Source organism: Achroia grisella, unplaced genomic scaffold (assembly GCF_030625045.1).
Source record: "Achroia grisella isolate CSIRO2021 unplaced genomic scaffold, CSIRO_AGI_Agris_v1 utg511, whole genome shotgun sequence".
NCBI classification, from domain to species: domain Eukaryota; kingdom Metazoa; phylum Arthropoda; class Insecta; order Lepidoptera; family Pyralidae; genus Achroia; species Achroia grisella.
This window is the reverse complement of record NW_026712905.1, coordinates 5,055,588-5,127,676: the sequence shown is the minus strand read 5'-3', so window position 1 is coordinate 5,127,676 and position 72,089 is coordinate 5,055,588. Positions and strand designations below refer to the sequence as shown.

Below are 72,089 nucleotides of genomic sequence, written 5' to 3'. Positions count from 1 at the left end.
TAGATTAATACTGCTTTAATTTTATTGGCTTTTAAAGGATGGACTATGACAACTACATATAATTTAACGGAAAATAACTTTAGAATCTGAATCGTCCCTCTCCTTGATTACCTATAAATGAAATTCAAACGTACCTACGATAAAATAATTAAGCACTTCTAAAATATTCTATTCAAAAAATTAAGCAATATGGAAGAGAAAGAAATTAATTGAAAGGGAAGAAACCTTTAAGAATTTGTAAGTTAACCTAATTATATAATACCGAATGTAGCTTATTAATAGTGTACCGATTTTTCTAGAATGTAGATTTTCTGCTTAGAATTTTATGATATTTCAAAAATCATTTATTACATAGCATCTGTATTCATGCACAGACACCTAGACCTAGACCTAGACATTTAATATCTTGAATGTCTTAGGTATTTGACGTACCTGAAGACTCTTTCCTTTCCACACTAACTTTCAAATTATTATCACTATAGGAACATAACTAATAATGTGTCATATTTACAAATCATATAAAAAAGAAAGGCGAGCTATCTATATACTACCTCAGTCATTCGATATCTCGACACAATCGAAAGTTGGCAGCCGCATCCAACCGTGAAGATCGTCTGATTTGTGTAAATACGCACCGTGATAGAAACACTCGCATTATGAACTGGAGATTCACGCCAATAAAATTAACTTCTCGAAAATAATGCTTTGTGTCTAGACAGTTAAAAAATAAAAAGCTAATTAACATAAAAACTTATTTATTTTATTTAAACCAAGTACTAACATAGTTGACAAAGATAGTACAGAGAAAATTTGTTGCAGTTGCAAATATTATATCTACTTATTATAGTTTCGAAAAGAAAAAGTTTTGATACTTCTATTAAAAGACCATGAAAATAAAAAATAAAAATTTTATTGTTAACTATGGGCACCACGAAAAACAATTTATTTTATATTTCGTTTTTTAGAACTGCAATGGCAAACAATCTGTAGACCCAGGTGAGTCACCATCAGATAATGGTATATGGAATCAGTCACCTGTATACATGAACAGTACGGACATTACGTTAACAAGTGATGCCCGTGATACCACCCATTTTTTGCCTTATACACAGGAAATACAAAATGTCATTGATATCAAAATATACGTGTTTTAATAAATAATATTAGACAAATTGTATTAGTTCAGTATCGATTACGAAGACATAAACAAGATCGGCTAATAAGTCATTCGAGCGAGTGACACGGCGATACAATAGCAGCCAGCATTGTCTACTCGATTCTCATCGAAAGCGTCCAAGTCGCAACTCGGAACCGACACATTCCTACGAGATATAAGAGTACCTACTTACTAGAAACTAAAACATGCAATTGCAAATGGGTGCTTTCACATACGAATGAGATTTGTTTGTTTTAGTAAAGAGACGTTCTAGTTTACATTACGTTTTTTCAGATAATCCAATAGCTAATAAGACTGCACTAGCAAGCTACTTCCAAATTTGGCTAGGCAAGGAGCACACGAGCTTTGAAGGTGACTGCTGACGTACGTCAGCAAAGGGTTAATAAAATATTAAACCTACACACGAGTCATAAGTCTCGGGAACTGCTCGCAGTTTCCCTCTAAGCCACACGATGGATCCAACTCCTGCGCAGTGAATCTGTGGAATACTAAGAAATTCGTATCAGCCCATTCTATCATAAGTATAATAAAAATATATAAATATAAATCCTTTCATTCTCCGGTACTGGTAATCTTATTAAAATTGTGTGAATGCCGTTATACTTAATTGTAAAATGCTTTTTTTGTAGCAAGAGTAGGCAAACAATGAATAAACTTTGTACTATTTAGTAACATTTAAAGATCTTATAGAGACGTGCCATATTTAAAAAATCTAAATCGGTTCACATAGAATAAAAATTAAAGTTAACTTGAGACCCTCCTCCTTTTTAAAGCCCTTTAAAAGTAAGGTTATATTAAACCATAGGGCAATTTGGGCTATCATCGCCATTTGCTATATTTGAAGCTGCACATAAATAAAACTAAACTTTGACCCCTAGTTATTTCCAAGCCCACGTGAAATTTATCACCAGCTTTTAATGACCAGTGACAAGTAACTGAACGCCTGGCTTGTTTTCCATCTCCGATACGTCAATACGAATGAAATCGCAAAATTTATGGGACATTATATTACAATTAAGTAACTGCGATACATGATAAACTGACAAACATTTTAGGTCCATGTCAGGAATCCCGCTAAGTGATAAAGTGAAGAACGTTGTTGTAATTTACTTTGAAATTATACAATTTGTCTATGAACACAAAGTCACTTGTACTATAATTCAAGTATTGCAAATTTAAATTAATATGACGTAGGTATAATAAAGAAAAGTCTTTCAATATATGTTTAATTATTAAAACGGATAAAACATATGCAGCTTAAACTAAAACTTTATGGAGTATATTTAAAAATAAGATAGTAGATAAAAATAGTATTCATTACAATTTTTTCACGCATTTCCGTCTTTTTTCAGTCTTGGTGTACCCATAATGTTACAACTTTTACAGCTTCATTATTTTTATTATTATTACAGCGACATTATTCATAAGCAAAATATAACAACAAACATAATATGTTTCCCACTATCTTTTATTGAAGTAGATATAAGACTTGTAATCATAATTTTCCCCCACATTATTTTTACCACTCGTACTTACAAAATCACCTTATATGTACATCATGTACATGAGCGACATTTTAAATGAAACCGTACATTTCAAATGTGTAAAGGATCAAAACCGTGGGGGGTGCACAAGAGCAGTTATCTCACGGGAAAATTCAACAAATGCTCTCGTAAATTCATCACCGTCAAGCGATCTACAATTAAAGCTATACATTCACGACAGTTTCGAGGTTTCTCATTCAAAGGTCTCATTTAATGTGTCGTTGGTTATAATTAATTATGAGGTAAGTTTTAGCACTATTTAGGTATATTAGTTCAAGTTCAATTTTGGCTGAATTCTCCAACACTTATTTGAAACTAGTAACATAAATGTTATCATTATTGCTGAAATATTTCTTATCTTTTTTCGCTATAAGTATATTAAGGCGTTGAATATTCAGAAATAATTTTAAATGGACTTTTATAACCAACAAACTTCTATAAAAATAGATTGATAAATATACAAGAAGCAATAGAGGATTGAGAAATGATTAGAACACATGGCACTCTGTGTTTCATAGCTGCAATAATGGGAGATAGGCGTGATCATATGCAAATATGCAGCATTCAATTATATCACATAAAATGTGAATGGCAGCTGATTTTATACATTAACTATCAACTCATTTTGAATTCGCACGGATGGAACAATATACATAATAAATGGTCTATACATTAATCCATCTGGTATGTACATCCAAAATAATATATATTTTAAATATTGAAAGAAGTGCAGTAATAGGTAGACACTGGACATATAACATAACTACAAACATATGACATTTACTCTCACTTTATATTATTAGTGCAGATACTCGTACAATAGCCGTATTTATACCAAACACGTCCATAATAATGAAGGTATAGGTTAAAACTAGTATTTGTGAAAATTTCCAAAGCCTACCTCAATATATTACTATCATCCTTGATTACGCCCTCTGGCATATTTATATATTTATCTAAACTTCTAATGCTGCTAACAAGAACAACCTGAGGGCCACAAATGTTATATATTTGATTTATTGAAATTCTGATATTATACGTATAGGATTTATGACGTATGAATTCTTAAAGAACATTTTTTTTACCAGAGTTGACAATGTATCTGAGCAGATACCGTTATCTCCTCACTATATCTTTCAGCTTTCTTAAATACTGTTAAATTTTAAGGTTAAGAGATATTACAGGGCAGTGAAATTATAGGGTACGTAGTACCTTAGTCCTTCAAAATGACAACCCACGGGAGTCCCAACTCACATGACAACTTGATGTCCGTAGTTCTGTTCCTGTATATATGGGACGTTTGCTAAACACTTACCATCAGATGGAACGTCAAATTATGCACTTAAATAAAAAGCCTTGGTAGGAAAGTAAAAGGAATTACCTTCGCGGAAATATAAAAACGCATGCATAATAGAAAGAAATCTATATAATATACATATATAGGTCGTCACTTTAGAAAACCTAAGAGACACATGTCATGTTTACTACATAAGGAAAAGCCATGTATTAATACCAAATATTATGCACAAAGTACACATCAAAAATATTATATCCAGTCTAACTATCATAAAATTACTTTAAGAGATAAATTATCAATAAAGTATGTAAATTTGCTTCTCTTATCTCATTCTATCTGGTATTTAGATACAATACAGTCGTGACGTCACGCACGCAGCGTGAACAAGTGCACTGGCCACTAAACAATTTGTAAAACGTCCCTTCAGGCTCATAAATATTCACCAACCTAACAATGAGGATTTACTAAAACCGTTATACATTGCGTGTACGATTTGAAACAGATAAGTAACTCGTAGTCTTTGAAGGTCATTGTAGATCGAGAAATGGTGATTCTCGTAATAATTTCTTGTAAATGTCTGATTGTATATAGTTGGCTTACGGCTCGAGGCGAAGGTTTGTCTAGAACAGCACGTGCGGGAGCTGGTCACGACGAGCAACGGAATAAGTGCTAGTTATTGAGGCACATTACGAATAATAGGTAGGTACTCACCGAATATTTGTAGCCAAATAAATCATAACAAATATGACATCAAAATGGAAGGCTCTGCCATTATTCTTGACTCTCCGCAAATATTAGGTATCAGATTTTCTATTCTGTTATTATCTGATATGCTTTTTTTTTTAATGGATTGCCAAAAGAAAAAAAAACTTGTACTTTATCAAGTATTTTTGAGGCAAGCATAATTGCTTGCATAAGGATTCTGATTCATCTTCTCTGTTATAGAACTTCCTAGTAATATGTAGCAAAAAAAACTATGTTCGAAGTTTATATCTGCCCTCTTTATACTTAAGTAGAGCAATAAGCATCTGCATATATACGTTATGGAGTTGGAAGATTTCGATCGATTTCTGGCAGTTTCAAAATTGACAGAAACTATAAAAACTAGAACTGTGACCCAGGGTAACCTACTGAAATTCGATGACTTAATATTGAACAATAATCCGAACAACATTAGTAATCTGAGGCAAATTTTGTGTTGACATATACTTTAGGAAATATGACGCGACGAAGGGAAATTTTCACGGCTTTATTGCATGTTTTATTGAGTTCCCGATATTTCTGCGGTGTTCCACCCGGCCAAGGACACGAATAAAACAGTAGACTGAAGAGAGCTGGTATGTATGGTACTTAATTGAGGGCAGATATATGCGTCTACTGTTGCGGGTGAATAATAAGATGTTGCTGGTCGAGACGATGTATATTACAGATGATGATAAACTGACAATGTGTACATAGAAATAATGATCTTATATACTAAATAACAGTAGGAATGTAAGGTGGGGTGACATAGTTTAGGTACAGCAGTGCCTAGTAGACAATATTGAAATTGTCTTACTAGACATTATTAAATGCAATTATTATTTTGATGTATCTAGGTGACTGTGTCCCATAGATATTCTTGAGAAAAAAAAATATATTACACACAAAAAAATTATAAAAGTTAACTGTAAAATTTAAGATATTATGCACTTTAGTAACAATAAAAATTCATTATACCCAAATAACGACGTAAATCTTCGACTGTCGGGGGTTTAGGGCACTCGTCGATTGCTTGCCATTTTTCTTGCGTTGGTTTCATCCCTTGGCTCGTTATATGATAACCAAGAAAATCTAACTCATTTGTGAAGAACACGCATTTGCTCATATTAATTGTTTGCGGCGAATAATTTGATTTCGCTAGCGCTCTCTTTGGTCTGTGCTTGTTTTTTATTCATCGAGATTTTTGCTCCGGTGTCCACCAAAATTCTATAGCCACTGTTAGAGTCGGTTATAGCTAGGCGGTTAGACGGATGAACAGCACAGCGTTCCGTCTTATTCTGCGTCGAATCTAGTTTTCCGACGGTTGTCTATAGGAGCGCGGCATGTCACGTTTGTATGCCTTTTCTTTATATTTGCGATGATATAATATAAATAATAGTCATTTTTCTGACTATGCAATGACCGTAGGTGCGAATTTGACCTAGATCGGTAGTTGCTGCGTCTGTTTGTGTGTGGCGAGCGCTTTTCGCGTATATCAGCAATTTCTGATCGCAGTGTCGCAATTAGTGACGACAGGTGTGCAATGACGTCGGCGGTGACTGTTGGCTGTACTTTTGTAGACAGCATTTTTGCTTTATTTTTCCAGTTTCAATTTTTCGTCCAGAGATTATATCCAGCAGGCAGTTGTGTTTACTGGGGGTCAGTAGCACGGCAGGATCCTTGTTGCGCAGTATTGCCAACGACTTTTATGCCTCTTGAATTTCCGAGCCGGTGAGACCCGCTTCTGGGAAGCCTGGAAATGTGTAATCGTTGGTGGTGCGCAGGATGCCGTCAGACAGAGATTTCTTGTTTGATCTCGTCGTTTTCCCAGGTATCGTCTCGACCACGTCGGCCAGATCACGTCGGGTAGATCACGTCGGCCAGATCACGTCGGGGTCACCACTGTTGCGGGTGAATAATAAGATGTTGCTGGTCGAGACGATGTATATTACAGATGATGATAAACTGACAATGTGTACATAGAAATAATGATCTTATATACTAAATAACAGTAGGAAAATGTAAGGTGGGGTGACATAGTTTAGGTACAGCAGTGCCTAGTAGACAATATTGAAATTGTCTTACTAGACATTATTAAATGCAATTATTATTTTGATGTATCTAGGTGACTGTGTCCCATATCTACTTTCACACATTTTCATTTGTTGCAATACTACTTTGTCTTGATTATCTTAATAATAATAAAGCCGATTCAGACATTCATTTCAGTAAAACCTATTATTTTTTTAATGATTTACACATTTAAATGTTCGCAAAGCCTTTTAGCAAAAGTAAGTAGACACAAAAACACATTAACGTCTATTAAATATGTCTAAGTAATCGATAATTAATTTATATCACATTTCACCGCGTCAAGAAAAGCGTACATTCCACATATCTACAATCAAAGGTATCCGTTACTGTAATGAATTGCTGCCGCAGGCCCTAAATGCCGTCATATCATTAGTATCCAATTGACTTTTACTCTCTCCGCAAATTAACGACTTTTTAATTGCACAGGAAGGTATTATTCAATTAAACTACTTAAGAGGAACTAATCATAAGTTGCGTAGACGTTTCTAGGGATTGTTATATGTATATTACAAAATCAAGCTAATGGATTTGGCACAATTGTACATTATACGTAACTTTAATGCAACCAAAGGATGAAAATTTTTATTATGTAAAAGAGTGTAAAAATAAATATAAATGCAGTAGCGTAATTTGTATTGTGATTTAAGCTTACTTCTGAAATATAAAGTTAAATACATTTTTAACCGCCTTACTTCCGATGGTCGCGGATTCGATTCCTCGCACGGAATCTGTTTAAATGAGAAAATACCGCAGTATTTTCATCTAATCAACTATAGGGCAAACAGATATTCAATGCGTGGTGCAATTACGTAAATATATATGTACATACTTAAAAATCTGCATATCAAAGAGTACAAATATTATCTCGCATAATAGCAATGTAAATGTAAAGATTTCTACATTTCTACTGCCTATCATTGAATAGATATGATGAAATTTCTCACACAGACAGATCATGTCCGAGTAACGCATACCCGTGAGATCTAAATTCACGCAGACGAAGTCGTGATCAAAAAATAGTTTATTCATACACAATACATAAACAAAGTGGGTCGCCATAACTTAACACAGAGAGGATCAGCAAGTGGGTTTCTGATCCAGGTCGAAACCAAAGAATTACCAACAATAGATTTCAACAATTACTCGCTTCTGTACGAGAGTCATCAATCACGCGAGCATGTTTGTTTTATCGATCTATCGAAATTCGGCATAAATACGGTTCGGTGCCAGGCAGAGATCGGCACGTGTCCTATGTTTCGGCCAAATTTTAGCAATGTCACATACTCACGTCGTAGTATCAACTTATGTAACATCAAATATAGTAAAGTACAACATATTCTATAATAAAATAATATATATCTTTATCATATATCTTTAAAACTAAGCAAAGGATTTTGAAGCGTTTTTTTTTTAATAGACAGAGTGATTCTAGAGGAAGGTTTATATATATGATACATGCTTTGCTTTGGCATATGGTTTGACGCAACTGGTATCCTCGCCAACGCGAATACCTGATGTTGTTGACCATATACCTTCACTGTTGGACCTTCTGCTAACTTCTCATCCGGACGGATATCAGATCTGTGTGGAAGCCCCATTGGGATCCTCTGATCATTGTCTGATACGGAGCGAAGTGCCTCTCACGCGTCCTTCTTTGCCGCGATCTACTGGTCGACGTCGTGTTTGGTATTTTAAGTCGGCAGATTGGGATGAGATGCGAAGTTTTTTTGCATCTTACCCATGGGAGCGAGTTTGCTTCGCACTGGACGATCCTGATGTAATAGCTGAATCTGTCACCGATGTAGTACTTCAGGGAATGGAGATGTTTATTCCAAATTCCCAGGTACCTGTCGGTGATATATCTCAGTCCTGGTATGGAGGATCCTGTAGATCAGCGTCCCGCCATAAGCAGGAATGCTTCCGTGCCTGGATTGCAGCTGTGAAGTCGAGTGATCCAGATACCAGTGCCCATAAAAGGAAGTATAACTCCGCTTCCAGGTCCTTCAAAAGAGTTATTGCCACAGCAAAGTCGGAGCACATCAGTAGAATTGGTAAGAGACTAAACAGTCTGCCATTTGGATCCCGGGCTTTTTGGTCTCTTGCTTGTAAAGGTGCTCAGGGAAATTTCTGTCAGCCATCTTTTCCACCACTGCGCAGAGAGGATAACTCGTGGGCCCAACATGCTAAAGAGAAGGCCGATCTCCTTGGGTCTCTTTTTGCATCCAACTCGACACTGGACGATAGGGAGCAATCACCGCCGGTCATCTCGCGGTGTGAGACTTTTATGCCAGAGGTAAAATTTACCCAAAAGCTGGTACATAAGTCTCTTTTCTCCTTTGACATCCACAAGTTAAATAGGCCTGACGGTATTCCTGCTATTGTGCTCAGGACGTGTGCACCTGAGCTGGCTCCGGTACTAACGCGTCTTTTTCGTTACTGCTACTCTACAGGTGTAGTCCCGAAACTTTGGAAGACGGCTTTGGTTCATCCGATCCCTAAGAAGGGAGATCGCTCAGATCCAGCTAACTATAGGCCCATAGCCATCACCTCCTTATTCTCAAAGACAATGGAGTCGATTGTCAACCGTCAACTCCTACGATACCTAGAAGTGAACCAGTTGATTTCTGATCGTCAGTATGGCTTTCGCCAGGGTCGCTCAGCTGGTGATCTTCTAGTGTATTTGACACATCGATGGGCAGAGGCTATTGAGAGTAAGGGGGAGGTGTCTGTTAGTCCGGATATTGATCCCTTTGATCGGGTTTGGCACAAAGCTCTTCTTTCAAAGCTACCATCCTTCGGGTTGCCTGCGAAGTTATGCAAATGGGTCGCCAGCTTTCTCGCAGATCGGAGCATCAAGATCGTTGTCGATGGTGCTTGCTCTGACTCACACTCTGTGAATGCTGGTGTTCCACAAGGCTGTGTGCTGTCTCCGACTCTGTTCCTTCTGCATATCAATGACATGTTACAAATCAACAACATTCATTGCTATGCGGATGACAGTACCGGAGATGCCTTGTACAGCGGCCATGCTAATATGTCGCAGGCAAAAGTTATAGAGTACCGGAACAAACTTGTGTCGATCGAAATCGAAACTTCACTCCATCAAGTTTCGGTTTGGGGTCAGGAAAATTGTGTTCAATTCAACCCCAAGAAGACACAAGTTTGCGCGTTTACCGCTAAAAAGAATCCATTTATCGTATCTCCTCAGTTTCAAGACACTCTCCTTGATGTGAAGCCAAATCTCGAGGTCCTTGGCGTTGATATATCCAGTGACGTTCCGTTTTGCGGTCATTTGGAGGACAAGGCTAAAATACCCTCAAAAAAGCTTGGTGTGCTCAGTAGAGTGAAACAGTATTTCACGGCGGCCCATCGCTTGCAATTATACAAGGCGCAGATCCGGCCGCATATGGAATACATCTCTGGAATACTTCCATTTGACCGCATTCAGAACCGAGCAGCCAGAGAATCATTGGTAATCAACGTCTATGTGACCGACCTTTGCGGCGAGATATTGCATCTCTGTGCAATTTCTGCCGCATATATCACGGGGAGTGTTCTGAGGAATTGTTCGGATTAATACCAGCTGCTGAGTTTCACCACCGTACCACCCGCCAGAAACTGAAATACCATCCTGATCATCTGGATGAATGGCGGTCTTCCACCGTGCGGTTTTCTAGAAACTTATTGCCTCGCACAACCACATTATGGAATCACCTTCCAGCAATGGTATTTCCGAACCGATACGATATTGAAACCTTCAAGAAAAGAGCTTATTCCTTTTAAAAAGGCCGACAACGTACTTGCAATTCCCCTGGTGTTGCGGGTGCTCATGGGCGGCGGTAATCACTTACCATCAGGTGAGCCGCATTTACTCGTTTGTCCCCACTGTTTTAAAAAAAAAAACAAGTGAACCCTTGCAAAGCCGGGGTGAGTAGCTAGTATAGTATTAAACAAAGACCCCGCCGATGTCTGTTCGTTTATATCTTTTAAATTAAGCAACGAATTTTAATGCTGAATTTTTATCTACAGCTGAAAACTTCCACAATACATAGATATTCAAGAGAAAGGGTTATGTAGGTATATATAACACATACGTGTTAAAAATATAGAATAAGCCGGGAAATTAAAAAAGGAAAAAGATTTGAACTGCATCCGTGCGAAACCGGTACAGGCCTCTAATTTGAAATAATATAGCATCATAAATAAAAGTATTATTGTCTGTACCAAATATTATTTATCATAATATATATTTTTGAAAATTACATTCACTTGAATCGTTCAATAAAATGCAAATCAATTTGTAATAGTTGTAATTTATTTCAAGTGAAATTAGATTGATAGATATAATGAAATTAGTTGCGTTTTAACATTATTAAATGTATTTGTATTAAACAAAAGATTGCACATGACGTTTCTTGTAATACAGTCCATCTTTATGTCAAATTTCATTGAATTCCGTTCAGGCGTATAGTAGTAAAAAGGTAACAAGCAGACACTCTTGTGTGTATACATGTTTATAATATTAGTATGGATATCTCACCTGACATTCTCGATGTCCACTGTCGGATTGATAGCCGAGTGCTCCAGGTCTATGGCATTGAGATCGCCTACACTATGAGCCTCTGATAAGGTTCTACAACAAGGGAAATTATATTAGGACAGGATAGGATGGATCAGGAAATGAATAGGTTTTATAGCATAGGGGACAAACGAGCTTGCTTCACACCTGATAGTAAATGATTACCGCCGCCCATGAACACTTGCAACAGTAGTGGAATTGCAAGTGCGATGCAGGCCTTTTAAGAAGGAATCTTTTTTAAGATTGTATTAAAGGAAATTCCATTGCTGGAATATGATTCCATAATGTTTGTGGGTGGCAAAAAAATCTGGAAAAATGCATTATGGAGTGGTGGTGGCACCGACAGTCATCCAAATGATCAGGAGGTATTTTAAACAAAGGTAAATAGGAAAAGTACCTAGTATTAGTAAATCAAATAAAGCCACAAAGCTCTGAGAACTTGTCTGTACATATAATATATATACCAGCCTTAACCGCAAACATTTACAGAATTTTAACCTCTATTTCACCCCCTTCTAGATGTCCACACTCTTAATACACACTATCTTTAAATCTATTAATAATTCCGTCAAGGGGTACGGTAGACTCGAACGAAACCTTATGTGAATAACAAAACATAAAAAAATATTAATTTCGAGTCGACAACATATATCCGCAAAATTGGGATTATGGAGTATTTCGTTAAATTCTAATGACACTGACAAACAAACTGCAGTCGCCATCTTTTCATGTCACTAGCTAACAACCAACCAACACATCGCGTGCGTTTGCGCCAATAAGATAACATAATGTAAAACGAAAGATCTTGCCGGAAACATGACGTAGACGTTTCGCGAAAATATTGTTTTTTGACACTTTTTTATGATAAAATCGTGTACCGAAAGAAAGGCGGGAAACGTTAAACTTGGCGGGCGCGTTTTTTCTTTTGATTTAAATTTTATACTTATTTTTAATTATTTAGTGATTGTGATACTGTATTTAGTTCTTTTATATCTATTATTTAGTTTGTTTATTGTAGTTTGTATAAATAGTTAGCTGTTTTATTGGTAAGTTTTTCGTTTTTTCATTTCTATGGACGATCGTCGATCGATCGATTCGTCCCTCCGGCTTCTAACTATGTTACAATTTCATGCGAATCGGGTATGGAAACCGATACGTCTTGTTCAAACCGATCGATAAAACGCAGTCGGTTACAAAGATTTTGTAAAAGTTGTAATAAACGGAGAAGAAAAAAATCTTCAGATAAAATTACAGATTGCCACTGTACAGATGACATAAATGATGGCATTGAAATACAAAAACCTCTCACGGAAGTGATTTCCACTCCACAATCTGTAAATTTAGATCCCCCTCATGGATGGATATCCACATCTAAAGAAACAAATGAAATTAATAATATTTCTGAACCAGTAGCAAGGAAAATGTATGAACCCACAGACCATTCCCCATACTTAGTTCATGTAGTAAGACAAGAAAAGTCTCCAAATGACGGTACTACACTTCACCCTGTGACATTTGGTAAATTCCTCAAAAAACAGTATTTTAAAAACATTATTAATGGAAGTGTAAAACGCATTGGACGAAATAAAATTGCATTATCTTTCTCAGTTTACCATGATGCTAATACATTCATTAAACATAACAGTTTAAATGATTACAAATTACAGGCTTTTATACCAACATTTAATATTGCACGTATGGGTCTGGTACGAGGTGTTCCGAGTGATTGGAGTCCAGATGAAATATTACAAAATATTTCTGTTCCTATCGGTTGTGGCAATGTACTTAAAGTAAGACGGCTAAATTACAAAGTTGTCGTTGATGGCTCTCCCACTTGGAAACCTTCTCAGACAGTAGTAGTCACATTTGATGGTCAGGTACTACCAAAAAGAATATTCGTTACCAGTGGAATTATACACTTATCCAACTATACAATGTTTTAATTGCTGTCGTTATGGTCACACTAAAATTCAATGCAGGTCAAAGCCACGTTGTTTTAAATGTGGTCAAAATCATACAGGAGAAACATGTGATGTTGAAGATGATTTTTGCTGTTTATGTTCAGGAAATTTTTCTACTAGCAAATCTTGTCCAGAATTCAATAGACAAAAACAAATAAAGTTATATATGGCTGAAAATTGTATCTCATATGCTGAGGCCTCAAAATTGCACCCTGCTGTTACAAAGCCTTTTGCTGAAGTCCTTTCCACGCCATCAGCACATGGAACATCATTCAGCACTGATATCTGATATCTGAATCAAAAACTTATAATGATACTGCTTTTAAACAATCTTATAAAAAAACCGTATTCTTAAAACGTAAATCTCCTCATCCATCCTATGTTGGGTATGATAAAGTTGCCCATGCGAATATTATAAAAGATTTTAATTTGCCCTCCCCCTTCTAATGGCTGTGCGCTTAATAGTCAGTATAAAAATGAAAGTGAATCTAATATTACAGAAGTTATTATTTCATTAATCAACTTACTTGTAACTAATATAATACCGTCCCACGTTGCCTCATTTATAGAAATATTCAAAAATTCACTCCATAATGGATCAAGTAGTCCAATGGAATTGCAGAAGTGTACTTAGCAAAAAAAGTGATTTAATTCATTTAATCAATAAATATCAACAACGACTTATTATTGCACTAACTGAAACTTGGCTTAAACCTGATTTTAATTTTAAATTATCAGAATACTCTTGTATTCGTGATGATTCTTCCTCTCTTCTCTTCCTCTCTATCATGGTCTATCCTTTCATCTGCATATGGGAGTGACCATTTTCCTATTATCATTTCATTACCAATTCATAAAAAACATCCTCGAAAAAGAATTTCTTTTTACAAACATAAGTTAAATAATAATAATAATTGGGATAAATTTTGACAAAATAAATTATCATCTCTCCCTCCTATTACTTCTGGTAATGAATGCTGTTGTCAGCAAAATTTTGATACAAGTCGCTGATGACCTTTTTCCTCAAACATAATAATAGTAAAGACCAGAGAGTCACTATAACCATAAATCCAGAAAAGACAGAAAGATTATATTGTCAAATATGACTTCAGAAAACTTCAATCTATCTACATATTTAAACTTTTAAAGAAAAAGAAGTTATGGAAACGTTTCTTCTATTTCCCTCAAATCCTTTTTTAATATAAGAAGATACAGATCTGCTTTCCAAGATTCTTCCTTTTTTACATTATCAGAGACTACAGCCAACGAGTTTCTAGATCGTTTAGCACCTCCTATTCTAATCCCATAACCATGGTCCACCAATAAAAATATAAACTCTTCAGCTCTTGACAGTCCTTTTACATTGAACTTAAAACCCATAATTTGTGTGTTTTAAAATGACCACATTCCATATTCATTTTTAGCGAATATTAGTGATGAATGTATGTTGTATTACCTTAATCTCATAAATTCAGAAAGGGAATATTCCGTCGTCATGGAAACATCTCTCTATTTGTTAAAAAACTTTCCGATGACAGTTTATCGTCCTCTCTTTCCATTCTTTTAAAAATGGAAAATTTATAAAAACTTTTAGAGTGGTATCGAAAGTAAAAAACTATTAGCAAAGTCAGTATGGGTTTAGAAGGGGTGACCATTTGGAATCAGTCCTTTATCATTTCATTACCAAAAATCAGTCATAAAGATATTAACTCTGCGAAAAATATGACAATGTCAATATTAACATATTATGGAAAATTTGCGATTTGAAATAATAATATTATTAATATTTTGACGGAAAGATCCATTCCAATATTGTCTGATTCAAATATTTTGTCTCGATTATGGATCTCTCCCTCCTATTCCTCTTTTATATAACATCTATACATACGACTTAGAGTCATATGTAAAACAAAACAGTGAGAAAGTTTGTACTTCAATATGCGGATGATTTATTAATGTTTTTATTGATCATTCTGTTCAAAAAGCAAATTTCATAGAAAAATTAAAATTTTGGATGGATTGTAACGGTCTTGAACTGTCTGCGGCTTGTGCAATTGTTCTATTTTCTAGAATGCGAGTTCCACAGCTTTATAAATATCCAATAATCAGTGTATCCCAGAAAGATTAAATTTTTAGTAATGATATGATTTAAATTATCTGGTTTACCACATTGTGAATACGTTTCAGCTAAATGTGAACGACTTCTTAATATTCTAAGATGCCTTACGGGTGTGTGGTGGGGATCCCATCCATTTCAATTAAAACTAATATATAATGCTCTCATAAGGAGTGTTATGGATTATGGTACATTTATTTTGGAACCCGCTAATCCTAAAAAAATTGGATAATATTCAAGCTAAAGCTCTAAGGATTATATTGGGCGCCATGAAATCTAGTCCCATTAATGCGATGCAAGTAGAATGTTGTGATCCTCCATTGTATTTAAGGCGTCAGTATTTATCTGATAAATTTTTATTTCGTATTTTACAGTTTTCTAATCATCCTCTGATCCCTAAACTGCAATCGCTCTCTGATCTTGTTTCTTCATCATCCTATTGGTCTCATAAATCTCTACCTTGCTTAGTAAAAAGTTACAGAACTTTTACTGCCATCCGAGCTCCCACTCATCGATCTCCCTGTCTTCCATTATTTAGTTCAGCATATGAATCTTTAACTTTTACCCCTGATGTTCATTTTGATATTAACATAGAAAAAGAACATCCTAATGTAAATGCAATGTTTAATCAAGTAGTAAACTCTAAATGGGAAAGCCATCATCAAATTTATTGTGACGCATCGAAACACTCACATACAGGAAATGTTGGTGTAGGAATTTACCACTTACAATTTCATATAATTCAGAAAATTAAATTTCCATCAGAGACCTCTGTTTTTACTGGTGAATGCTATGGAATTTTTAAAGCAGTAGAATATATTAAAATTTTTAATCTTAAGCAAACTGTTATATTTACGGACTCTAAAAGTGCTCTTCAAGCTCTAATTAAATGTCCATTCAAACCATCTAAACAGTATCCTCTAATTTTTGATATCCGAGATATGTTGAATAGCATTCATCTCAAAGGACATATTGTATCTTTTGTTTGGATTCCGGGTCACTGTGGCATTCAGGGCAACGAAAAAGCAGATTTGCTTGCGAATGAAGCTATATTATCTGGAGATCTTTTTCCTTATAAAAACTTTTGCCATGATCTGACTGCCTTGTCTAAGTCTTGTCCTCATGATTCATGGAGTCAAGATTGGACAATAAGTATCAAAATTAAAGGGAAACAGTACTGTTTAGTCCAACCGTTTATACCTCTTAAACTGTGGTTTTTCAAATTACATCTTGATAAAAGATCAACTAGTGTTTTGATTCGTATGCGAATTGGTCATGTTTGCAGCCCTGAACATTTAACAAAACTAAGTATAAAAGTCAATAATATCTGTGAATGTGGAGAAGATGTGGGTGATCTAAATCATATTGTGTTTTCCTGCTCCTCTTACGATCGTTCTTCATTTATAGAGACACTCATCTCATTAGAAATTCCTTTTCCTTCATCCATTGTATGCCTATTAGCTCATCCTAGTCCTATAATTTATAAATCTCTTGCGTCTTTTATTTCCCATAATAACATTAAACTTTAAAACCCATGATCACTAATTCCGAGTATATTCAAAATTTAACCCGTTCCTTTCCATTATCCCGTCTCGTTTAATAATAGGCAACACTAGCCTCTTGCCAAAGAAAAGAAAAAAAAAATCGTGTACCGTGTATAGTGTGTATGTGTTTTTCTTTAAACCTGAAAATGGCCGATTGCGAGACAAATTTGGCAATTTTTTTATTAATTTGTTTTACGGCTCCGGATACAAGTCCTTTTTAGCCCAACTTAAAGTTTTACAATATAAATTACAAAAATTAAAGTCAATGTCCAATGTCAAATAATAATAAATGTTAACTGTTGTTTCACTGTTCTGACGACCTTATGAAAAAAAAACTTAATAACAATCACAATTTCTTCACATTTTATTATTACACACAAGTTGCCAGGTATTTGCATTTTTTAAATAATGTTGTGGTGTGGCACTATCCAAAATTAAATTATTTACCCATTTTTATAGGTTATACAGAAATAAGGTGTGGGTGTTTATTTAAAAAGCATTAACACAAAATTTATAAAGTACAGGTATTAATAAATATATGGTTGTTGTATCAAAATAAACAAATCAAGTAAGAAAAAAAATGTTGGTTTGTAAAAATGTTTGGCAAAAATATATTTATATACTGCGACAAAAATAAATTATAAAATTCTGTTATGGAAACGTCAAGCTTATTAAGCTTTAAAACTAATTTGTTAAAATAAAAGTTTCCGATTAAACAAATCGGTATCGCAGGTACACCACTATCCCGCTACAGGTAGTAACATTATTTGAAAATTTGACATTTCAACCTGTCAATTTAGTCTCCGGAAGTCTAATTTCTAAGCTACTTAGTATCCCTGTCGCCCCGCGCCCCGCATTTTTACGGGGGCTCGACCCCAGAGTGGGGGCATAGCAAATGGCTAACGCGGGACGAGAGGGAAGGTTGAAAGGAAGAGGAAATGGATAGGAAGAAGGGGAAAAGGACGGTGGTGGACCACGTCGTCGTATTGAAAGAAACAGAACTAGGAACTTAACTTAACATCCCATTGTCATTTAGTTTTGAACTGAAAAAATAAGTTCTGTCCCCAAGATTACACATATTATAAGCCGAAAATAGTTTTTATTTCTTTTTTTTATAAAATATTTCATTGGTCGTGTCTTTGATCTAGCCACCCGGGGGTTGTTGTTTGATGATACCTGTATCATTTTGTTTATAACCATAACCAGAAAAGTAGAAGTTTTATTTCAAATGTCATTGTCATTTAGATTGTCACAATTGTGGAAATTGGGTGCAGCGAAGGGCTCTTCGTAAAGATTGTGAGTAGTATTTTAGTAGATCTGTATGTAGGCAGATTGTGTTTTTAAGTGAATTTTGTTCTATGTTTTCTTTTTAAAGTGAATAAAATAAGTACTTATTTACTTCCAGTTGACGATCAAGAATGGGAAAGATGTTCGGATAAAGCAATTGGTTTTAAATATCTGCCAAAGTAGAGAGTGCTTAAAACAAAGAGGTTTACAGAGAATAAACCTTAAAAGTTATATGTTTTGATAATTTATTTTGAATGTTGATTTAAAATAAAAATTATTTGGTTTTGCACTTTTTATTTATTATATTTATTAAACACAATGAACGAATCTATGTATAATCTATACGAATCTATGCCTTGCTTACCTTTTTTCCTTAAGAACCGATGACTACAGAAATGTCTACCCACATTTCACCCGAGCGAAGCTGGTTTTTCATGTCGTATCATTAATATTCGTTCAACCGTTTGGTCATGAAAATGTGATAAGCTTACTATTGTATTTTATTTTATAATATTATATACTCATTATAAATTTTGTATATATTGTATTTTATGTATGTATACATTGTAGGATTATATACGTTAATAATAATAATTTATAGGCATATTTTTTCTGTTACATTTATTGGAAATAAAATTTCTTGCTCATCAACATTTAAAAACGGCATTTTGTTTAAAATTATTTCAGAGATCAACGTCCGCAACCACGCAGATGAACTAGAAAACAGCAATTCTAAGGATTTTTTTTATTAATTACTCTGTTTATGATATTTTTAATTTTTGGCAACATTTTAGTGAAAAATCATCAAATTGCAAGCAGTAGATTATGCGTGGTGCATACACCTACAAACATACTGACATATACACAAAGCACAAATTTTACTAATCAATGCTCTTGTGTCCGTCACAATCATAACTCGTCCGATTTTAAGGTAACCGCGTGGGTGATGTCTATATAAGTAATGAAATAATGACTTGCATTTACGGCAGCGCTTACTTTACAGTATCATAATGTTGTAATAAAAGGAGGAAGTAGTTATCGTATCAAGTATATTATGGCTACAATTTTTTTTAAATACTTTAACTGTAATTTGAGAGAAATAAGAAACAATAATAGAAATAGGTGAACTCATTCTGTCATTTCAAACACATCAGCTCTCAAGAAATAGTCAACACTTCCTTGTATATTATTGGCAGGGTAGCAACACAGTCATTCTAGTCTCATAACCTCCCTACAGTGCTTTCCTTTTAAATTCGGAAAAAGAATATCCTATTTGTTAATCTTGGTAGGATATAGTCAATCAGTGTAACAAGTTTTATTAGAATCCGTCCACTAGTTCTTGAGTGAAAGAGTAACAAACACCCATTCATCGTTACAAACATTTCCGTTTATAACATTATTTTTGGGACAGAAAAACAAATAAAATAAACGAATATCTCTGTCCTTCTTAATGCTAAAGCATGATTTCATGTTATGTTAGTTATCACGGGCGTTACATGACATCCTAATGTCCATAGTTCTGTTCACGTATTTTAGATTACCACTTAACATCAGGTCAGCAGTTACCTCTTTAGGCACTCCAATTACATAAAAAAATAAATCATTACAATGAAACGACGCAAATAACGTAAATAAAAGAAAGCAAATAACGTAAATAAAAAAATATGCATTAACTAAAGAAGACATTTTCTTTCGCCCCTTGGCAATCTTTCAAATTGCACATTACGACAGAAGCTGGAATCGTGAAAATCAATCACCTGCAACCATTAGTCGATGATTAGGTTGTAATATAGGGGCAGGCATCGGCCACAGGCCCGCGGCAACCACGTCCGGAGCGGTAGCGTGAAACCGCATCTCTATTGCAAGGGTTGCCAAACTATACAATGCCACTATGCTAGTATCTCCACACACTATATTCGATTTCTACTATTGAGTTACTACACTTAGCTACGATAATTCTCAATATAATTTTTTGTTGTTCCTGACCTATCAAAAATGTGTATTCCAGTATTTAAATTTATAGTTCTGTTGTTGTACAATTTCTGTTTTAACGTCCCTTCGTGCGATACTTTCCATAAATCTCGTTGGTTTAGAGGGTAAATCTCGAGTGTTGGGTGCGTTCTTACCGAATATCAACCGTTTTATTTAAATAAAAATTCCTGTCTTTACAATAAGTAGTTATAATTATCCCAAAAAAAAAATTAAAAGGTGTTAATTAGGGGTTGTGTAAGATTGTGCAAACGAAGTCGCCGGTAACAGAAAGTTTCTAATAAAATATATAATTGTACCTATTGAGAATAAAATTTCTTACAGCCCTGATTACAAGTTACAGCTCATTAGCAGTGAAACTTAGCGATTTTCCGGCGTATGCCCACCACCATACCCTCGAACCTTCGAAATATAATATCCGCTTCAAGCACTAGAACGCTTTATGAAGCACCGAAGTTCAAAATAAAGTGGTCAACAGTAACAGGTGGTCATCAAATATAATAGATTCAATTACACGCGTTACCCCCAGCGCCGTCGAATTGCATTTATATTGCCACTAATGTTATGACTATACCTCATTACATTGCAAATTGTTATGACTTTTTATATAATATAATAATAATAAATTCCATATTAAATATAATTGAATTAACTTATTCTCTATGTATTTACAATATTTACATTTAAGCCTCAAAAGGAAAGTCATATTTGTGAATATTGGTTGGAAATTTTACCAGACTAGGCTTTATATAAAGCCGTCTGCGTGAGTTACCTCCTCACCTATTTCAGTTGCAAAGTTGCTTTGTGACTTTGACATGTTTTTGTTGAAGGACAGAGTAAAAAATGGCAATAATGTAAAGACAAATGTCTGTTTTACTCGCCCCACTACCATTTCTATACTTGTATATTGCACATATCAAACGGAACTAACTTTAAATATAATTTAACCACCTGTGAAATGACATCCGCATAAATTAAATCAATAAAATAAAGTTATAACTTTTTTAAAATCAACTCTGTTAAAATTTTTATAGTAGAATTTTATAGTGTAAAAAAAATATGTACTTTTACAACATATGCTATGTTGTAAAAGTACATATTTTTTTTACTTTTATTGAATTACTATTCAGAAACAAAATAGAAAAGTACTAACTTACTTTTAACTTATTTTTTTTAAGTATCATAAACTCGAAATATTTAATTATTACTATATTTTGAATATTTTTTTTTTTACATAAGCCGTAAATGGTGTTAATTTTTTTTATTACTGATAATGGAATAATGCACTCGACCCGCCTGCGCTAACGGTTTTCGCTATAGCACCAGGGTAGATGAAAATGATATCAGGACAGTTGGCTAACTGACAAATTCACCAGGAATTTTAAAATGATGGTTTCCAGGGGGAACCGCGTGGCGGTGGTGGTTAACCTGGCATGGTACATTGCTAGCAATCCTCTTCCCACCAAAAGTATTCTATTGATATAAATCAATGATATATTGCATTCACAATTGTTAATACAAACATATTGCTAAAATATTTATCTTCAATGGGTTATAATACATTAAATATCCTAAATATATATCTGTAAGTGTAAATTATATAGATGGTACGGTTCCAAACATTCACGGTCTGCGGTGTTCATTTGCTTATGGTGCGCCTGATGCGCACCATAAGCTCGTTTTCTATTGCTAAGTTATACTAATAGTTACATAAGATATTAACATCATAAGAAATTAAAATATTGCCATTATCTAATTTATAATGGCATAAAAAGTAACATTTTAATTAAACTAAATATAGTTACCCAGTTAAATTATAATTTGAAATATAGATAAGGTAAAACATATTGAACCTTTAATAGGCATATACGAAAATATTCTCTAATCCCTAAAGCATATGGTTCAAATTATATCATGATGGTAACCCATAGTAGCTGTAACCATATAATTCTTGGTCGTCTGCTAACACCTACGCGTTCCTGTCGGAGAGAATTAACGCCACAGGCAATCGACTGCATGTTCCTTAAGTTGCTATTAGATATTCTGTGGTACAGTTCACACTCATAAATCCTTATTAATAATTCATCAGGAATTAACTACTACGGTTTCCTGAGCGACTTCGTGGAGGTTAATCTGACAGGACACAATGCTAGTAATGGGATTCGTAATATCTACTACTAATAATACTTTTTAATATGGTATTTATTTAGCTTAATTAAAAATAGGAATTGATTTTAAAAGTTTCACATAAAAGACACCTCGGGTGACTTATTTTCGTCTTCTGTCTAGATAGAGAAAAATGTAGAAAACGTTTCTTTCTCCAGTAAATTTTTTGACAATTATGTTCCAAAATACTGCGATTATAAGAATTATCTTAATATTACAAAAACTAACGAAGGATCTACTTATTATAATAAACCTACTCTTTATTAATATAAAAATGTGGCCGTCTGTACTTCCTTTCTTATAACCATCATAATCTATGTATATTCATTGTAAATGAGACAAGCATAATAGTTTGTGTCGTCACAAACAACAGTATTTTACAACAAGAATATTCCCGCCATATTACTCATAGTAATAGGAGTCAATACAGTTTCTCATGTATCACTCTTACTTAGGTAGGTATATTTAATGTATACGAATATAAATACTAGCAGACCCGCGCAACTTCGTCTACATCATACTTACATGACATTTAACATTATATTTCTCTCTATTATTATAATATCTTTATAATTATAGCCTATGTTGTTGTGATGTATAAGCTAATTACGATAAAGTTTCATCAAAATGCGTTCAGTACTTATTGCGTGAAAGAGTAACAAACATCCATTTATCCGTCTATCTATCCATACTTAACTTTTGCGTTTATCACACATTGGGAAGAGATTTCTCTGGAACATATCAAGGGCTTATCCGCCATTCTGTTCAAATAAACACAGAAATTTTGAAACAATTTGTAAACCATAAACTCACGTCGGCAATAGCTGAATCTACCAATTTGTTCTACGAAATAAACAATGCCGTGTCGGATGGTATAACCACTAATTGACACTATCTGTCTTTATAACCATTGTATCGAACCCTCTAATTAACAGATATCGTAACGGGAAAGGGGCACGTAACAAAACAATCAAAAGAGCATTTCTCCGGAAGAGACGGGCCTTTTATAACAGCCAGACATAGCAGGCTCTGTTGACATTAACGCCAATCAAAAATAATGGTTTGTAATTTATCAAAGTATTTTATTTGTAATGTACCTAATATTATATTTGTAATATACGTCGTACTGAAAAAAGTTAAATTGATTGTGATTGCAAAAATTAGAAAGGAATAAAAATGTCGAATTATGTATAAGGAAATAGTAAAATGAAGAGTTTATAATCTAAACGTATTCAATAATTAGTTAAAACCGTCATCTTAGACATAACAGTTTGCATCATCAGTAACGTATATATGTAAGTGTTTTCACCTGGAATAAATGTCGGGAGAGCATATTTTATTTTACTATTTGAATTCAATAAATCTTACTAATATACTTATTACAAACTTTCGTGTTTGTAACACGAAAGTTTGTAAGTATAGATGGATGTTTGTTACTCGCAAAAACTACTTAACGGATTTTGATGATACTTTCCAGTAATATGGCTTATACATCAGAATAACACATAGGCTATAATTTAAAAAAAATATGTAAATTGGGCGAAATATAATGATAAATGTCAAATATGTGTGACGCAGACAAGCCCTTGGTATAATAAATATATATGAAATACTTTTCATATATATTTATTATACCAAGGGCGAGGTACAAGTATTGCAGACGGCCCGAGGAGTATCGAAGCATGTAATAGTGAGCAGCTTCCGCGAGGGTGTGCCGCAATTGTTTGGTGATGGGACAGCTCGTGCGTGACTGTCGCCGCCGCCGACCGCCTCCGCTTCCTCAGCCTAGACTGTCATCCCCCCTTTCCCCAGGAGCTTCTGATTTTTCTAAACTCTAAGTATGTATATATGCTTTTTGTACTAAAGAGAATAGATTAAGATTAAGAACAAAACTTAAAAAACAGATCGATGTATATAATCAAATTTAAACATTCCTCCAAGAATGAAAATATACGGAATTTCATATGAAAAAAAATACAAAGAAAAAACTGTAAATAAATATACATATGTAAGTACTTAAAATATTAAGATGATTATTTCATTTTCGTTAAGTGTTTGTCTATAGGTATCAATGCTCTTCTGTCTTGTAATGAATTTAGAAGAGATATTATTAATATAAATATTAAATTGTTGAATACACAGAAAATAACGTTGTTCAAGCCGCTCCACCCTTGCAGGTTGCATTGCATTACAAAGCCCCCTCAGAAACTATAAGGCTTCCCGGAAAACCAGACTATCCTGTTACCAACTGTGATGGCTGAGCCAAAATAATCCTATTACGTGACACCGCAACTTGCAGGCTGCACGAATCAGTAATAAATAATATTTCATTGCATCGACTTTAGTTTTAAGTACTAAGAAGTTCATGTAATATTTTATCACTGCGACTTTAGTGTGTTTAAAATACACGCTTTACAGTATATATTCACCTTCTTTCCTTTCCTATTCAAACTATTATACTAGAGTCTGTACTATTCTTCAGAATAATAATACTTATGAAGATATGATAAAGAAAAAAAAAGTGAAGCGTTTCTATAAAGATGGTAGGTGTTCATCGTATACATATATAACAGGTTTTTTTTATTGAGGCTTTTTGGTTTTTTTCAATGTTCGACCCGAAGGACAATCTTAGGAAATTGAAGGATATTCTTAGGAGTGATGGTTTGTATCTCCTCAGGATAGAGTGTATACTTTGCAAAGGGTATATTTCTTTTATACATAAGTTGGGATAGATAGGATTTGTAGTGGGGTTTCCACATAAGACTATTTGGCAAAAATTACAGATTATAATACACGTTGTATCCCTTACGCGTTACCATTTCTAAGAACATTGTTGTTATGCCTCCATAACTTGGAAATTCATAGCTTACACTTCTCACCCTTTAAACCAAAACACACCTCAAAGCAATTTCCGGGCGGTAGAGTTAGGTTAGGTGAGGTTACCCACGAAGCAACTTTGTATAACATTTCTCACTGGTTCAAGTAATGAGAATTTTTGCACTTGTGCTTTGCACGGTACAATGAATATTATAAATATTTAAAATATAGTTTTGAAAAGGGATATATCCACTTAAAATTCAAATTAATATACACCTTCTTTTACATTTAGGATAAACAAAACAATACTGTACAGTATTTTCATCAAATGCTAATCGGTGCATGTCCGTTACAGTATTCTTATATAAATACAGTTCCATTCACGAGACTGGAAACGAAAATTGCGAAACTACTAATTTTATTCACAATCCGGGGTGCAATTCTATTGTTTGCTCCGTTGTTCCTTTTATTCTCGCTATTGCATGTGAATTAGCGAGTCGAATTATCAAAGAAAACGGACCGACTATTACAAGACCACAACGGCGTGGCGTAATTTCAACGACACGGTGACACCTGGAAGCAGACATGGGTTTATGCAGCTGAAGAACAGTGTTTTTCAATCTGTGGGATAAAATCTAATTACCTTGGCGATTGTATTGATGGTAAAAATATGTCGAAGGACACGCACGAAGCGATCGAGGAACAATTATTAGACCAATTTTTTTTTACTCTCAACAATTCACACAGCTCCATCTAGCCCCAAGTTATGCAGAGCTTGTGTTATGAGTACAAGACATCTGATAGAGTACGTCAAATACATACATAGAAAGCACTCAGTCCGATACAAACTTATTCTCATGACTACAACTGGTTACATCCTGGAGGACCCCGCGACTTTCGGAAGTAAGACGATGCGGTAAACCGCTAGACCACCGAAGCCGTGATCTAAGAGTAAGCAACGCCGCGAATGTTGCTCCTCATTTTAGGGTTGTGTGTAAACTGTGCAAGCCTTTCTCCGTTAGATCAAGTAATTGAACAATTATTGTCTATCCAACAATACAATAAAAAAAACTATAATATAATATATGTCGATGTGTGTGTCCTTCAAATCACTGACTTAGGAGGCAGTTTTATTGTAGGGTCTTTATTCAGGAGGTTGCTAGCCGTCGATTGTATAGTCTTCTGCATGGTTACCTCATAGTCTCGCCTATTTCAGCTATGTAAAATGCGTTTTGGTTGTACAGATAACAGGATAGAGGTATAACAACTTAGTCCTCTGGAATGGATCATTAGTAGGCTTAGGTTAGCTTGTTTGCCGTTCCAAATGCATAAAAAGAAATAGTCGCATATTCAAAAGGATTGAAAAACATTGTAAAAGAACAAAAGCAATTGCAGTCTGCACCAAATCTACACATACAAGGCCGATTAAACTTATACGTATAAGCAAAACATTGCACAATAACTCCTAATTTGAACAAATAAACCATTAAAACATAAACAAGCCTGTCGTTTGCCTTAATTGGGAATCTCAAGGCAAATGCGCAAACGCCGCCTACGTGAAAACTGGAATAAATCTGGACCAACCTACAGCTTCAATTAGACTAAAAAGACGTACGAAATGAGCATAACATATCCTGGCTATGTTAAAGTCATACAGATGTATAGGAACTATCTTTGTTCATATTAATATTATAAACGCGAAAGTTTGTGAATATGCATGAATGGATGGATGGATGTTTGTTACTCTTTCACGCAAAAAGTACTGAATAGATTTTGATAAAAATTTATAGATCAGAATATCATTTAACATTTATTATGTAACGACGAAATATCAAGTAAGTGCAATGCAGACAAAGTTACGCGGGTCAGCTAGATCATATTGATGACTAGCTGAGCCCTCGACTACGTTCGCATATTATGATTTACGATCGAGTAATTTTTAAGTAACTTAAGTAGTTCTTACTTCAGTACACTTTATTTTCTTCAAATCAGCGGATCACTACACTATTAGGTAAATATTACGACCTCCTTACTAAAAAGTGTCAATCATCGCCTATATATATATACATGATCAGCACTCCATATTGTCATTCCGGAGGGCTACGATGTCATTTATTTCTACATATGCTGTAAATTCATGCTTTCATCTTTACTCGAATAATTTTGTCTTTTTTATTGGTATAATAATTATATTATATTAATATATTAAATAAGTATATTGCTGTCAAAAGGTAATAGACAATATTATGTAAACGCGTCCCTATTTATTCATATAATACAGATACGTTGCAAGTTAATAATAATCAGTAAAAGAACATTAAACAGTGTTATAATGTTAATATTACTACTTTAAAACATATTGCTTATGTCTGTAATGAAACCAATTAGGTGTACCAATATATCCAACATTACCAAATCTAAGAGGTAGGTAGGATCACAAAAAATATATATTTTGGTTTACAATAGAAAAGCTGGTACTTTCACACAAAAAAAATATTCAAATTGAGAATCTCTTTCTGTTTTAAGACAGTATAGGACTTACAAAACAATTACCATAGCTAACTCGAGGAGTAGGAAGTAGGAGCTCATCCTCTCGATGTAAGAATAATACATATATTAAGTATGAAAGTCTCAAATTAATAGTTTTCAGTCCTCTTAACAAAATCCGTGCTCTAACATTTTCTATAAAATATTAGAAGGGGAGAAATAAACTATATAAATAAGTACATACTTTGTAATGGAGCTCTTCGAATCCTCCGGCAACCCAACGAAAATAAGTGTGGATGACATTGATGAATAAAACACTAATTCACTACTTTACTAAAAATTTAGCCCCTTCACCCGAAAACTCACGGAACTGAACTGCCAATAATCACGTCAAAACGATATGTGTCACGTAAAGTTCATAAAAGAATTCTGTCACAATTTATGATATCTTAATTGCGTGCCAGTACCGTGAGTTTATATGGAACACTGCGTTGTACTCGAACAATTTAGTTTTATGACAAAGAAGACGTGGGTGAAATTATAGTAGGTGTTCAGCACGGCCTCCATTCATATTAGGTATTAGATAAAATTATAGTTTCCTTTTTCTCTCAGATGCACACAAGTATAGTTAACTGTAAAGAACTAATCAGTCAAGTATGCCTTTATGAAGATAGGTATCTAGTTTTTTTAATACATATTCAGTATAATTAAGCATGCAACATGTTGGCGGGTTGTTTGGGCTATTGTCAGGTGTTTGTAGCACTGCGACCTACATAGATCTATTGTGTTCGTCCTTTTTCAGAGTACGCTACCTAGACCTGTCAGGGACAAGAATTGAAAGATATTCTTAGGAGCGTTGGTTTTTATCTCCTCGGGAAAAAGTGTAAACTTTCCAAAGGAGATAATTCGTTTACGCATGAGTGGGCCACAACCATATAGGATGTGTAGTAGCGTTTCCTCTTCAGTTTGGAAGAATCTGCAGACTTTTGTCGTGCATAGGCCTAATTTTGCTATATGCTTGTTTAATTTGTTACAATTTCTAGCAATGAACTCACTAACCCTTATTAGTAGTAATCCATTCCACCTTCCCCTATAAGGATCTACCTAGTTAGACGCAATTGCTTTAGATATAACTATATAAAATTATCAAACATCAATCTCTGAGTTACCATTAACATCGTTGCTCTGCAACCAACGCTACGTCTGAAAAAATGTTCAGATGAGTAGGAGATGATTGATTTTGGAAATCTTATTCACGTTCAACTCGATATTGAATATGCAAACTTTTATTCAAATAAAATTTTATACTACAGAATTTTATTTTATACTACTGGAGACTCCCGTGGGCTACCATGTGGTCCATCTGGACCACTTTGGAAAATACTGTAATAACCTATACATTTAGTAATTATAAAGGTATAAATTTTAATTCATAAGATTAAGAGAGAACTTTAAATTTAATCAACATGACTTTTTATTTCAAGCCTTTTTTTAATACATAATAATCGATTAACAGAAAAGTATAATCGAGATTAGGAATAAATCAAGATGGCCAAATGATGCTGACTGACGCTGATTGAAGTGATTGACGGTTGTCGTTTGTTTGACAGCTCGTAGCCAGTAACCACAGTAATTTACTTGAACTTGTTTCGCTTTGAAACTATTTTATTGTCATCTTTTTCGTATTGTGATAATGAAAAGTTTATTAAAATCGTAAACATGTTGAGTCAAACTTCTACAGAAGCGTTACTTTCTGCAACTTATGTTGAAAATTACTTAGATTGTGTCGAAAATCTACCGAATGACCTGCAACGACATTTATCGCGTATGCGCGAGCTTGATGTAACATACAGAGGTATTTTTTTTATTTTTGACTACTCCGTAGTTGTAAATTAATAGTGTTTACCTGTTAATACAATAGAAACAACATGTAATTCATGAAACTGCCTTGAAAATCTTGTGTTGACAGTTGTCACTCACCTTTCTACATACGCATCTAAATAGCTATAGATATAACATCTTGTTGTGGTGGGCGAAAATATCATTGTTTCACTTATATTTTATCTTATTCCCATCATTAAAACGATGATATTTGTTCAAACATTCTAATTTTAATAACAATACGATTAAATAAAATTAATATGTGTCTTCAATGTATATGTTTGATGTCTAACTGTATTATATTACATGCATTAAATATAGGCTTGTTGTGAAATGTTTTCGCCATTAAGACCTATAGAAAATATAACAAGTGTAGGTACATTATAACATCACTATATATTTAACATTTCTATAACTTTACATGCATATATACTATATAAGTATAGCTACATAACATAAACCATAATATTTATTAATATTATTCTTTATCTCTGTGTATTATATTTGTTATATACTTTATCATAATAGGTATTATTTTTTGTCTTGATATCATATTGACAGCATAAGAATCCATCTAGTTCCAAACTAAGCTGAGCTTGTTGTGCTTTATGTGTAATAAACAACTAATAGAAATACAAACAATCAAACACATGAATACAAATGCTTTTAATATGCAAGGAATCATACCTGCAACTACCAGGTATAAGACTAATAATAAACCACTAGACTGCTATAAGCTTTTGCAATTTGTAGATTATTTTATATGAATATAACATTTCATGAATTACAGACTAATGTCCAACATTAATTCACAGAGTGTGTTCGAGATGCAGAGACACATATTGCAGTCTGCATTGCCACAAACACAGAGGAGAGACGCAGAGTGCGAGCTGCGGCACGATTACAGTCATCTCTTGTTGCTGCACAGGAAATTGGAGATGAGAAGTTACAAGTTGTGCAATTACTGCAAGATCTCATAGATAACAAACAGAGATCTCTTGATGCTGACCACAAGAAACTTGGTAAATATCATATCTAAACTTAACTGTTGTTTATTCTAAGACAAATGTAGAATTTCGAAAATTATTTACATACTTGGATTTGATAATTATTATAAAATGCTATATAATTATTAGATAAAATTAGAAAAAGTCTAACCAGTTTTTTCTACTATATCATATGTTTAAATCATGAATGAAAAAAACTCTTATATTTTGCCACAATTAAATCATTATATTTACGAAGTCAATCCCTCAACCAATTATAATTAAATACGAGGACATCATCAGGGTCCATAATATTTACTAAATTTATTTTTATTTTAATTCTATCAAATTATAATTGTTTTGAATTTTATTATAGTTTCATGCCTGGATGTGAACACAAATGGTACAACAAAAGAAGAACCTGCAACTCCATTGGAAACTCCACGAACTACAGATAAGGATAGTGGCACAGTACAGCCTCAACCCTTGGCTGTTGCACCACCACCACCACCAGAGCGCAGTAACGAAAAGGAAAAGGAGAAAGTCGAAAGAGACAAATCAGGAGGTAATTTATTGATGATCACTATTTTGGGTTTATATAACTTAATGAATTTGACACTGAGTCATTTTCCAAGTAATGCTTCACTTGTGTTTAAAAGGTCTTAAAAACAATATTGATGAGCACAGTTCATCAATGTTCTTTACTATTTACCGAATTAATTATAACATGGCTATACCCTGGAGGAATGCATAATTCATCAAGGATATAGACATGAAATATTATAATTCAATAAATCTCAATTGAGAGGGGAAGAAAGAATGAGTTTGAGTTTCCTACAAACCTATATCTGAATTTTAATACCATTTTAGGTATTAAAACTCAATTGTTCAAGCTGGTAACAAGTTCAAAAGCTGGTAGTTGCAATCTACTTTCTCTTGATATCCGAAAATTGTCTTTTCTGATATCTGGACTCTCTGAAATATAATAAATTATTTTTATAATTGAAAACATTATATTACAATTTATGTGATCTAGATGGAAAGCCTTTTCTTTTATTGAATATTTACTGTTAAATTAGGTGAAAGATGGTCAAAACGCGCGCGGCGCTCACGTACAACTGCTGGTGCTGCTACAGACGGTGCAGACTCCAGTGAACGAGATAGTGAAAGACATGCACACAACACTTCCCATAAGAAAGGTAATGCATCTTCACAGACAGAGTATAAAATCTGCCATTTTCTGTTTGCTTATATCCTTTAAATTTCAATGGATTTTAATGCAGTTGTTAGCAATAGATACAGTGATCCAAGAGGAAAGTTTATATGTATAAGATACGCCGTGAAATTCAAAGATTTGTAGTGCAACCATGTGAAGCTGTGATGGGTTGCTAGTATTTAGTACAAATTTCATCTTTTTTTTTTTATCTATCTGCGATCAGCCATCATCAATCTGCGATCATCAATCATCAAATTTCATCTAACAAAATTGAATTTTCTAGAGCATAAGAAATCTGTTGAAGATTCAATTTGAAATATTGGCTAGCTAGACATGGCTGTTACAATGTTGTGGCTATTACAATAGAGTTCAGCCCTAACCCATTATTAATTATGGTTTATGTATGTTCCAAATTTCATTAAAATTGGTCATCCCTAATTGTAGTTTAGTAATCTATACCAATAATATTGTTGTTATAGTAGTTTTATAAGAGTATTAAAACCAAAACTTAAATGATTTCAGGTATAGGTAAGAAGAAAAAACGCAAAGCAAGACAGACGGCACAACGTTCTGAAACTCCACCTGAAGAGACAGACGCAATTGATCCCGATGAACCACGGTATTGCCTCTGCGATCAGATATCATTTGGTGAAATGATTCTTTGTGACAATGACCTCTGTCCTATAGAGTGGTTCCATTTTTCATGCGTTTCTCTAACAACTAAACCGAAAGGGAAGTGGTTTTGCCCCAAGTGCCGCGGCGATAGGCCCAACGTTATGAAACCGAAGGGACAATTTCTTAAAGAGCTTGAAAGGTACAACAGGGAAAAAGAAGAGAAAGCATAGCGCCTATCTGGCCAATCGAAGATTTAAAGTGGCTATGGATTCAAAGACAGTGCAATCATGCAATCAACAGTACTGCAGTTCTATACACTATTGTATATTTAACATAAAATGTTTTTCTGTAATAGGATAACCTTAAAAATATAGTTATCCATAATATAGTAACTCTTCATGCAGATGTATCGGTAGATTCATGTCGAAAATAATATTTTAAATATCATTTCAGTTATATTAAATGAACCGATTTTAAACTTAATTTCTATAACAGAAGTCTTGATTCCAAGTTACAAATAATTATTATTATTAGAAGAATCTCTATTTATGTTTGAAATTAGAACAGAGTAAATGAAAAAATAACTATTTTGGTTGAAACAAATATGTTTTAACAAATATACATTATGAAGGTATAGTTATATAAATACATTCTCGTAACTAACCAGTAATGACTTTGCAATTTTGCATTTTCGACAGCTATTTTGTAGAAAACTATTCTCATAATATAGTGTTGCCAAAAGTGGAGCGATTACGCACATTTATTCCCTCGTTCCAACGATGTGATAAATTGTTTACTTGTAGATTAATACATGTGGTATTTGATGTAAATAATTTAATTTTAATATAGTTATTTACGAAGAATAAAATGCGCGTAGTCAACTCTTGTCAATAAATTGAATATAAGATTAATAACAATAGTTTTATTTCATTGTATTTACTACTGTCCTATAAAAATCCAATGCTTGTAACATCAAATTCTGCAATAAATAAACTTTAGAAACATGAATAGTGAAGATTCATACCTATTATTTTTAATGACAATTATTAAACTGTTAATGAAAAACCTGGGTAACAAAAGGGCCTTATCGGAATAGTATATTGAAAAAAAAAATACTTTTTTCATTTTATTTTTAATATGTGAATTAATATACACAAATCTAAATACTATTAGTAACCATGCATAGTAATAATAATATTCAAAATTTAATAAATATACTTCCGCAATGTTCAGCAAGAACTATAAAATATGCTTATCTCTAATACGGTTTTCTAATCCTCATAATTCTAATATACCTAGGTACTGTACCATAAATGCCACGAATTTTCTAATGAAGTACATGAAAATTATGTTGGTTTCTATAATATTGCAATGGCTTTTATTTTCGACTAGATTATTATTAACAATATAATTATTTATATATTGCAAATTATTCATAACATGTATTAAAGTAGATCGTCATTCAAGTATTTAGAACAGCAATACACATAAAATTATGTAAAATATCTTTCTTAAATACAATGATCATATAAAGAGCTTCAAATGGTAAACTGATAATATAAATTAGTATCTAAATTTTCTATTATATCTAAATATCGGTGAGTAAGTATCACCACGTCAATTCAGGTTCGAATTATTAATATACAACATTTACTAAACACCAATAAAAACTAAAATGCAATCAATGACACTAAACAAAAGTTACAAGTACCAAAAAACATAATTTACTAGTTCACACACGTTATTATCTTCGATTAAACTAATTATCTACTCATTCTTAACATGTTCACACACAAATCAAAGTGGGATATTCAAAGTATAATCCTAAAAAATAAACGGCAAGACAAGATAATACTTTCATCAGGCTAAAATATCAATTGATATTTGTAAAAACAACTATAAAAGTTAATATTATAATTACTTAACTTGAGACATATAAATTCCAATATGACACTAATTTGAACACAAATATGAATAAATTATACTAACACAAGATCGGTTTCAACATCGTAAGTTTTACGTATATGATTATATATATTTCATAAGTAAGTAATTTTCAGTTTGATTTATTGTTTTCTAGGTCCTTGTTATACCCAAACTCCATGTGGATTCTTATTTGTAGGAGCTGCGTTTTCCAACTGGCGTGGGGATCCTATAATTCTACGTGCACTACCTGCTTTGCACAAACCTGAAAAAGAAATACACTCTTTGAATATTAAATCAAACACAGACTTCATATAAATTATACTCTTAATTTTTATGTTTATAATTAAAAAATGTTGACGAATAACTAACAAAAACAAACCTTATCAATTTCAAAGAATCATCAAAATTAATTTAGGACTTGCGTAGAATATGGTCGTATAAAAAAACGCTTTTGTTCTCAATTGAAAACAAATGTGAACATTTTTACAATAATTCACAGGCTTGTACAAATTATACAAAAGCTATTTCAAATAGAAATAAATAGATAAATAAACTTGTAAAATATTACCGTCTAAAGGGTGACGGAGTTCATCCACGCTGCCCGTCAGGCTTTGAAGATTCGCTTCCTTCATCTCCTGAACTAACCGTTCTACCTGACGCTTCTTCTCCATAATTGCATCTTCTAATACACCGACCTGATGAATTTATTTAATTTAATTTATAGTAATTACATACTTACAATTAGGGTTATCCATAAATTACGTCACAAGTTAATTATAACAGCGGGATTGAAGTTATTATATTCTAGGACTCCTCCCATGGGCGAATACGAAATCATTCCCATGCCTTCGACGACATGTTTCAGGAGTAGTGGCCAACAGGTTTTAGCCGACAAAAATCCGAAAAATCTTCATAAAGACTCACTCGTTTAAGGACCGAAGGGGCTCCCTAAACCAGATTCTTAACTCTATAAAGATTTTCTTGTTAAATTAAGAAAAGCCTCCTCCCACCCTCCTAGGAAAGGTCTTGATTTTATTGATGATATTAAAAGTATGTAATTACTTATTAAAATTATTTATTATAATATTAAGATTATGTATGTAAGTAATATTTGTACAAGCTAAATACCTCGCGCTTTAAATTTTCAGCTGTGAGATGATTTATTTCAGTGGCATGTTTGGCTTGCTGTATCTGACTCTGCAGGTTTTCCATTTCGGCGAGCATTGATCTCTCCAATGCTTGTCTGTAATGAACAATTAAATATATTCAGTATGATTGACCAAAATTGAACAAGCATTACGAGCCTCATATAAGTATTTATATCAATTGTTTAGTACCCATAACACATTACTATAAAATATTTCATAATAAGCTGCTTTGCATAAGTACTGATAAATGTTACGTTGTATGTACGTACTGAAATCAACTAAACTGTAAGAATACCTAGAGTAGTTGAAGAGACTAATTGAATTAAAAAATAAACATTGGAATCGAATTTTAAATACTTGTAATAACTAATTTCCTCCTATTTGGCATTGGTTCAAAATTATCTTATCAATATAGTGAACTTTACTTTACTTACCGATTTTCCTGCTGACGACTATTTAATATACGCTGTTCGTTGTGAATTTCCTCCATGAGCTTCCGTATTTTGTTCTTACATTGCAATAGCTCAGTCTCACAGTTAGCTAACTTCGACCGTACCAGTACTATTTCAGATTTCAGTGTCTTCTCATTCTGTTTGACTATTTCGCTTTCCTCTTCTATATAATTTAAAGCCTGGACCTTAATTGTAAAAACATTGATTTTACTATAAAAATTTAAGGTTTGTTACAAACAATATTAGTATCTACACTTACATCTACAGCTTGGACATAGCCCTTCAGAGACACATCTTTTGATGATGATAAATGACAAATATATAAAAGATACCTCTTAGAAATTTACTTTCTAATAGACACAATAAATTAAATAAACACTAGATTAAAAATCTTTATACAAAATAATATAATTGTTACAGTCACATCAAATAATATACCTGTTCAGTGCTAATGCGCAGTTGGTTGTCGGCAGAATTAATTTGCTGTTGCAACAATTCCACCTGCCGATCCTGCTCGCGACCTTTGTTTTCCCAGTAACCAATTTCAGCATCATACTATAAGAAATTATTAAGTATAATTTCTTAAGGATTTCTTTTTTAGGAGCATACAATTTATTTTTTTAGAGTAATAATGATGCGATTGGTTCTGACGCCTCTTCATAAAAAATTTCAATGTTGCATTAGATGTAGGCTCATTTAAACAAAAGTATTGCATTAAGTATAGACTTGTTTAATCAAAAGTACCCTTGGGCACATTTTAACTACTTATTATTATTTATAATTTAACTTAATATAATAATAATAAAATAAACATTTCACACCAAAAATTTTGTATAGGTTTTAATTACCTTAATAAGATCAACTTGTTGGCTTGACAATTTCTCTCTTTGATAGTTAACCAGTGACACAAGCTCTCTGTACTGGCTGTTGTAACTGACTGCTTCTGGGCTTCTCTCAGCACTCTCCTCGGGTAAGTTGACGGGTGACATATGTGCTGACCGATTGCCGCGCATACGATTTGGAGATTTCCGTAAAGCTTGTGATGGCGGTGGTGGTGAACGGTAAGGAGGTGGTGGTTCTCTAATGATATAAAATATTAAATTTATGGGCATATCAATTTTTTGTGGGTAAAAGAGAAGTTAATTAATTTCCACACTTCAACATATAAATAATTTCCTTGTTTTTGAAACTAAACAATTGTATAGCATAACAATACTATAATAAATAAATAACATTAAATGGTAAGTGTTATTAAAAGTTAAAAAAAAATATGATACACTGCAAAAATTCATAAATTTCATTCATAATATCTGTACCAATAGTAGGGTAGGTTTATAATTTATACAGATTTTATTATACACCCAACAAAAAGCGGTAAATATCTTGATGCTAGTGATATAGTGCAGCAGGAGTGCAATGTGTTAATGTTCATAGATTAGTAAAATAATGCTCAGTTATACATGATGCTAACTTTACACAATCATATCAATTTGTATTATATTAGAAATTATTTGATTCATTACTGTTTTATGTACACAATTAAAAATAAATAAACTTATGAAGTTAATACAAAATGTATCCCAAAAAACCATCCAATTATCTTAAAATAGTGCAAATTCAGACAGAAATTAAATTAAAAGATTACCTATAAGGTGGGACATCCTTCAATACAGGACTATCAGATTCTAGCATCTTGGTTTGTTGCACACCCTTCACCACTCCAACAGGATTACTCGGGGATGTATTATTTATGTTATTATTGCTATAAGTTGGTGTTGCATTTAATCTATTTGGTGAGTTTTGACTTTCCAACATATTTGGATTTGATGTGTTATGGCTGCTAAAAATATAATTATATATTTTTTATTACTATTAGTAATAATTATATTTATGGTAATACCATGAAAATAAATAAACATGGTATTACCATTTGTGTTTCCAATATTTCTTCAGTATTACTTTATACAAGATGGGTAAGCCAAAGAGTAGGTATATGGTGAATGTTCTCACATACTTTCACTTAGCTGACATAGTTCTGATTGTGAGAACAAAGAAAATATTCATATGTGAACTAAGACAAATAAGTATGAATATATGCTTTTAACTACCATTTACCTTGTGCCCTTGGATTTACCTGTGATTTTAGCAGTTACGCCTCACAGTCAGCTAGTATTAAAATATATTGGGCACAAATAATGAGTATTATAATAAATTCATTATTTTGCAGCTTTATAATATTCAGATATATGATTTTAGATAGATTATATAACCCCAGTTGTAATAACCATTATTATCTAAATATTGTTTTCTGGGCTAATAATTATTAAATGAATAAACTGAAAATAATATGAATACATAAGATAAATTATATATATTTAATAAAAACAGATAAATAAGGAGCCAGTTTGCGTAACTAGATGTTTGTATGTCTCTGTAGAGACAGAAAAGTAATATTTAAATTACAATTGTTCAAATTATTTTTAGTATAGTAAATACCATTTCAAATAGAATCAAAACTAAATTATTACACAAACCCATTTCCTATAGGAGACCTAGTGTTGCTGGTGTTCTGTAGAGACTTCTGGCTATTACCAGAATCAGATCTTCTTAATATAAATTGTATGTCGTTTGAGTATTCACCCCATTTTGACAGAATCTGTAAATTAGGGAAATACATTATTATCATTTTAACACAATATCAATTAACAAACTATAATGATTCAAATAAATCGAAATTACCTTAAGTGGATATTCTTGAGGAGCCAGGAGACGTTCGTTATTTCGCCACCTTTCTATCAAAGTGAATCTGCCCACTTTGCCCGTAGCATGGGCCAAAGCAAAAACTACATCCTGCACAACGTAAAATGAAATTAGTAAAAATTAAGACAGTTTATAACAACGAAATTGTGATCCCATAACATACATAACACAGAAACTTCTTGATTTACAAACCAACCTGACAAGTAGTGGTCTCTGTGACCCCACAAACAATCCTTTGTATTCCTTCCACCCAGACCTTCAACTCCATTAATTTATAATAATATACACTGAATATAACTGTCTACCCGTCTACGACATTATTACAAAACTTAATCAACTGGGTTGTGTTTTTTTTCTTACATAAAACAAGATAAAATACGACAAAATCATGCCAATAACACAAAAGAAAATATATGACAGACAAATATTGACAACAAAATATGGGTTATGAATACAGATCAAAGAGATTACAACAAAACAAGCAGTTGGTACTCTGTACTGTCGTTATTGTTTTATGGTTTAGCATAGTGGTTAATTACTTAGAGCTATGATCTTGAATTTAATCATGAATTAACGTATTTTCCCATTCTAGCTATTGTTTTCTTTTAGCAGAAAGTGATAATATAATCGTTAACAATTTTTAACGACTGGGATGGCCATAAATATTCCGTAATGTGTGTTCCTTTACACATATAGCAGGAACACCTGTTTTTATTACCTAATTTTCAATTTGTAATCGTAATTGTATTTTTTTTATATAATTAGCGAATTAGTACATGTTAATAACAATCACCGAATTAATTTACATGTAATAGTGTAACAACACTAAAATTCCAAACCAATAAACGGAAATTGAACCCACGAGCATAGGTGCAGTATGCTAAATTTGCTAAACCATCGTATATGTTCAATTTACGAGGAACTTTATACGCTAGCGGAATACAGTAGAGGTAAATAAAGTCAGATGGGTTAGTTCGCGGCAGTGGTGATTCACTCTGAGTGTACGTACATTGCTAGCTATTGTACCATTAGTGCCGATTACTAACAGTCATTTCCCCCAGACGACTTCCACTATTCCGGTTTGCACCAAGGCGTGAATTTTAATATTGTCTCCTAATAATATTTGATAATCTAAATATACCTACTTTTATTTTTTATGGAAAAAGGATGCTGAAAAATTTGTGAAGTATACCGATATTTTCCTCAGTAGTATTTATTAACCGAATAAACGCTGACTGGCTGAAAACCATATTACTGGCATTGACAATATTAATTATAGTCATATCACTTATTTTTTAGATACATATCTTCCAATTGGAACTTTCGCTTAGTCAGGTACTTAAGTAATAACTACTCGGTTATAATTTATAGAAATATGGCTCAAGATGACGAAGAGGTAATGCTTATATTCTTTTTCTTTCGAATATTTTTTTTTTATTATAATAATAATAATAATAATATATATATATATATATATATATATGTGTGTGTATAATAATAAATATTAAAATATCCCTATATATATCCTGCCTTTCTGAAAATTGGTCTTTTATAATACTTTTATAGTACTCAGTAAACCCATTACTATTTGCTATTACTGATTTATGAAATGCCATGAGATACCCAATTAATTTGTTTGTTTATTTGTGATTTAGGCTATTCAAAACTCATTTATTCACCATATATATACGCTCTTTATTTAGTCCTAGATAGAACCATGTATTCTATTCTAACCAAGGGTCCTTATGAAAATACTTACCTTACATACCTTTACGACGTGTGAGGGTCAATAGTATTGTCAACTGTTGACGTCGTGCTCTAAGTCCATATTTCATTCAACATGTCCCCCTATAGCCGTCTAGCCGTCTGGATATCGGGGTAGGTATGTATACGAATATCAGAAGTATAAATTGGCACAAAAATTATTCATACTCATGACTTTTGTGTATGTATGTACTCATGACATGTCTAGGTTGTAACAAGGCTCTGAAAAACATTGACAAACTACGAATTTATTGAAATTGTAACCAGAAATATCCTTACCACGATCAAGAATAAGTAACTAAGTTTAAAATAGAAGTACGAAATGATTTTCTTCCAACTTCATTCACAATGTAACTAAGCTTTAACATTTCTTCTTGGGATTACCTTGTCGGCGCCTTAGATTTGCAATACAAACAAACTAGTGAGACTCCAAGATTTGTAGACTGGTAATAAAATTGTATTATGATATAAATGTATAATTTTCAGGATTTAACGTTTAATGTAGAAGATGTTCAAAAAATAGTTAGAGATAATATTGAATTATGTTTAGGCGGCAACTCCTACAGTCACTCCCGTACTCCACAGTGGATTAGTATTATTACTGAAAAAACATTGTCAAAACTCAATAAACTTAATAAGCCATTTAAATACATCAGTAAGTGCTTCATAACATTGGTATTATTATCGTAATATGTAATCATTTTAATAAATTCCTCACCAGAATAGAGAATCCATAAGAACAATAATTTCCTTGAAAAAAAAATACCGTTATTAGCAGACGCGATTCCTAACAGTGGCGTAACTATATCTACCGTTGGAGGCCCAAGGCAAATTCATTGGATACAAATTTTAGGGGATGTATGTTTGTATGTTTATTTATGTGTGTTTTGGAGATATGCGTGTTTGCCCACGCATATCTCCGAAATTTTACTTTTTTTACATGTGTATGCAACTAAGTAGTTACTTTAACAAATTTAAGACAAAATATGTTTATTACTCATTTAGTTAAAAAAATTACTAAATGAGTAATAAATATGAATGTTGAGAGTTGGGATTCTCCTCCGACCGGAGGCCGTAACGATAGTTTGTCGATTTCAAGCCGAAACCGAAGCCAAAACTAGGCTGAAACGAAAGTTTGGTCGGACACATTTTTTATTTTAAATACATACCTATAATTTTATTTCTTTTTCATTACCCAGTACAAATTATAATAACTCAGAAGAATGGCTCTGGTCTACACACGGCGGCAGCCTACTACTGGGATACTGCGACCGACGGGACCTGTACAGTGCGTTGGGAGAACAAGTTCATGTTTTGCATTGTGAACATATGGGCCCTTGCACTTCAATTATAGGGTAATAAATGTTTATGCCATCCATAAAAAATAATCACACGAATTTAATTATTTTGACCCTCCCTCTAATGTCATACGTTGAACAAATCTACATCTTTCTAGATGTAGATTTGTTCAACGTATGTCATCTATGATTAAATAATAAACAAGCAGCATATACGATGCGACTAATTATTTTTTTAATCAAATGTATATTTGAAAATGTGATGGCACTAAACTTGACACCTTCCACCTCTTATCATATAATTTCACTCAGTCCACACCGTTATAGCAAATATAAGATAATATATAATATAATGTAATTTAGGGATGACCATAAGACGACGACACTCTACAATGTAGATGATCATAGTTAATACATAATCATCATACAGCTTTGTACTTAAGATTCTTTTTCAGGCATTTGACTTACACAGGGTCATAATTTAGGAACACTAATAATAGTGTAAAAACTATTTGAGCCTTTTAAAAAAAATATTTTTCATGATTTACATGTTTCTTATAGCTGATGTGTGGACATCAGCTACACACACACAGAACATATACTGTAGTAGAGTATATGTTCTATCACCATTATACATGATTATTATTATTAGACATATTGTAGGAGTCATCATACTGGATGACTCGCACAATACCTATACCCATGCAATTTTTATTTATTAATTATGACTCATGACTGTAGCTCTTAGGTACTCTCTTAATGAAACAGTATGTAAAGCACATTTTAGTATTTTTATTTTTGGTAAAATTTACCACAATACAAAATAATAATAGAAATAAATAAAGTAATAAAATGTATAGACAAGTCATAGAACTATGCATTGTAAAATTGGTGCTTTTAAAGCAATTGAATATAATTTATAATAATATTAGGCAAAATGGCATTGTGTACATTAAAAATAAAGGTATTATTTTAACACAAAATAATATCAAGAGCAGATGTTTACACTTACAATAACACAAAATTTATTAATCACTTGGTGATTTGGTCTTTTTAATAAATTTATTGTATAGGTACAGAACTAATAATTACATAATTTTAAAGCATATTATTTCCACTTTGAAATACCGCCTAACAAATAAAAATCAACGATAATAATGTCAAAGGGGTAATTTACAAATTGATTTTAAAGTAAATTTACACAATCCATTATCGTGAGTCATTTTAAATTATGATAAGTTTGCTTTACAAGTTTGAAACTAGTCAAGCAAATCCCGATAATATAAAAGAGATGAAGACCGACATAAAAAATCATAATACATCAACTATAGAATTGACATTCCCTTCAAGATACCAATATATAATAATACAATAGACAAGGAATATTCAGAAAGATGGAAAAAACTTTTTGTTAATTATTATGTAAAAACTTATTTTAAAAATATATGTTAAGTATAATGATTAAAATTATCTGTACTTTGTATTATTATCGTAACTCGATGTAAACTAATTTCGACTAACTCTCATATAAAATGTAAAGAAATAACAACCGTTTATCAAAATTAAATCGCAGCTTTCATATTCATACAGCCAACTGCGTGACTGATTTGATATAAATCAGAAAAATAAGACTAGTTTTAAATCCACTATGTCGACCACCCAAAGAGAACTTCGTACAAAAATATTATAAAGCAACAATACGAAAACACCTCACCCCACCTTAGATATATGCTAAAAATTAATCTGTATTAACGATTATGTGTGGATACCGTTACATTTCAGTGATGAAGTAAAAAGTGTCGTCATACTTTTTATCCTTTATTAAAAATATGACTTACTTATTACTTATGGAACTAGAGAAAATGTCAAGACTCTTGGTCACCATGTTAATACAATGAAAATTATCTTCTTATAAAGCATACGACGTATCGTACGACATTGGGTGAAATTTCACTTTATAATAGAAAATAGATATAATTCATGAATTTGAATCATTTTACAACAAACAAACATGTAGTAGTTCCTTTACAAAATTTAGAGATTACCAAATTGTGTTTACAAATTAAGGAATATTTTAAACCATAAATATTGTAGCGAAGTTCTCTCAGAGGTGTAGTCGTCTTATATCGAAGTGTACGGACACTTTCACATCATATACGCACGCCTTCGTACTTTGATAGAGTCATTATTGACAAATCCAAAGTTTTTTAAACCAGTAAAAATTTTATGACTGAATTGATAAGATCCGAGTGCGTGATTTTATTGACACTGGTGTTATATACATGTACAATGTATTTTTGTATCCAATCAAATAATTAAATTATTTAGTAATATTTCTGCATTCATTTTATTTCACGGGGATCTAAAATAAGTCGGTAAAAAATTAACTGTATTATATTATTTCCTGAACATTTGAATGATACAACAAACACGAGAGTATTAAAATGATGTTCATTTTAAAGTTATAATTAAAATAGCACTAAATAATTTACCAATAAGTAGCAAGACGGCAGCAATGATTCATATAAAAGAAAGAATACTTAATAACGATCGGCTATGTATGAAAGCACCAAACGTACGTAACTAAATACTAAACACTTTGAGGAGTATTATATTATTTCATACCGATTGTGATGGCACATACACTACGTATAACGTGTAATAATGGCATTGTTTCGGTATTAAATAATATACTATACTGAATAGTAATAACAAAAATCCAAAACGATACTTTAGTAATAATTTACAATATCGATTTGATTTTCACGTTTATATAAGTAATAGTAGTGTATAAAATTGCAAAATTAACAACAATTTTAAAGAGACAACCTGTCGCGTCTATCTACGCACTGCTAAAACGGCTGGGGTTATAGACATAACATTTTCAATATAGGTTCCCTTTATGATGTTGTTTTGTAGGCATCTACTATGAAAGGACTTCTCAAAATATCTACGTGAATGGGATATAAAAGATTGAAGTAAATAATCAAGGTACATTAATAATCGGATCTTAACATGAATCATTTCATAGTAAATAAAGACATTTAGTGCTACCTACTTGAAACATCATATCTTTATTTAGCATAAAATTATTCGTGTTAAGACCCTATTACTTACATTCATAATGAACAATAAACGTTTAAAATATCAAATTAAACCTCTTTACTTTAAAAATAAAATGTAATTTAAATTACCATAATGGTAGTTTAAGTGGTAATTTAAGTTGCCATATCAAATTATTAATTAAATCGTTTAATAGCAAATATAATAATTGCTACGTAAACAATAATAATATATATACTAAATGACAATATATTGATATTAATTAATTACAACATATAAAAAATCGTATGCAAGATACCTTATCTTGCATATGTATTTTCTGCATGTTTATGAGATTTTATAAGTAAAATGTCACGTAATAAATAGTAAATAGTTATCATACGTTTCATGCCAGCCATATGCACACATTTTGAATTTTGGTGCATTTCATTTCTACATACAAATTTTGAAAAGTTTAAATCTATTATTATTTATATATATTTTTATTCTACTATAATCTGTTCTATTGATTTTATCTATAAAATACTTGGGGACAAATATTAAATTAATTTAATACTGCCATTATTAGATGCAGTTACAATTTTACTTACACAATTTACCCTATGACATTGGCATTCATTCACACTTTTAAAACAATAATAACTGGTTTCTGCATCTAATCATTAAATCACTAAAACATATTGTGAGTTCTTTGCAACATATCGCATTCACTAGTAATTTGGATGCTTTCTGTGATGATTAAATTTGTATTGTGATGAGTGAGAGTTCAGTCTATAAATGCTTACAAAAATGCTAAAATATCCAACTTGCCAATTAAAAAAAAGTACACAAATTAAATTATAATTTACATTCAAATTAGTAGTTGTATTCTGCATGTTTTGCAACACAAGCTGTGCTGTTACAGTTTTAAAGCTAACAAATGTGCATATAATGTTAATCCGTGCTACAATAATGGGAGTCATTGAACAAATCTCATAATTATTTCTGGGTCCACAGTTGCAATAATACTCCCACGCCACACACTTGACTATCCCACTTAAAGTTATTATTTACACAGTAAAATATACTCTATAAAGTAAAACCTACAACTATGACTACAATAAAACGATTTCTTAACTTCATTATTATGACAGATAATTCCTCTTATTTACAAATTTACTATACAATACCAATTAAAACTATTAAAAAGTAACATTGTACTTGTAACTTTGCTACCCTTTTTCGAATGTACTAATATTATTATTAATAATTATGTTAACTATTAATAATTACTAAAAATAGGATGTAATAATTATATTTACAGGGTATGTTAGTCGAGACTTAATTGATCACAAATGAAGACAAATAAGAATAAAATGAGGAACAAATATACAATACCTACATATGCACTAACCATTCTCGTACCCAAATTTTGGGGCTAAAACATATCACATCCAAGTTTAGTGTACACGCTTAAGCCGTTCGTGAAACCTCTAAACAGTAAACATTGTATTAAAAACGCAAATAAAAATATATACAAAATATATACTTATCACAAAATAATTCTTAAATAAATCTAAGTCCAAATTATACAATCCAACAATTATAAACACTGGGTAGATTCAAGAAAGAGATCATAACAAGATTCATTTTTTTCTCAGTGCATCCAATGCTATTCATGGCACTGAAAAAGTCAAGATACAAAGGTGGGAATAACGCGATATGTGAAGTTAACTTATTGTCTTACATACACAAATATGTACATATAATAAACGTACTCGACCCAGTATTTTATCCTTACACACACACCTCCCCACACGTAGATTCTAAATGCGCATTCTTAGAATTCTTAGGAGATCCATCAATTTTCTATGCCACATACATAAAACTATCCATGTTTCTAATATCCAATCCAAGTAAAAATGTTTGTCTTAATTTGTATGTACTTCTTTAATTACGACATTTAATATACCAATGTGATACTTATAGTCCTTTAAAGACGTATGATAAATGTGGTGCCACATGACTTATCTTTTCCAATATTCATAATTGACACAAAGTAAACTTACGCATAGTCTTCAATTAAGGTACTTGCGACATTTCTTGGCACCGCAAGTGCAGGGTATCTTGACTTCTTCAAATGGGAACTTGTAATCATACGTGAGCTCTTCGCCGACGGTGATGCGACGCAGAGCAAAAATAAGGATGTGCTTATGACCGTGAATGTCCACCACGCGTGAGTAACAGTTGGGCTGTAACATAAGGATAATTTAATTAAAGTAAATACATTAAATTATATGGTCAAACTAACTGATGAACATGCAATTCCCGCCGAAAGTATTTACATTGGCCTTGTTTACAAAATTAATAAGGAACAAAATGTTTTGAAAATGGTGACGCGCATGGTAACTAAATGTTACCCAAAATACTATAAGTAATCTATTACTATAAAATAATGCTGTTTACAATTTAAAAAATTGAGTTTGTTAGGTATACGGTTTCCCGTGTCACTTTTTGAGCAAACATCCAAGAATAAATAATATTAATAAAATTTGAGATTTGAGACAATTATCCATAACAGCGTAGCTTTTTCATTTCATACTTTTATTTGCAACTTATCCCAATGTGTGTTAATTTTCTATTGACTGAGTTTTTTACATGAATTAGTAAATAATATTAAAATTTAAAAATAACTAATATTTAACTGTATAATACGCAAATAAATTTCTTTTCAAAAAAGCAATAATTGTAAGATTTGCTTTAAATAAGTAAGTAATCGGTAAGTAGCTGTCGCTGTATTAGAGTATTATTACAAAAAAAACAATGTAGTTATAACACTTACATCGCAGGAATGGTTGATGAATCTAGCAGCATTCCCCTTGAGGGTTGCATCTACCACTAGATTGTCATCGATGCGGAACATGTAACATCCGCCGACTCCTCGTCGACCACTCATCGCTTCGTAACGTTTCTCACGTTGATCAGCGAGCACCGCGCGAATCACTTCGCCTGCATACTCTATCACCATGTCCCCTGGAGTCATGCAATAGTCAAGTACATGTAGCACAGAACACATTCAATATAGAATAATGAAACATAGCTATAATTATAACATGCTAATAATTAAAAGAATACCTTCTTCGATGTCACGTTTACAGAATAGACCACGTCCGTGAATATGAGATCTGTATACGCCCACAGATACTTTAGAGGTCTCCTTCAATTGCCTGAATCGCATTGCAGGGGGTAGAGTTGCTAAACGCCTGTAAAAAATATAGGAATATTATACAATATTTATTAATAATAATAACCCTATAAATTTAACAGCACCATCTAGTCCCAAGCAGAGCTTGTGTCATGAGAACTAAACAACTGATAGAAATACTTACAAACATAATATACATACAAACCAAGAACCATTCTCTTAAAAAAATGTCTGTATCATGCGAGATATCGAATTTGTTACTACCAAAAGTAAGGCGATTTAATAAACCACCAGACTACCAGATAATATCTATACTAATTAATATTATCTAGAATAAAATGTTACAAAATAAAAAATTAAGAACAATTAAATTAAATATTTTACCTCGATATAGAACTCTCTCCTTCCTGGCCTCCGAATGGTGGAGGCTCTTCTCTGAAAGGCGACGCCATCCAACTAAACATATCGTGGTTTTGTTTCCTGGCCACAGGTCCAGTGCGAGCACTTCCCCATGGACTCTCCTTGAAGCCCTCGCTTAAATCCAGGTCATTATCCCAGCTATTTAACGGCCGCCCTTGGCGTAGTTTATATTTTGTACATCGACTTGCCTGTAAAATAGTTTTATGTATTAAAATAATGGATTATATCTATCTCTTATATATATCACAATGAAAGGATAAATACAAATATACACACCCCAGGCAGTTGTTCAATTAAATATCGCAAGGCATTGTTGTTAAGACCCAACAAGTGCGCTCCTGATAAACTTGAAGGTAGGTTATACTGTATTAAAGGTAATCCAGATTGTTTTCTAGCATTTTGAACGGCTTCCACTACCTTCGCCCAGAGGTCAGTTAGTGAAGATGATGTGTAGTTAAAACCGTCTTCAGATGTTACTTCATATATTAATTTTGGGCCATCATCTTTTGGAGGATCTGGTGTTTGTTTCGGAAGAGATGGTTTATTCTCTTGACCCCTTAATTTAGGTTGCTTTTTAATCACGATTGTTTCAATTTCATTTTTCTTATCGCCAAAAGGTCTTTTCATTAATTTTGCAGGTGCATTAGGAACTTTTGGAGTGACTGGAGTCTTATTTATATCTTTTTCAACTAGTATCTTTGGTGGCTCAACTTCAATCATTTCTGTATCCAAATTCGGTAAAGAAGGCATTTTCGGAACAGTTTCAATCGATTCACATGCACTCGTTGTTTCTGTCTCCATTGAAGCACTACTTGTATTAGCTTGATGCGTTTCGGTAGATAATTGCAAAGCGCGAGCTGCATCTCTCTCCTCTTTTTCTTTTTTTAGTCTTTCCAACTCCATCATGCGTTTAGACTCTTCAATGGCCTTTTCCAAATCACTGTCGATTGTTTCATCTTTGATGTTTAAATCAGGCATATCATGGCTTACTGGTCTCTGCTTTGGTACTACAGATGATTTATTAGCGGTTGAACTCTTTGCAGATTTGCTTTGACCTTCTCTATGTAATGGCAATACTCTATTCATAGGTCTCATAGACATGGGATTAACAACATTAGTAGGTATGCCAGATTGTTGAGTCGGAGGAGCCTTCGGTAAAGTGATGCTGGAACTATTTTGTGTAGGTAAGTTTATCGTATTATTTTGAACAGGAATGCATATCATATTTCCACTATTATTTTGATTTGTAAGTAAATTAGTATTTGGTTGAATAGGGAAGTTAATATCAGTAGCTGCCTTTGATGCAATTTTTGGGTCAACAAGATTATTTTGAACAGTGATATTTACTGTGTTATTACTGGAGTTAACATTGATATTCATAGGGGCACTATTGGGTATTGCTTGGAATGGTACATTGATCATAGTGCCACTATTCTCAGTCTTTTGTTGATATGCTAGAGGTTCTGTGTTTATTCCGGTTAAATTACTACTGGCAGTGTTAGTCATAACTCTTATATTATGCTGTTGGGGCACATGTTGATTTATGTTACTTTGGGAAACATGTTGATTCAAATTATTTTCCAAATTAGCACTATTAATCCTGCTCCTTTCAGGGAGATTAATCACTCTATTATTTTGCGAATTCATTTGCATATATCCTATTTGGTTATTCACTGGTATACTGTGATTCTGCTTTTCATTTCCTGTCATATTTAATTTAGCGCAATCGTTATTAGCTAAATTTGCCATAGGCAAATTAGTATTAGAGGATGTACCCATAATATTTTTACCTCTCAATGATTCTTGAGGAAATTTCGCAGATTCATTTACGGACATATTATTTCTGTTCATTTGGTTATCCATATTAGTCAGTTGATTTTGTGATGTGCTGCTCATACTACAGCTACTGATATTCATTTGTGAATTATTAGCAACTTGAGAGCTTAAAATTTGATTTTGATTTGAATTAGCATGAGACTGAGAATTGTTCATCATCATGTGATTAGAGTTTGACATGAGGTTGTTAACACCATGATCTGACGAGTTATTGCAACTCATTAACATATCATGACCTGCCATTGAGTTTTGACTGTTGGCACCATACATGCCACTATTGTTTACGGAGTTCATCATCATGTTATTAGGTATATTGGAACTGTTAACATTCATGTTATGCAACATGCTTCCTGTACTGATGTTCATATTATTAGTTGAATTCATATTTGAACATATATCAAAGGAATTTTGGTTATTAGAATATTGTGAAGTATTGCTAGTGCAACTTCCACCACACGCATTTTGAATTTCGTTTTTAATATCTGGAATATTAGGTACATGCATCAAGGAATTATTCATAGATTGATGATTTGTGTTAGTAATTTGCATAGAGCTGTTGATGTTGCTGTGTAGATTCATATTGTTCATTGAACTCATATTGTTCATTTGATGCTGCATCATTGACGTGTGTTCTATGGATGATCTGTTCTGTAATTGATTCATGGTACTGAGATTTTGCATCCCTATTGAATTACTGTCATGCCTATTAACATGTATATTTGATATAGCATTTGTATTATCCATTTGATTGGGCATATTCATATTATTCGTATTTCCCGGCATATGATGCATATGCATACCGCTATCCATAGACTGTCGGTTGTGCATTTGATTAGGTACATGTTGGTGCATACTCATTAAATTATTTTCCATATGAGACCGACTATTTTGCATTTGCATTACATTTGGTATCTGATGCTGATGATGATGTCCAATATTGTCCATTTGTCTATTCTGTAGAACCATTTGTTGATTAACATGCATGTTATTATTGTCCATCTGAGGTCGATTACTATTATTCATATGATGATTCATTTGTTGCATTGTATGTAGTTGAGAATTATGAACGTTTTCCATAGATCTATTAGAGTGCATTTGATGGCTCATATTATTCATGTTATGGGATGGCATATTCTCCATCATTATGCGGTTATTTTGCATATTATTCATGTTAGACATGGGTTGCTGCATATGCATATGGTTCAAATCATTGAGATCGTTTCGATTTATATTGTGACTATTTCCTAAACCATGCATATTCATTGATTGGCTCATCAGATTGTTATTATCTGGTGTACTACGGTTAGAATGCATATTGGATTGACTTCCAATAACATTATCATGGAAAGATCTATTTGAGCTTTGATTTATTTGTTGAAGTTGATTACCATTGTCTGATCTACTATGCTGAATTTGACCATTCATTATATGAATCTGGTTAGGTGTTGATAATTGATTGCTGTTATGTGATATTATTTGCATATTACCGTGTGGTAGATTTGACGAATTTGGTGAAGAATTTGATATGTCATGTTGATTAGTTTGTTGATGGCTATTTTCAGGAACATTCATATTTATTCTATTACTGGTGGATTCTTGACATGACAAATTCATATTAGACATTGAATTGTTTCCAGAGTTTAATATTTGAACTTGGCTGTGTGATGAACTATTCGATATAGAACTTATTTGGTTTTGATTATTTGAAAGTGATATTGTATTTTGATTACTTTGCATTGGCGACCTCATAACGTTATGTGGTATTATGCTGATTGCGGGAGTATTATTCATATTGCCAACTACCTGGCAACTATTCAATTTATGGACATTCATTTGATTATTCATACCATCTGTATTATGCTTATTATCATTTGATCCCATACTTTGAAAGGCTTTTTCATTTTGAGCATGTTGATGAGAATGCGAAGCCATAATTTCTTGCGAAAAATTCAAATGGCCGCCTTCTGCTTTCGATAGTGCATTAATTTTACTGAGTTTCAATGTAGTATCAGCATCAAAATTGCTATTCATTACTGAGGAAGGTGGGTATATGTTGCCTGCAGTAATTTGGATTACATTATTGGACGAAGAATGAGTTGAAGAATGATGACTTACATTCAAATTTGAATCATAATGATGTGAATGCATACTCATACCAGACATTGAATTAGTATTATTCTGTAGAGACATTAAACAATTTTGGTTATTTTTTTCAGATTCATTGTGAGAATGTTGCCTTCCAGTTAAGTTGTTTGGAATATTCATTGAGCAACTATTAATACTAGATGTTTTAACAGTCATGTTTTGTAAATCTAACTTGTCTATATTAACGTTACCTTGTGTGTGCATCTGTCTCCAAGGTGTCGGAGCTTTTGTACTCTGAGTCACGCTTATAGTTGGGATGCTACTTGCATTAGAACCTTCGTGCAAATTGCCACTTATTTCAATCACATGGTTTTCAATTTTTATATTGTTTTTATTAGACGAAGGTGCAATAGAACTTGACACAATTGGCTGGGATAAGGGTATAGACGGCATAGAAAATGATGTCGCTGAATTCGGTACGGATTGTGAGATAGCCATGACAGGTTGCCCTATGGACGAAACAAGCGTTACATTAGGCGACAATGTCACGTTTGTCGGCTTCAATATGTTATTTCGCTGTAAATTCTGTGGTGTACTCGACAACGTCATACTATGTATCTGAGAAGTTATCGGGTTTAGATTCTGGCGCCCTGTTATGATGGTGCCTGGTATGGACTGCGAGCCAACTGCAATTGGTGTCGAACTCATCTGAATCACTTTTGGCACATGACGATTATTATTAGACGATTTATCAGGTAGAGGTTGCAATGTTAGGTTAGGTACACTTGTCTTTACATTTTTTATTGTTGGTGGTGATGACTGAATCGATTGCGCTGCCACTACATTGGGTGTCGTTGACGCCGCCTGCGTCACACCATCACCCACATTATTCACTACTACATATCCGGTAGGCACTTCTACAATAGGTTCTATTTTACTAGCTTGGAAAACTTGGGTCGTAGTAGCTGAGAAGCTACTATTTTGTGCAAGAACCCCTTGCATAGCCGTAGAGACAAACTGCTGCGACGACATTACTGTATTCTGAACTATTGTTTCCAAGCCATAGTATACAGGTTGCGTTGTTGTTAAATACATACAACCAGATGGATCCGTAACCATTTCTAATGTAGGAGTTGATCCAAGTAAAACTTGATCATTGCAAAACTGAGGCAACAGAGTTCCTTGGGGCAATATCGTCGCCCCAGGGGCGGAGGATATCAACGTTTTACCTTGGGATGGCAATGCATTAGGTATTATAGTTGTCTGTCCATTACTAATTCCACTTTGTGGTACTACAGTAGCACCCGCAGTCTGTAATGTGTTATTAGGCAACAAAGTTGCAGTTTGTGATGTTATGCTTCCAGGGGTTAATCCTTGAATAGTTCCCTGTGGTATTATTGTTGTACCATTTTGAGTATGGATAGCTTGTGGTAGAATAGTAGGGCCATTAGGACCTTGAGAAATTATCCCTTGTGCCTGTATAGTACCTTGAGGCAAAATAGTACCTGGCTGTATTGTTTGCGGTATAATGCCAACATTGCCTTGAGGCACTAACACTGGTATTCCACCACTAGCTACTGCAACCAATCCACCTGATTCTGTTTGCTGTATTTGAAAGGTTTGAGGTACAAGTCCACTTTGAGATATAAACTGTGGAGGTCCAGTTTTAAACTCTCCTTGAGGTGCAATTGTGGCAATATACTGCATATTTTGATTTTGTTGTTGAGATAAAGCCTCAACATATGCCGACATTATGTTTTGGTTTGCAACAGGCACGATTATTGATGGTTGTCCAGTCTGATTATTTGTTTGTAATTGTATGACAGTGTTTCCAGGACCAAGAGGTGTTTGATTAATAGTAGTAAATGTTTTTTCTAACTTCGTTTGCCTTTTTATAGTAGCCGGTTTAGGAATAGGGCGCCCTCTACCTCTGCTAGCACCTTGAAATATAGGCTTAGGTTGTACAGGAGCAGGTTGTTTTTTAGGCGATTTTTGATTATTTCCTGGCAATATAATTTGTTGTTTATTTTGGGAATTTGGCGATGTCAATCTTTGAGCCGTCATCGCGGGAACAACAATTGTAGGATTTCCCTGGATTTGTGGACGAATCATCGGTTGAATATTTGGAATGATAGAGGCATTAGGCATTCCTTGAATAGAATTTACTGGTAATGCAATAGAAGTTGCACTCGCCATGTTTGGAAAATTCGTCACTTGATTTTTACCTTGTATTATAGGTGTTATACTTCCTGTCTGATTCGATGGTATTGTCAGTACTTGATTTGAATTAGAAGAAATTACTTGTATGCCTCCTGATCCCGAAAGCAACTGTGCCATATCGCCACCCTGTATCTGTTGTATATTTGCATTGCCATTTGGCTTTACACATATATTGTACGGAAGTAGGCTTGGTTGTGTAATTATTTGAGACGTCATAATCTTTTGGCCACCCGCAGAACTTGTCTTAGGTGGCAATATCATCTGTGGAGTAACAACAATTTGTGGTGACGACAATATTTGCTGATTTGCTGACACTTGGACATTTGTTTTAGTTTGATCAAAGATGACAGTTCCAGATTTCATCTGTTCTGTAATTGTCATTGTCATCTCATTTGATGGACCAGGAGACGGTGTCTCGACGATAGTACCATTAATAGTAATCTGTCTTGTGTTAATTGAGGTTCTTCTGGCTGATATGCTTTCAGCTTTCACACTGTTCTCACCACCCATAACTCCAGCATGTATAATCATTGGCTGAGCAAATGCCCCTTGGAAAGCATTTTGTAAAGTAGTTAATGTTCTATTTTCTGGTGACTTGGGATTTTCACTCTCACTTTCACTAGTTGACATTAAATCACAATTTGGAATATGTCTGTCATAGGATTCTTTATTTCTATAAGTACACTGACACCTGTCGCATCTCACTAACTGTTCAATCTGTCCATTAACCGCAGATACTTCATCTAATGTTCTCATAACCAATTCGGGTTGGCCACTTATTGAGTTTCCAGCTATAGTCACAGTGTAAGTACTTTCAGATCCACTTGCTCTATAAAGAAATTGATTAGTTGGACCTCTATGACCATTATCTACTGGGTGATTATCTTCAGCACCATCTAATTGTTGTATTGGAGAAAAATCATTGTCGCGAGGACTGCAAGGCCGGGAACTGCATGTACTCTCTGAACCCGACCAGTCAGCAGTTCCATCTAATTGAGAAATGGGGCTGCACTGTATCTTTGTATAAAAGTCTATAACATCTGTGTAATAACCCTCTGTTTTGTCACTCTTATCATTATTACTTTCTTCCTTTTGCTTTGGCGAAGTCGTGCGATAATTAATGCCTGATGTATGCGGTGTCTCATCACATAAAATGGTACCGGTAGTAGACTCACCTTTTAGTTTTTTATCCCCATTTGTTGTCTCTACCTCCTTATTTGTATCTAGAGGATTCTCTAATAATGCTATTCTTTGAACTGGGCTAAGTTTATCTGTTGTTGTAGTTTTACCCATTTTACATCTTTTTATTGTTGATGATAAAAAACTTGTATCAAATTTATTATTCCATGTAAGACTACTAGACCTTTGTTGACCACGGCCAGTAGTTAAAGTTTTGAGATTATGATTTTGCAACAACATTTCTGATTTACTTCTCTTTAATTCTTTGCTTCCAGATTCCAACCTAGCATTCAGTAGTTCATCAATGAAATCAGACTTGTCATTGCTTCTATCATCAGACTGACTCATAGCACAGTAAAATTCATTTTTAAGATCTTGAAATATGTCTTGCATAGATATACCATCCAGTAGATCATGATTAAGGTCTTCAAATATAGCATCCTTAACTTCAGGTGGGAATAAATCAGCTGTATTTTGCGGCTCCTCTTCATCCTGCTGCTCTTGTTTACAAACATTGTCTAATAAATATTCCACAACTTGCTTCACAGCTAAATCCTCTAGAGTCATAGTACTCCCAAATTTAATTGGTGATTTATCATTTTTTAGCATTAGGACTGTCTTACTAGATCCAGTCTCTAGACTATCATGCCATGCTCCTATTTCAGCCATTACTCTATCAACTACTTGAACATCCAGAGTGTGGTCTACAGTAATATTTACACCAAAATCAAATCCTGGCATTGGTTCTGCCAGTATTAACTTTGTTTTTATGGTATATCTCACTATTTTGGATGGCTTTTTGCAGGACCAAAACAGACGTGTACATGAAAAGTCCACAGGCATTAAAAAGTCTTCATAATCTGACACAGATGGTACTATTTTTCCAAGGCTATTTACAGTCAAAGATCCAAGAAGAAACTGCACTTTATTTATTTCACTATATCTCTTCTTTTTTTTGTCCAGTTCTACATAAACTGCTCTAGTTAGTTCAAAATCAGCATCTTTTTGTAAACTTTTCTTCGGAACTTCTTTTCCATGAGCAGGACAGAAAACTCTCTTATCATCCATGAAAGCACAACTCTCTTTTCTAGCACAGGCATAGTGATAAGTTTCACTGCAGTTCTTAGCACAGCAACCAACACTCGCACCTTTCAATTCACAAGCAGCACATTTTATCATTTTCCCTCTAGATATTGCAGAATGCACATTTTGCAAGGAGCCATCTATTTCTTCAAAAACTTCTGCAGACCACAGGGCACAATTAGCATGAATCCAATCATTTTGACCACAATATAAAAGGCGTCCCTCCATAGATGGCAAACCATCGCCAACTCCTTTACAGAGGACGCACATCCTGGAATCCACTACAGGATAAAACTCTAACAACTCCTCCTCTAATTTCTCTTCATCAGATTCAAATTTCGGCACTATTTGATCTAAAGGTTTTTCGACGCAAACTAAGGCTTTATCATTTCTATTATCAGCAATATCCTGGTCTTTTAGAGACTCAGTGTCATCCTGTTCACCTTCAACTTCAAGATTTGGTTGTAGACAGTTATTTTCACAATCAAACCAAGGAAAAGTTTCTGTGAATAAGTCCTTATATATCATTTGAAGATCAGCACATGTTGTCCTCTCAATGACTTCTTTCATATCATGATTGAATTCTTTTAATGATACATATTCATCATTGTTTACTCTTTTCTTGATATCTAGCAACGAAGGTGAAACAATTCTGTTTATGTCGTCAACTGTATTATCAAAACTACCTGGATGCCTCACAAGAGCTGGGCTCAAATCCTGCTCACTACGGGCCTGAGGAAAACTTTTCATTGGTTCATCATCATCTGATATTGCTTCATACTTATCATCATGTATTGTAGTTGGTAACATAGTTGTTGCCTTCTCAATCTTATTAGGGGTAGGATAATTCTCGTGTACTTCAACACAAGGTGCATCAAACTCAGTTTTTGTGTCGTAAAGGCCAGTGGAGAAACAAATCTCCTTATTCTGCATGAGAGGCTCCTGTAGATTAACAACTTTGTGCAGAGGATGTGGTATATCTTCCTTCTCCATTTCCACATCATTCATCAATGAGGAACAATGCCATATTTGAGAAGTACTTGGGTCATCAAACTTGTGTGAAAGATTATTATTTCGTCGGCCTCTTGAAGTATTTCTATAGACTTTGGTCTCTGTTGTATGTTTCATGGAGTCATCTACACCATCAAAGTGTAATTTTCTAATTGCCTGAGGAGACATTAGACGATAAGGTTTATTTGGTACTGGTGTATTCTTATGAGGTGTGAGTTTCAATAATGCACAAGCCTTCTTATTCTTTGCCAAAAGTTTAAGGAGATGAAGGAGCCGGCTTTTTAGATGATCAGTGAGCATCTTTCTCCATGGTGGGTCATTAGGCATACACTTACAGCAAATATACTCAATTGATGGTGGTAGAGCGGACAAAAGTTGGTAGCCCTCACCAGACAAACCTTCACAGCTGGCATGCACCCATCTCCCACACCAACCACACTCCATCATCTGAAAAGAAGTTTATGTTATACTATATTAGAAGGCACTATCAAATTAACATAATCAATCATTCTCATATAGGCAGAAATCGCTTGAGAATTCTCACTATTCTGCTTGAGAACATGTTCAATATCAAACAAAACATATTACTACTTTTGTACCAGTCCACTATTGCAAATATCATTTTTTTAACTTTACACAAGAATCATAATAAACATTGATTGTGACAAAGTAGCTATGGTAAATTTTTTTTATTTACACATATATGTATTTTAAAAACGGTTCCAAAGAATCGGATGACATTGTGTTATAATAAGGTACTAAAAGATATTTCATTAACCTGACACTTCTATATACCAATATATAAAAAGATTGGACAAACAATTAGTAAAAATTGGAAATCATACCTTACTATCGAAATCATTGTCTCTATAACAAGCTTGACACAACGGACAGTAGTTGCCTTTCTGCCGTAACTTGAAGCAGGGTCCACAGAATGGTAGACTTCCAACAAACTTGCTCACGCGAGTACTATCGCAGCTCTTACATTTTAGACAGGCGCTGCAAATCTATGAAGAATACAATTGTATACTAAAGCATTTACTGTAATAAATTTATAACTAATACTGCCGCTACAAAATTTATCGGATTGTAAGTAATCCGCATGAATTATGAAAAGACCTGTAGACAATATGTTAAGCACACACAAAGCAGTTCTATAATTTTTGATTTTGAAAAATAACAAAAGGATGGGGTAAATTTTCGGTATTTTGTATATTCAACAAAAGACATGTAACAGTACAAAGCAAGTTGAATGGTCACCATTCTAAAATACAACGCCAGGTGTCACATGTTAACGTGATGTCAGTGGTGCTATTCATGTCCATAGGCGACGGTAACTACTTACTGTAAGGTGGATCATTAACCAGGTATAGTAAATTACACGTTCAAAAAACGCATTTACGGGCATCTGCAGCATGTAAGGTGTACGTGTAGGCGTCGTTACCTACGGTCGGGTAGCGTGCGGCGCGGCAAGCAGGCGCACAGTGTGAACGCGCCTAAGCAAGCCATCTCATAAATACTTTATCTAAATCGTGTATATGCATTATAAATATGATTCAAATTGACTATTCATACTTCATAGAACAGAGCATCGTAAAGTCAAGGAATGAAAAAAATACAAAAATAATTATGTAATTTAAATTTGTTTGGTATAATTTTATAGTGTGCGGTGTGCTCAATAGAGCGAGGCGGTACTTCACTGCGGACCAGAAACTTCTCTTATATAAGTCACAGGTTCGGCCGCACACGGAGTACTGCTCTCATCTTTGGGCGGGAGCACCTGGATACCAGCTCGGTCCTTTTGACTCGGTTCAGAGACGTGCTATGAGAATTGTCGATGATCCCAATCTCTCTCGCGGTATCGAGCCACTCAGCTTGAGGCGAGACTTCGCCTCGCTTTGTGTGTTCTACCGATTATACAACGGACTGTGTTCTGAGGAATTGTTCGACATGATGCCGACAGCCACCTTTTACCACCGCACCGATCGCCATCGACAGGGAATTATCAATTATCAGGGGATGATCCCCACACACTGGAACCTAAGTGGTCCCGAACAGAGGAGTTTCCTACCGCGTACACTTATATTATGGAATGAACTTCCTGCCGAGGTTTTCCCACGAGACTACATCATGGGGTTTTTTAAGAAGGGTATATTAAGGTTTCTTAAGGGTCGGCAACGCGCAAGTGATACCCCTGGTGTTTCAGGCGTTCATAGGCTACGGTAACCATTTACCATCAGATGGGCTGTATGCTTGATTGCCACCATAGTAGTATAAAAAAATATAGTGTCAAAACAATATCAAGGCATATGGTGTGATACCGTTTTAAAATGCTTAGGATGTGTACTTTACTATAAAATAAAAATATATTTAGTTTAGTAGTATATTCTTTAACCAAGGAACCATATATCGTTATATATACTATTTTGTTTTTTCAAACTAACAGTTGGAGATTTGACAGTTGCCAAAGTTCTAATTTTGGTTTTAGTTATAAGGAAATATAATGTAATTTCATGGCATAACATTTTTTTTTCAGTTCATTGCGTAATAATCATGGTGAGATTTTTTTTCTAAGTACTATATTAAATTTTTTTCTTTTATTTGAGATTTCTATCTGGACACTCAAAAAAATTCTTTTGGCCCAATTATTATTTTAAATTTTATCTTTTGAGTTAGTTTTATCAAGTATTTCACACAGTATTTAGTTCCAATTGTCATACAGATCTATTCTATACTGCATAACCGCATAATGATAAATAATTTTTATCAAGTAATCTTGCACACGTCTATTATCATTATTAAGTATAAAATAGTGCATTTGCATATGAAATATTACAGTTCTTCGTATTCAAAGCATTTGTAACACATCAAAAAATTGTTAATTACTTATCCCTCCGCAATGAGTGAATTCTCGTGTACCAGACGCGACTTAAGTCTCTTATTGATTGAAAGTGATACAAATTATGTTGATTCTCTCTCAAACTATATACAAAATAATTTTACCGAATCTTCAGATGCGAATATAGCAAAAATTATCGCAAGTATCCAGAAGACCTTCATAACTCAGTTTCGTCAACGCTATCCGAAAGAAAGAACAGTTTTAAATCAAAATAGCAATTGCCTTGGTGGCATTTTCACTGTAAATCTAGAAAAAACTACATGCGAACCTTAACCTTCTACTTCGACAGGGAAAAGAGGAAGACCTTCTAAAACGTACGAAGACTGTTCAGAGTACAAGTAAACGGAAAAACAAGGGATCGCTTGATACCTGTGGACTTGATTTCATACTGAACTCATACGTCCTGTACGTACGTTTAAGGTCACGTGGTGAAGTAGATGAAGCATTCATCGTTAATATTTTACGAGCATTGCCGGCAGAAAAAAAGAGTGAAATGCGCAGTAATCTTCTTAATGAACCGGGACATATAACAGCATGTTCAAAACATGAAGCTCTTAGCATTTTCATAGAAATGGATCTGAACAAAGCACAGTAAGAAAATATGAGGAGTTGTTTGATAGCAAAGAATTGCTTATTGTTTCCATCATACAGGTTGATTCGTGAAGCTAAAGAATCGTGCTATCCGCCATAATCATGTATAGAAATTACTGACGTAAAGCAGAAATTACATGTATGTACCGATTGCGGTGCAAAACCTACAGAGATGAACAATTTAGAAAAAATACAAAACAAACCTGTCGATGAAACTTCCTATGAAAATGGCCTTTCAACTTTGTATTGTTGGATCAGATTCATGGAACTTATTTTACATTTATCTTACAATCTAAGTTTTGAAAAATGATCTGCGACAACAACAAAAAATAAAGATTTAAAAAAGCGAAAGAAGGCTTATGTACAAAGAAAATTCAGAGAAGAACTTGGATTAAATATAGATAAACCGAAGCAAGTTAGTGGCAACACTAATGACGGCGATACAGCCAGAAGATTATTCCAAAATTATCATTGTACATCAGAAATCACTGGTATAGATGAGGAATTAATAAAACAGTTTTATATTATACTTCAGGTTATGTCAAGCGGTAGAGGTATTGATGCCATTGAAATTTGGTCAGTATGCATTCGATACAGCACAGCTGTGTGTTAATAAATATAAATGCTATATGCCATCTTCCGTACACAAGGTGTTGATTCATAGTGAACGTGTGATACGTCACTTTTCTGTCTTGCTTTAGTCAGGGAACAAAGAGTATAAACAGTTCAGGTTCCATCATGCAAGACAATGTTCGAGGGTAGCCCCTAACGAAGATGTCCATTTTTATATACCTCTGACCCATAGATTCGAGAATTCTTAGAACTTTTTGATGAAGGAAAAGAGCTCTTGAGTGACTTGTAATGTATCTTTATAAGAGTTTTTGTTTTTTACGCAGATACTTTTACTTATTCCTGTATAAACTTAGGACATAAATGTAGTATATTTCTTGTATTCCTATATTATTTATAAATATTAGAAATATTTTATTACTCACAAAACATACATTTAAAAGCATATATCAGGAAAAAAAAATCACGGACATATCTTTATTAATACGGAAGTTGTAGATTTATGAGAAGAAAATGAGTCAAAGTTCCCACTATGAGCGGCGTGGTGCGTTACCTGGGTCGTTACCTGGGGCCAATCGCTGCGGTCGGCGCGGTCGGGCAGCGTGCGGCGCGGCAAGCAGGCGGCGTGGTGCGGCGCGAGGCACGAGCGGCAGCGGAGGCGCGCGGCGGCCCGCGAGCACGCGGCGCAGCTGGCGCGGGGTGTCCGTGTGTAGGGGTCGTTACCTGGGGCCAATCGCTGCGGTCGGCGCGGTCGGGCAGCGTGCGGCGCGGCAAGCAGGCGGCGTGGTGCGGCGCGAGGCACGAGCGGCAGCGGAGGCGCGCGGCGGCCCGCGAGCACGCGGCGCAACTGGCGCGGGGTGTCCGTGTGTAGGGGTCGTTACCTGGGGCCAATCGCTGCGGTCGGCGCGGTCGGGCAGCGTGCGGCGCGGCAAGCAGGCGGCGTGGTGCGGCGCGAGGCACGAGCGGCAGCGGAGGCGCGCGGCGGCCCGCGAGCACGCGGCGCAGCTGGCGCGGGGTGTCCGTGTGGAGGGGTCGTTACCTGGGGCCAATCGCTGCGGTCGGCGCGGTCGGGCAGCGTGCGGCGCGGCAAGCAGGCGGCGTGGTGCGGCGCGAGGCACGAGCGGCAGCGGAGGCGCGCGGCGGCCCGCGAGCACGCGGCGCAGCTGGCGCAGCGTGCGCAGCTCCACGCGCCCGTACCCGCCTCGCCGGCCTCCCCGCACCACCGATGGTACCACTCGCAGCAGGACCAGCACACCACCATCTGCTAAAAAGTATTCGTTATAAATCCTTAGTACATGCGAAATCACCATTTCATCATCATTCATAGAAAAAAATTAGATCTGGAAGTCCCATTGTTAGCAGTGCATCAGGTTGCTGTGATTAGCCGTGAGAAACGTGGAAAAAAGTTGTTAATTTCTGGGAAATTAACCAGCATGGATCAATCAACCTTTCATCCTTTCATTGTCTGCTTATCCCATCAGTCTATATTGTCAGCGTAGGCGAACGAACGCTTCTATATTTATCTGCTAAAAATTCTAGCACCTACCAACAATATAATCGGTTGTGTCATACGAGAAGTCTAACGATTTCATAAAATATTAATTATAGTCACAAAATCAAAATATTGTGTTCAGGATTTTTTTGTCCAACAACTCTCAAACAGTACATAATTAGAAAAAGATAACAGCTATGGCTTTGTATCCAACATATAAACTATGACAACCTCGCAAACTATGACATCCAAATCCATCCTATTTAATAAGAGGCAGTATAACTGTCTAAATATAATAACCTATTCTGCCTTATTACTCTCGACATACGTTCTAAGGGTATGCAGAGAGTAATGAGTAATATTAATATATTGACTTCAAGTAATTATTTACCTTTTCTCTTCCAGCACTTCCACATAGGAAACAAATTCTGGCAACCGTAAAAGATGTTGTTCCAATCAGACCAAAACCTGAACTGCACACTTCATCAGGATCATAACTCTCCCAGAAGTCAACACAGATCAATTCTGGGCGATTCTGTCCGCATTTCTGTGATCGGTTTCGCATCTACATAAAAAAAATTATGTATGAATAATTTTAAATTGAAACTCACGAATTCAATTACATTCGAATTTGTTTTACGTTAAAATCATTTAAGGCACAATTTATTAATTTAAGATCATGAACTTGATAAACTTTTTACTATAATCATATAAAAACAAAAGTAAACATATATTTACTAACATTTGTAATATTCATTAAAGGTTTCATGATCAATTTCTTAGGCACTAGATCCATAACAGTCTCATCTTCGCTAGACTCAGCTTTCTGTGATTTAACAGAAACCAATGTTTCTAATTTCCTCTTCTTCGTCTCAATCTGCATTTCTGTATCTGTATTTCTTGTACTAGGTATTTCTGAATCTATTGCAGGTACAATGGGAGGTAATTTATTTTCAGAATCTCCTTCAGATTCATCAGTTGATAAGTCAGGCATAGGAATCTCTTTATCTGGAACAGGATTTGAGATATTCTCATCATCAGTTATTGCCAATATTTTCTCTTGTTTCTCTTTTTCTTCTTGTGTTGGGAATGTTGCAATAGGTTGTCCTAGCACTATGGATGCACTACGACATACATGTTTAACTCTTGGTCCTTTTAGTTCTACTTTCTGTCGTTTCGGATCCTCAGTTTGCGTAGATTCATTTTTATCTTTCTTTCGCACTTTGACTCTTGTTAAACGACGTTTTTTAGACGCAACAAATTCTTCTCCATGATCTTTTTCCGGATTATCTTTTTGCGGCTTTTCCTGAAGACATTTGAGATTAAAAATTAATATATTACAATATTCTTAAAAAATTCACCGTATAATGTCTATACTGTACAACTTTAGGAACAGCATGAATTTACAATAATACGTACCTCCTTTTCGATGACTTTATCAGCTTCTTCATTTGATTTCTTTATTGTTTTAAGTGGTCCGAAAAGCATTTCACTTTCATTACTGGGTGTAAAGACTGATTGCATTGTTGAAGTATTATTAGCCGATTGACTTATTCTCAATGGGTTGACTTGTGTTAGAGGTGATACTATAGGTTTCACTCCAGTTTTCATATAGGGAGGCAACATAGCAGTTAGACCAGCTTTCATCATTGGTGGTACTTGGAAGGCCTTAAGACACATCTTGAGCCAGCAAGCTGGACATCTAGTTTTATTTGTACACCGTAATAGTTTCCATTGTTGTGATCGGACTATAGGAGGTACATGACAATTACCTGCAAGAAAATCATAGATTTATTGTTCTTATATATGACATAACATTAATATTTATATATATTTGTATATAAATATATATTTATATATACATATATTTATATATACATATATATATAATTATGATCAAACTCATAATAAACAATAAAACTAACCTTCTCCTTTCAAACACTGCATAACCACAGGACCTGTCCTTTGAGATATCTTTTCCTTCTTTATCATTTTTGAAATAAATTTACGACAAGATTCACAGGAATAAATTCCAAACTTTCTGGTTTGCTTAACAAATCTATAAAAGCGCACTGCCCCACAGACACCACAAGTAACAGTGGTTGGTGGATTTGTAGCTGAAATAATAATCATAATATTTCAGGACAATTCACACAACGCCATCTAGTCCCAAGCTGAGCAGAGTTTATGTTATGGGTACTAAATAACTGTTACAAATATATAGGTATATATTTTTTGTAAATATATACTTAATATTTATTATAAAATATTATATTATTAAAAAATATTATACTTAATATAATGTTTTTTAATATTGGGGGCTTTTGGCTTTTGTCACGTTCTTACACCAGTAGCACTGCAACCTACATAAATCTATTATGCTCGTCCGTTTTCAGAATTTGCTACCTAGACCTGTCAAGGACAAGAATTAAAGAATATTCTTGGAGGAGCAATCGTTTTTATCTCTTCAGGATATAGTGCAAGTCCCAAGCTGAGCAGAGTTTATGTTATGGGTACTAAATAACTGTTACAAATATATAGATATATATTTTTTGTAAATATATACTTAATATTTATTAATAATATTATAAAATATTAAAAAATATTATACTTAATATAATATTTTTTAATATTGGGGGCTTTTGGCTTTTGTCGCGTTCTTACACCAGTAGCACTGCAACCTACATAAATCTATTGTGCTTGCCCGTTTTTATAATTTGCTACCTACCTGTACCTGTACCTGTCAGGGACAAGAATTAAAAAATATTCTTGTAGGAGCAATCGTTTTTATCTCTTCAGGATATAGTGCAAGATTCCCAAGGAGATATTTCATTTAGGCATGAGTGCAAACAATCATACTCATGATGATGATGAATACAAATGTTTATACTGTACGAAATTGAACCCGCAACCATTAGATTGTGTGGCTAAACCGCTACAACACCGACGCCGTAATAAATTAAAATAAACATTAGCTGTACTTTTAAACGATCCTTAAACATATATCAATTGTAATTTTGTCTCGGAAAATAAATTATCATTAACTAGATTTAACCATTGGATTCATCCACATGATCCTGACTCGTCAGAACAACAAGTTGCCTACACATATGTTTATGATAATTCGGTAGGTTTTAATAGTTTAATTAAACATGGTTTACACACAACATTACTACCAGCTGAGATAATGACAGTCCATCAGCTGCTATCTTGTACAATACCAGTACAAAATAATCATTATTGTCTTGCCTTTATCCCAATATTTGGGATTCGCACAGTATGTCATTCTCATCCACTGATCTCTATCGGCCGTCGTAACTAAGCTAAGTATGCTCAGTTATTCATTCACCGTTTATTCATATCATCTTTCACACCTCCATCCATCTTTTTTAGGGTGTTCTCTCCCTTTCCATCCATCCACTTTCATATTATACACAAAATAATAAGGTATTATATTATAGAATACTTTTAATGATGTTTCATTATTGTTACTTGTTATATACTTACATGATAAAGGAGCAAGTGTGGAAAATGGTCCATCTAAACCAGATGTAGATTGAGTTGGTGGATTCAATTGCAACCTTGCTTCTCGGATGATGACTTTACCTCTCAAAAGCTGGGAAGCTGATGTTTTCTCTTTTTCTGGACTAGGTGGGGCAGGTTTTTCTTCTTCCTCCCCACTGTCACCAGGGCTGTCACTTTCCCAACTTTCCTCTGATTCTGAACTACTACTAGTACTACTTGAACTGCTTGCATCAGAAATGTCCATTAGTTTTCTCATTGCATGCCCAGTTCTATCTTCTTTGTTAGGTTCAACTGTTTTTAGTTTCTCTAGACTTTCTAAATTGGAATTTTCATCTTGTGAATAATTAGGTTCTTTTTCATATGAAAATAGATCATGCACTGCCTTTCGTGAATTTGTACTGAGGCCAGAGAATGAATTAGTTGTTTTATCCTTAAACAAGTTTGATGATTTCAATAAATTTTTATCCTTATCACTGAATTTGTTAGTCTCTTCTTCTGGCGTATCATCCTCATCCAGTACGTTATTGAATACCAACCTCTTTAATTTAGGTTTCTTAAGAACCTTTCCTGATGATAAGGTGCTACTTGTTAACATTGTTTGTTCCTCACCATCAATGAACCTCTTGTTTGGTTTAATAACACGGGAGGAATGGCTGCTCCTGGCTGGTAATACAAATTTTGCAGAGCTTCCACTATCTTTGTCTACAGGCGATGTATTTCGAGGAGGTGGTGACATACAACGACTTTCACTAAACTGAGTGAACTTGTTCATAGGCTTTGACAGAGGATTCAGATTCTTCCTCATGTAACCCTCTTGGTGCTCTGATGTTGATTTAGAACTTAGGTCTGTTAGCTTAGCAGGCTTTAGAATGCTGGAATATTCTGTTGGTTTGAGTGCAGATTTTTTCTTTATGATAGGAACAAGAGGTGCATGATGTTTAGGAATCTTCTTCAATGGCAAGAAGATATCTTCACAACTTTCAACTGTACCAAATGTTACAGTTTTCTTCACTGGCTTTGGTTTATCTTTTGTAATATCCATTTTGTTTTGTGATCTAGTGCGCACTGGGGACTTTGATGAATCACTGTTCTTGTCTTGGTTAACTTGTGTTTGATTAAGTGTATTTTGAGCTATATCATTTTCACAGGTTTCACTGGTCCCATTTTCATTGCTTTCTTTCTTTTCTTCCTCCTGTAAATAATTAATTTCTTTTCATTAAGTTATTGCTTTAAATACTAACAGTTCCATTTACAATAAATTTACACATATATTATTCCATAGGAAATAAATGTTGGAAAATATTTGTTATTCAGTAACTGAAGTGTAATAGGAATATATACTATATCAGCCATCAGCCAGCAAATATATAACTAGGAAATACAATTTATCAGAATAATCTTATATATAAAATTCTTGTGTCACAATGTTAGTTGCCATACTCCTCTGAAACAACTTGATAGATTTTTATGAAATTATATGATATATGCATATTCAGTAGATCTGAGAATCAGCTACTATCTATTTTTCATACCCCTAAGTGATAAGGATTGTCCACCCCTAACATTTTTTAATATTTTTAGGATATTTTCTTTCGTATTTTTAATAGAGATATTGTTATTAATTTTTTTTTGGCAAAACTTTTGGCAGGACAACTTGTATTATATATAAATGATTATATTTGTTTATTAAATATATTCCATAAAACTCAAATCAAATCAAAACTTTTATCTGGGAAGATATGACTCACATAGAACTCAGGTGTAAGCTTTTCAATACAGACTATAAATATAATAAATGATATAGATTAATACATATATGTAGTACCTGAATTAACTATTAGCATCTTTCTTTATTATTATTTTCCCTTATCTATCTGCAATCAGCAAACTATTAGCATCTGCTATTATATTAATGAAATTGAAAACAAGAATGATAACAGACTAATCAAACCAGCCAGTCTACTCTGTAATCTGATTCAGATTGTATGACACTGAATTTTAACTAATTATACATTACTAATGTGTTCACAGCATATTTTGTGGTCAATGAAAAAGCCTAATTCAACTTGTCATTTATATATTAAATTTACTATTGATTATGTTACAAAACAGTACAAAAGTGGATTGGACTGAAATCAATAATAAGAATAACTCATGCTGTCCTTGCAAGTAACACTTCTTTGTGAGTGTAATACAAGAGACAGATGTAGTTGCATTCAAGGAGTGGAAATACTTGTATTATTACATGAGAATAATATATATTTAAATACTCCAGTCCTACGGCCTTGTAGAAAAAGTGTAGTTGTAAGTAGTAGGTTATACTGAAGGATTATATTTCCATAATGCACAGACTAAATATTCTTACTGAATAAGCAAGAAGTGTTTAACCTTTCGAATGTCCATCATCTGTAGCAGGGATCGAAAGTCAAGAGAGACTGTATCTTTTTCTAACATGTCTCAATCTTATTTTGTTTTAAATAAGGATAAAATTGGTTAAAAAGAAGTCATTTTGTGGGCACAGATCTGTGTCAGAACGTTTGAACGGCTATTGGATATAACAGAGTGGCTTAAAAAATAAAATCTTAGTTATAACTTAATTTATATTTATAACAATACAACAATTTAACATTCATTATTAAATAAATAACCTATCACAACTGAAAAGTGAGTTCTAGGAAGCAGTCTTAAACTTTAAGCATATTATTATATTATCCTAACCTAGTAGATTATGCCTACAATACTTAACTGTATTTGTCTGTATCGGAATGCAGTTTTAAACTAGAAAGAATAATCAAATATCTTCTATCTTGACACACAGTCTAGTATTTTACTTATATATATATAACAAAACTACACACATAAATAGCTTCCAAATAAATGCATTCTTGATTAATAAATCAAATTAATATTTATATAACAATAAAAAATGTTAAAACTTCACCACAATGGTTAGATTGACTGATTTTTCAAGGATTAATGCAACAATGGAAATTAGTAATGTAACAATACAAATACTGAATTATATAATTAAATTGTTTCAAAAACACAAATTTAATTATAATATTTATCTTTTTACTAATGAATGGGAATCTTAGAGATGTAGAACTAAAAAGTCCATATTAGTCGAGTCAATATAACCTGAAACAAATCTAAAGATACTAAATGTTGTAGTTGCAGCCTTCAGATTGCAAAAAGTACTTTCTGTTACATTATAGGTCACAATTAAAAGCAGTGTAGAACAAAACCATGTTCTATGTTTATAAAAAAAGACTATTAATACTGAATACATATTTTAGTTTCTAAATAACCACACTCTAAAGTAAAAGTAATTATAATAGAGATAAAATCACACAAATAGCCATATACCAGAATAATAACAGAATTACTTAGTGCTGAAAATTTAAAGATGAATGTCCTAAAGGATAATTCACACATTTGTTGACATGAGAAATATTTTAAACGTCAATTGTAGGACGTACGTACGTAGATTCTAAACGCTTTTGCACAAAAGATGTTATGTGCTTACTGCTTCTTCTATTACGTAAACATGATAAATCAGCAAGTTAGCTACTCTTTGTGTTATAGACATGAAAAGGGACTGAAAGCAAATAAGCTTTACCTCTTTATCCCCAGCAAAATCATGGGTCGTCGCGCCACGGGTGGACGGATGACCCTCTGAAGTAGTCTCATGGTAAACAGCGCCCGATAAAACACTAATACGCTTTCTGTTCTGGAATTTGAGCGGTTTTCCAGGGAATCTCGACCTTCCCATTTTGATGTGCACGTAAACGAAGGACATTTAGTGCGTTCCCAGCGATTGTAAGGAAACTGGCGCGCATGCTCCGGCCCGCGCGCTCCGCAACGCCATTTCACTCGTAAATGCAATGTGTAAAGCTAAATTACAACGCAGTTTTCATCATATACACACGCAGATACTTAAATATTAATAACACTTTTCACATTATTTACTAAAACTATCACTTCGCACACTTTTTGCAAATGACAACATCATCCATCATTTTAATGGTCGCCTGGTTATGTTAACGCCGTTTAGAAGTCGTAACGCTTCCATTAAACGAAGCGTCGGTCGGTAATAATGAAACAAAAGAGAATGTAAAATTGTACACGATCCTGCCAAACGACGCGTTGGTTGGTAGCACTAGTCCCTGCGTTTTGTTCCATTTGATTACCACAAACAAACCAAATTATTGTAATTGAATAGTACGTAATTTGACAAAGATGGCTGTACGGACGGCGCAGTTCAACAATAGCGAACAGAACACGAGTGATTAACGAGACGAGGCGCGAGGCCGCGGTGTGAACGACACCTGGCTCTCGGAGGCCAGTTATGGATTTTAAACCAATCGCGACGTTTAATTCGGACCGGTATGAAAACAAACAAGTCGCTCGCTACGCTACATCTTTGCCTCACATTAACTTTACTCGCTCTAATCTATCTATAGACGCTTCACTCAGTTGGTTTCTCTTGTCTATCAATAAAAATTGATCTTTGCGCGATCACGAATATTTAACTGTGCATATTATATACAGATTGAAACATATTGTCTAGTTTCTAATGAAACCGGTATTGATGACAAAATCGGTTACTAATTTATTTTATTACTTTTAATATCAACTAACATATTTTATGGTAAATAACATGAAAATATACAATATTTAAATATACTATAAAGTTATGATAAGATTGTGAAGATTGGTTGATATTCGTTACTCTATAATGGAAAAATTACTGAATTGATTCGAATAAAATGTAACACACAAATAGATCATATACCTACCTATAAGATTACTTCTTAGCGATTTGTGATACTTTGACCAAAATTTATCCGATCATTGAGTAGCGCATAAAAAGTTTTGCATTTAGGGCATTTGTTATCTATCAGTAGCTACATCTGTAACTAGGTTATGATCTATTTGTGTATCATATATTCAAATTCGAAACATGATTGCGAACTTCAACATCTTTCTTCCTGATAAACAAAAATATATAATCGAGTGTATTTAATAGTGAGTCACAGAAATATAATCAAGTTAGCATTTATAATTAAAAATATTTATTTGTAAC

The 72,089-nt window shown here is 33.8% G+C and overlaps 4 protein-coding genes across 5 annotated transcripts; 2 read left to right on the top strand and 2 right to left on the bottom strand.

The window, feature by feature from the left end:
* Window positions 1–29,412: 29,412 nt before the first annotated feature.
* On the top strand, window positions 29,413–33,569 carry LOC131846640 (inhibitor of growth protein 2). Its single transcript, XM_059195995.1, has 5 exons — window positions 29,413–29,654; window positions 30,496–30,702; window positions 31,043–31,231; window positions 31,746–31,865; window positions 32,405–33,569. Exons 1-5 carry the CDS (start codon window positions 29,519–29,521, stop codon window positions 32,725–32,727), a joined length of 975 nt encoding a protein of 324 aa, XP_059051978.1. The 5' UTR covers window positions 29,413–29,518; the 3' UTR covers window positions 32,728–33,569.
* An 87-nt stretch (window positions 33,570–33,656) lies between these two features.
* LOC131846638 (ras association domain-containing protein 8) lies at window positions 33,657–39,216 on the bottom strand. 2 transcript variants are annotated; one of them, XM_059195992.1, is made up of 10 exons: window positions 38,980–39,216; window positions 38,763–38,873; window positions 38,558–38,679; window positions 37,669–37,863; window positions 36,872–37,103; window positions 36,462–36,578; window positions 36,006–36,208; window positions 35,552–35,666; window positions 34,992–35,118; window positions 33,657–34,685 (listed from the first exon to the last, which is right to left on the bottom strand). In XM_059195992.1, exons 1-10 carry the CDS (start codon window positions 39,049–39,051, stop codon window positions 34,585–34,587), a joined length of 1,395 nt encoding a protein of 464 aa, XP_059051975.1. In that variant the 5' UTR covers window positions 39,052–39,216; the 3' UTR covers window positions 33,657–34,584. The 2 variants fall into 2 exon arrangements, with proteins under 2 accessions (XP_059051975.1, XP_059051976.1); XM_059195993.1 differs by having other exon boundaries at window positions 37,669–37,860.
* A 698-nt stretch (window positions 39,217–39,914) lies between these two features.
* On the top strand, window positions 39,915–45,989 carry LOC131846648 (dynein light chain Tctex-type 1-like). The gene is made up of 3 exons (XM_059196005.1): window positions 39,915–40,179; window positions 41,034–41,202; window positions 41,747–45,989. The coding sequence occupies exons 1-3, from the start codon at window positions 40,159–40,161 to the stop codon at window positions 41,899–41,901; spliced, it is 345 nt and encodes a 114-aa protein (XP_059051988.1). The 5' UTR covers window positions 39,915–40,158; the 3' UTR covers window positions 41,902–45,989.
* Window positions 45,990–46,083: 94 nt separating this feature from the next.
* LOC131846635 (histone-lysine N-methyltransferase trithorax) lies at window positions 46,084–71,383 on the bottom strand. Its single transcript, XM_059195988.1, has 13 exons — window positions 70,623–71,383; window positions 66,986–68,195; window positions 65,404–65,595; window positions 64,898–65,250; window positions 64,221–64,784; window positions 63,870–64,043; window positions 63,026–63,250; window positions 58,772–58,933; window positions 48,789–58,373; window positions 48,477–48,700; window positions 48,023–48,150; window positions 47,730–47,920; window positions 46,084–47,139 (listed from the first exon to the last, which is right to left on the bottom strand). The coding sequence occupies exons 1-13, from the start codon at window positions 70,800–70,802 to the stop codon at window positions 46,966–46,968; spliced, it is 13,362 nt and encodes a 4,453-aa protein (XP_059051971.1). The 5' UTR covers window positions 70,803–71,383; the 3' UTR covers window positions 46,084–46,965.
* Between the last annotated feature and the right edge of the window lie 706 nt (window positions 71,384–72,089).

Excerpts from the sequence above, each read along its gene's own strand:
- LOC131846640 (XM_059195995.1), top strand. The coding sequence starts at position 29,519 with ATGTTGAGTCAAACTTCTACAGAAGCGTTACTTTCTGCAACTTATGTT. Across the intron at positions 29,655-30,495 it reads GCTTGATGTAACATACAGAG|AGTGTGTTCGAGATGCAGAG; the intron begins GTATTTTTTTTA and ends ATTAATTCACAG. Across the intron at positions 31,866-32,404 it reads CAACACTTCCCATAAGAAAG|GTATAGGTAAGAAGAAAAAA; the intron begins GTAATGCATCTT and ends AAATGATTTCAG.
- LOC131846638 (XM_059195992.1), bottom strand. The coding sequence starts at position 39,051 with ATGGAGTTGAAGGTCTGGGTGGAAGGAATACAAAGGATTGTTTGTGGG. Across the intron at positions 38,680-38,762 it reads CTCAAGAATATCCACTTAAG|ATTCTGTCAAAATGGGGTGA; the intron begins GTAATTTCGATT and ends CCTAATTTACAG. Across the intron at positions 34,686-34,991 it reads ACTCCGTCACCCTTTAGACG|GTTTGTGCAAAGCAGGTAGT; the intron begins GTAATATTTTAC and ends TTTCTTTTTCAG.
- LOC131846648 (XM_059196005.1), top strand. The coding sequence starts at position 40,159 with ATGGCTCAAGATGACGAAGAG. Across the intron at positions 40,180-41,033 it reads TGGCTCAAGATGACGAAGAG|GATTTAACGTTTAATGTAGA; the intron begins GTAATGCTTATA and ends TATAATTTTCAG. Across the intron at positions 41,203-41,746 it reads TAAGCCATTTAAATACATCA|TACAAATTATAATAACTCAG; the intron begins GTAAGTGCTTCA and ends TTCATTACCCAG.
- LOC131846635 (XM_059195988.1), bottom strand. The coding sequence starts at position 70,802 with ATGTCCTTCGTTTACGTGCACATCAAAATGGGAAGGTCGAGATTCCCT. Across the intron at positions 64,044-64,220 it reads CTTTAATGAATATTACAAAT|ATGCGAAACCGATCACAGAA; the intron begins GTTAGTAAATAT and ends TTTTTTATGTAG. Across the intron at positions 48,151-48,476 it reads GGAGAGAGTTCTATATCGAG|GCGTTTAGCAACTCTACCCC; the intron begins GTAAAATATTTA and ends TATTTTTTACAG.